Source organism: Ylistrum balloti, unplaced genomic scaffold (genome assembly GCF_031769215.1).
Source record: "Ylistrum balloti isolate Yb309-2 unplaced genomic scaffold, AGI_CSIRO_Ybal_v1 Utg370366, whole genome shotgun sequence".
Classification (NCBI taxonomy): Eukaryota; Metazoa; Mollusca; class Bivalvia; order Pectinida; family Pectinidae; genus Ylistrum; species Ylistrum balloti.
In genome coordinates, this window is record NW_026782258.1 from 251,814 (window position 1) to 307,826 (window position 56,013).

Consider the following 56,013-nt stretch of genomic DNA (forward strand, 5'->3'; position numbering starts at 1 on the left):
AACTCTGTGTTTCAATAGTATCAAACGGTAGGCTAATACGAAGTTTCTAGTGATCGGTTCTTATATCTAGAAGATTTGAAAGCATTGAAGTCTGATTGCATAAATCCTGACGAAACAAGGTCAGCTGTTTCTGGACACACATGTAAACAGATACCAATTATTCAAAACTTCAGAAACACACAGGTATAGATAGAATTAACGTCTCCGCAATACGACCTTCAGACCAGCCGCAAAGATATATTCCTCACTGTGTTATAGGGTAGTTAAGAACAGCGGTAGATAAGTAGTGGTATTTCTCGTCTGGACCAAAGATGGGGTCGCACTGGGAGCTATTACAACTGTTTTCGCTGCTTGTCTTTGGTAGTTTGTGTGTAGCAGCAGATAAAAAAGGTAAAGCCTAGAGTTTTATTTGATTTTATTAATCTAATCCAGTATCATTTATCTCTGTGGATGGAAACAATTCTTAACAAGATTATCAAAATGTCTGAAATGTCTGTTTTCACAATAACTCTCTGTCGTTTAACGATAACTGAATCGTTTGTGTCATTTTCTCATTTGATTGATTTTATGTTTGCAAAATTGGTACAACATGCAGAGAGATGTTTAAAGCGTAACGTGATGGGCTTAAAGATATCATCAATACTAAAACAGGGTTGGGAACTATTGAAACAGGGTTGTGGGTTACTGAAACAGGGTTGTTGACTATTGAAACAGGGTTGTGGGTTACTGAAACAGGGTTGTGGACTACTGAAACAGGGTTGTGGACTACTGGAACAGGGTTGTGGGTTACTGAAACAGGGTTGTGGACTATTGAAACAGGGTTGTGGACTACTGAAACAGGACCGTGGACACCTGGAATATTTTGTTTAATGCCACAGTATATTATGAATATATGAATATTTTAGAAACTGACTGATCAAGCATTGGGTTATCCATCCTTCAAAATTATCTCCAAAGTGTTGTGACTACCAGTTTATTTGTTCACTGAATAGTGTTTCCATTGTGCTTTAACACTCTAATATATCAATGTATTTTTACCAGTTCTGTTAATATGTTCATACAAACTAGTGATTCATCATTCTACACCAATAGAAGCAATTCAACTGAAGGATTGCTACACAACATACATGGCATAATGTTTTGAATTTACGATAAAATGCTTCAATGTAGCAAGACTAATTAAAGAAAATAATATTATTGTGTAGGTTTGAGATACCCGATGTGGCGAAGAGTAAGTTCTTTGCGCTATGTCAAATTAAAGCAGCAATATCTCAAACGAGTATATTAAATGGAGCGCTGGTTGGTAACAAATACAATCTATAAAGCACCATTAAAATATCAATTATTGAAAATACTGTGCGAGCTTCCAAAAATTAATATTCAATCCTTATATAATATTTACAGTTCACAAATTGCTTACAAACAGCTCATTGAGAAAAGAAGACAAACAAATCAAAGACAGAAACAAAAACGTTTTGGAGTCTTCTTTATCTATCAATTTTTATATAGATAGTCATAATAACCGTGTTTTCCTTCTTTTTCTTTCTCCATGTAGTTGCTTTGCCACACTCTTACAGTTCTCAGTCATGTTTAACGTCTATTAAAAACATAATCTCAATGATAAACAACGTCAATAACCCACCGTCAGTATCTATACTTGTAAAATGACACTGCTTAAAGGAAACACAAAGTCGTTTAGGAAACTATATATCTAAAAATAATATAAGATAAATCAATGAAAGAAAACTTGTAAGATTAATTACTTTTGCTGTATACATGATCTGCCATAAACGCAAACATCATGATATTTACAATAAGAAGAGTAATAGATACATGCATTGATAAAACATGAAACTGACATTGTACAGTATAGATAAATAAACAATAAAAGAACATCAAAGGAAATTAAGGACACTAATATTAACAATGTTTAAAAATATAAACTTACGAAGGAATAGGTATTAAAATGGCATATCAATTAATGCTGTTATACTTCTTTGACGAAAGACATATTCAAACATATCGATAACAAATTAACACTGATTTATAGTAGAGTGGTTAATTGAAAGGTACAGTAAGGTTTCTGAAAACTTCTCCAGCGTGGATTCTGACGATAATCTGATATATATATACAGAGTCAATTTCTGAAAAATATAATGCTTATTTTTTTTATATAAATCCCTCAGAAAATCGTTGATTTCAGAATATATAACACGAAAAATGTATTAGGTAAACTTTTATGATACGGACAAAAGTTTTTGAGTCAAACTTTTTTTCTTCTTATTTATCAATTGTTCTGAGACATGATAGCATTCGTGGTAAATCTGTTGAAAATACTGATTACCATTATTACATTACGTACGATCCATGGCATTGTGAGATACCATGTACGGACCTCATATTCACCACAGTGTGTAGATCTGTAACACATTAGCAATACATTTAAGTATATTTAGTACGACAGAAATAATAACGTAATTCCTTACCGTGAATAATGAACAGTTTTCCCTTGCACCATTAAATATCGACAGATCGTTTGCTGACTATCTATAGGTAATCATGTCTGTGTGAATGACAACCCCATTCAATTCATTTTATTACCTATGTAGTTGATATCTGGTAGTACACGCTTTCATAATGTTACATTAAAACGAACTACAGTTGTATTAGATATCTGCTAATTTTGGTAATTACTGGTTATCACGGCTAATGATACTCTGGTCAATGCGTACAGTGATTACAAAAGAGCATTTTTTTTTATATATAATGTGAAGTTGCAACGTCACAATACTTACTGGTCACGTGGACATGCAGTTTCGGTCACTGAATGTTGTGACCATTGGAAAAATGACTCCCTCATGTCATCATGATTGATTAAAAAGTTGTGAACCTCATATTTAAGAGTTTGACTGTTGGCGGACATATTGCATTATCATTTTCCAACATAAGGCCGTATTCTTTCCAGCTGATGGAACAGTCTTTACCCACTTTCGCGGGGTGAAACAGGGTGTTTCCATTGTTTAGACTCTTGTTTGGCCTCTGAGGTGAAATGCTGGACCTCTGCAGAAAGATCTGCCTCCTAAAGTTTAGATTAGCACGCGACAAAGTTCGCCTGGTGTCCTTTTGATAAACAGTTAGAAGTCTCTGTACCGAACGGGTTGAGAGCCTTCTCTTTGTGATATCTTTCCTAAGAATGGAATGTATTTTTCCCGTGAAATCCCAGCTGCACTGGCTATGCATATATCTGTAAAGCGCCTGTCAGCCATAATATTATGGGCTTTATTTATCATTGCTGGGGTTGCAACACAGACAGGCCTTCCAGAACGGGCGTCATCCCCAAAGCTCTGTCTGTCACTCTTAAATTCAGACACATACATTTTAACTGTAGCATATGAAGTGGCATCATTGCCTAGTGTTGCTACCATATCAGTATGGATATCCTTCTATGCTAGACCTTTCTTATGCAAATATTGAATCACTGCTCTTTCAGCGATTTTGTCTATTTTGCCAAACTATTGACCAATGTCCATTTCCTACCTTTTCAGATGTGGTGTTTGTGGTGGACACGTCAGGTGGTAAGGGGTACTCAGATTTCAATCTGACGGTTGACTACCTAGTCAACGTTGCAAACTCACTGAACGTTGGAATAGAGGATACCCAGGTGTCGGTGGTGACCTTTTCAGACGATGTCAGTGAAGAGTTTGACCTTAATGACTACCTGGACAAGACAAGTCTACTTCAAGCAGTCGAAAGCCTAAAAGATTCCATTGTACCCAGTGGTAACAACGATTTATACCAAGCTTTGGTTTATGTACAAGTGCAATCTTTCTCCATTAATAGAGGGTACAGATTTAACGCTGAGCACATTGTCGTTCTTATAACAGACAGTTTGCCCACAAATGCATTAGCTAGTTCGACGGCCAACCTGATTCTCGACACCATACCAAACAGTGTTATATATGTGGTCAGTGTAGGTATTGATCCCACCTCGCAGGAACTGCTGGACATTGCCCGTGACCCGAATAACATCCTATACGTCACATCCTACAACCAAATATGTGGACTGGTACCGACCTTAGTGGAAAAGATTGGTATGTAAAGGCAATGGAAAACCTCTGCTACTGCTTTTGTTTTTTCGCTTTTGTTTTTTGGTTAGATTTTCTAGTGGTGGTAAGAGGGTTTAGCAGGAATGGAAGTTTTTCTATTTGCACATCATAATAGATACTGATGACAGAAATTAGGTACATTAAATATTCAGAAAAGTGACGGAGAAGAAAATATTTTAAACCAAACATCTTAATTTCCGTTTCAGATAAATGTTCATCAAAATTGCTTATCGTAATTCTCCGTTTTAAAGTTACAATCATTCAAATAAATATTAGTTACATTCATGAGTTAAAAAAAAACCCAGGAAACATCCTCGGTTATCATACTCATACTCTTCAGTTAATTACAGGGAAAAACATAAGTGATTAAAGAGCGGACTCTAAATAAGTTTCTGATCACAGCAGATTTTTAAACAAATCTCATTTTCACCCTATATACCAAACAAATGAGAGTTTCATTAATCTCTCAAATAAGAAAAAATAAATGTAACATTCTCCTTATTACATAATTGTCTTTGTCTTAGACCGATACAAAATGTAAATTGGCGATATTCTATCTCAATATTTAGCTGTGACGTTACATAGGGAACCTCCAGCCAATCATCGCTCCTCTAGGTCATATAAAGCTTGTGTTTTTAGTTATGACACTGATAACAGGATAGGTATTTGATATCCACTACCTATTACCATTGATGCGATCTTGTCTATAATACCTTATACCAAATGAATTTTAAAACAAATCACTCCCGTTTTAATTAATCACTGAGAAGAGAAATGTTCGATTAAATATATTCAGTCGTGTTTACATTGATATAATTCCAGGCATGCTGTAGTCAAATTGCTATTCTCTTTCCAACAGATAATACCATGACAGCGCCCATCCCTGAAAACTGCGAAGAAGCTGGTTCACAAACATCTTTTGTTGCATCATCTCTACATGGCTTAACTCAGTCTGTCTCTGCATCTTTTTATACCACGAATGGCAATGTCATTCCGTCTGACTCTGCTCACCCAATTTCTACCTCTAGCGCCACTGTATTCCCATCTGCGTCTTATACAGGCGTCACAGTATCCTCATCCTCATATTCTTATTCTTTTTCTGGACCAAATACTATCGCTAGTTCCATCACCATTGTCACCACTCCTTTCTCTGATTCAAGGACTTCTGTCCCAATTCCTCTGTCTACTTCAAACTCCCTTGTCACCACACCTCTGTCTAGTTCAAACTCCCTTGTCACCACACCTCTGTCTAGTTCAAACTCCCTTGTCACCACACCTCTGTATAATTCAAGTACTTCTGTCATCATTCCCCTGTCTAGTTCAGGCACTATTGTCAACACTCCTCTGTCTAGTTCAAACTCCCTTGCCACCACTACGGAGGCCCTTATCATCGCAAGCGCTATGACAACGCCCACGATGACTACCACAAGTTCAACAGCCACGTCAACGAATAGTTTTATCATCACACCCTCGACGAGTACCACGATTTCGTCGATGACGGGTGCCACAGCTTCTACGACCACATCCACGACGAGTACCACAAACTCAACGACCACGTCCACACCCTCGACGAGTACCACAAGCTCCACAATTACGCCCACTACAAGCATCACAATCACCACGCCCTCGACGAACATCGCAAGCTCTATGAACACACCTACTACAATCACCACAAGTTCTATTACTACCCCTTCGATGAGCACCACAAGCTCAATTACCACACCCACGTTGACTACCACAAGCTCAACGACCACGTCCACGTCCACGCCCTCGACGACTACCACAAGCTCCACAATTATGCCCACTACAAGCATCACAATCACCACGCCCTCGACGAACATCGCAAGCTCTATGAACACACCCACTACAATCACCACAAGTTCTATAACTACCCCCTCGATGAGCACCACAAGTTCTACGACCACGTCAACGATGAGTACTGCAAATTTTATCATCACACCCACCATTAGTACTACACGTCCGATTTCGCCGATGACGGGTGCCACAGCTCCACACACCCTACAAGCATCACATATCAACCACCACGTCAATGTCAACGACATCGCAAGCTCTATGAACACACCCACTACAATCACCACAAGTTCTATAACTACCCCCTCGATGAGCACCACAAGTTCTACGACCACGTCAACGATGAGTACTGCAAATTTTATCATCACACCCACCATTAGTACTACAAGTTCTACGATTTCGCCGATGACGGGTGCCACAGCCTCTACGACCACACCCACGATGAGTACCACAATATCAACGACCACGTCAATGTCAACGACGAGTACCGGAAGCCCTACGACTACACCCACGACGAGTACCACTAGCTATACGACCTCGTCCACGACGAGTACCGGAAGCCCTACAACTACACCCACGACAAGTACCACAAGCTATACGACCCCGTCCACGACGAGTACCGGAAGCCCTACAACTACACCCACGACAAGTACCACAAGCTATACGACCTCGCCCACGACGAGTACCATAAACCCTACAACTACATCCACGACGAGTACCATAAACCCTACAACTACATCCACGACGAGTACCACAGCTATACGACCTTGTCCACAACGAGTACCATAAACCCACAACGACACCCATAAACCACAACTACACCTTGTCCACGACGAGTACCGGAAGCCCTACGACTACACCCACGACGAGTACCACAAGCTATACGACCTTGTCCACGACGAGTACCATAAACCCTACAACTACACCCACGACGAGTACCACAAACTATACGACCTCGTCCACGACGAGTACCATAAACCCTACGACTACTCCCACGACGAGTACCACAAGCTATACGACCTTGTCCACGACGAGTACCATAAACCCTACAACTACATCCACGACGAATCCATAAACCCTACAACTACACCCACGACGAGTACCATAAACCCTACAACTACATCCACGACGAGTACCACAAGCTATACGACCGCGTCCACGACGAGTACCAGAAGCCCTACAACTACACCCACGACAAGTACCACAAGCTATACGATCCCGTCCATGACGAGTACCGGAAGCCCTACAACTACACCCACGACAAGTACCACAAGCTATACGACCTTGTCCACGACGAGTACCATAAACCCTACAACTACACCCACGACGAGTACCACAAGCTATACGACCTTGTCCACGACGAGTACCATAAACCCTACAACTACACCCACGACGAGTACCACAAGCTATACGACCTCGTCCACGACGAGTACCAGAAGCCCTACAACTACACCCACGACAAGTACCACAAGCTATACGATCCCGTCCACGACGAGTACCATAAACCCTACAACTACATCCACGACGAGTACCACAAGCTATACGACCTTGTCCACGACGAGTACCATAAACCCTACAACTACACCCACGACGAGTACCATAAACCTTACAACTACATCCACGACGAGTACCATAAACCCTACAACTACATCCACGACGAGTACCATAAACCCTACGACTACTTCCACGACGAGTACAACAAGCTATACGACCTTGTCCACGTCGTGTACCATAAACCCTACGACTACTCCCACGACGAGTACCATAAACCCTACAACTACATCCACGACGAGTACCATAAACCCTACAACTACATCCACGACGAGTACCATAAACCCTACGACTACTCCCACGACGAGTACCATAAACCCTACAACTACATCCACGACGAGTACCATAAACCCTACGACTACTCCCACGACGATTACCATAAACCCTACAACTACATCCACGACGAGTACCATAAACCCTACAACTACATCCACGACGAGTACCATAAACCCTACAACTACATCCACGACGAGTACCATAAACCCTACAACTACATCCACGACGAGTACCATAAACCCTACGACTACACCCACGACGAGTACCATAAACCCTACAACTACTCCCACGACGAGTACCATAAACCCTACAACTACACCCACGACGATTACCATAAACCCTACAACTACATCCACGACGAGTACCATAAACCCTACAACTACATCCACGACGAGTACCATAAACCCTACGACTACACCCACGACGAGTACCATAAACCCTACAACTACATCCACGACGAGTACCATAAACCCTACGACTACACCCACGACGAGTACCATAAACCCTACAACTACATCCACGACGAGTACCATAAACCCTACGACTACACCCACGACGAGTACCACAAGCTATACGACCTTGTCCACGACGAGTACCATAAACCCTACAACTACATCCACGACGAGTACCACAAGCTATATGACCTTGTCCACGACGAGTACCATAAACCCTACAACTACATCCACGACGAGTACCACAAGCTATACGACCTTGTCCACGACGAGTACCATAAACCCTACAACTACATCCACGACGAGTACCACAAGCTATATGACCTTGTCCACGACGAGTACCATAAACCCTACAACTACATCCACGACGAGTACCATTAACCCTACAACTACATCCACGACGAGTACCATAAACCCTACGACTACATCCACGACGAGTACCACAAGCTATACGACCTTGTCCACGACGAGTACCATAAACCCTACGACTACTCCCACGACGAGTACCATAAACCCTACAACTACATCCACGACGAGTACCATAAACCCTACAACTACATCCACGACGAGTACCATAAACCCTACAACTACATCCACGACGAGTACCATAAACTCTACAACTACATCCACGACGAGTACCATAAACCCTACAACTACACCCACGACGAGTACCATAAACCCTACGACTACTCCCACGACGAGTACCATAAACCCTACAACTACATCCACGACGAGTACCATAAACCCTACAACTACATCCACGACGAGTACCATAAACCCTACGACTACTCCCACGACGAGTACCATAAACCCTACAACTACATCCACGACGAGTACCATAAACCCTACAACTACATCCACGACGAGTACCATTAACCCTACAACTACATCCACGACGAGTACCATAAACCCTACCACAAGCTATACGACCTTGTCCACGACGAGTACCATAAACCCTTCAACTACACCCACGACGAGTACCATAAACCCTACAACTACACCCACGACGAGTACCATAAACCTTACAACTACATCCACGACGAGTACCATAAACCCTACAACTACATCCACGACGAGTACCATAAACCCTACGACTACACCCACGACGAGTACCACAAGCTATACGACCTTGTCCACGATAAACCCTACGACTACTCCCACGACGAGTACCATAAACCCTACAACTACATCCACGACGAGTACCATAAACCCTACAACTACATCCACGACGAGTACCATAAACCCTACAACTACATCCACGACGAGTACCATAAACTCTACAACTACATCCACGACGAGTACCATAAACCCTACAACTACACCCACGACGAGTACCATAAACCCTACGACTACTCCCACGACGAGTACCATAAACCCTACAACTACATCCACGACGAGTACCATAAACCCTACAACTACATCCACGACGAGTACCATAAACCCTACGACTACTCCCACGACGAGTACCATAAACCCTACAACTACATCCACGACGAGTACCATAAACCCTACAACTACACCCACGACGAGTACCATAAACCCTACAACTACATCCACGACAAGTACCACAAGCTATACGACCTCGTCCACGACGAGTACCATAAACCCTACAACTACATCCACGACAAGTACCACAAGCTATACGACCACGTCAACGACGAGTACAAATGATCAAGCAGTCAACAGTGATGAGTCAATGGGTATGGTCACTAATATTTTTGTTTTGTCTGTGTTATAAGCTGACTTTTCAATAGATGTCCTTATCTCCTTCCTGTAAATGTCATTCTCGTTGTTTCTTTAATGTAACTTCCCTTGAATTTACGCTACCATAGTCAGATTCAGCTTACGAATGTACGAAGATCACAAGAATGAAGAAATAGATTTGCTATATTATGTGAGAAAACATAGATTAATTAGAAAGGGAATTATTTATGGGAGACGTCGAACCGTTTTTGAGAATTTGAGAAATATGAATGAGTGGTTGCTGTATTGTGTATTTCCTGCTTGTATTTTGTGTGTTTGTTGGGGTGCCGGTCATTCCTGTCTGTACCCTGCGTGTTTGGTGTAGGATGCCTTCCCTGCTTGTACCCTCTGTGTTTGTTGGAGGTGCCGGTCGTTCCTGCCTGTACCCTGGATGTTTGCTGAATTCTGTCGTACCTGCTCTCATCATGTGTGCTTGTTGTAATGTGTCGTTCCTGATTGTACCTTGTGTGTTTGTTGTGATGTGTCGTTCCTGATGGACCTTGTGTGTTTGTTGTAATGTGTCGTTCCTGATAGTACCTTGTGTGTTTGTTGTAATGTGTCGTTCCTAATTGTACCTTGTGTGTTTGTTGTTATGTGTCGTTCCTGATAGTACCTTGTGTGTTTGTTGTAATGTGTCGTTCCTGATAGTACCTTGTGTGTTTGTTGTAATGTGTCGTTCCTGATAGTACCTTGAGTGTTTGTTGTAATGTGTCGTTCCTGATAGTACCTTGCGTGTTTTTTGTAGGTTTTGATAACGCGGCGGTCGTGACGACGAGGGTGTCTATACTCATTGTACCCTGTTTGATCATGGCGGTTGTAGCGGCTCGGCGTCCATTGTTTTTATTTTGGTAATTATTTTGTCTTAATTTTCATTATAGTAAACTTTGTCATAACTTGTTTATTTCAGTGTATGAGCAGCTACAAATAAATTCACGAAAACATTATTCGCTGTTTATTTGGGGGGTTTATGATGTCAGGGAATTCCTTGTTTCAACCCCACCTCTTAAAAATAATACATAAGTGAGATAACAAGCGGTGTATTGGTATAAATATGTTTTATCATGTCTTTGTTCATCATATCACGTATTACATGCTCAGATATATATATATATATATATATATATATATATATATATTATTCATACACTCGATAATATGATATCCTCTCGTGATACGTACATATTACAATTGAACATATGATTTTTTACACAGAATCACTGCACTTTATGGATCTTGACAACAAAAGGACAAGACGTTTGCTGATTAATTTGTTCCTAAGGACCTTCTTCTATCAATCAGGACGCAGGGATGTGTTTGTTATATGTTCATGATACAAATAAATATTTAAAAATATATTTGTTTATTATCTACAAAAAAGCAACAGTATAATAATTATGTACAATTGGTAACAGAATGCAAATATGTACTTACTAATTTTAATACAAAGATATACAGTGTACAACTATGTAGACAGTGATTCAGAGAGTATTATCATTTTAAAATTTTATTACTACAAGGTAGGTTTATATATAAAACATACAAAGTAAGCACATTATCCCGGTGAGTGTGTACTTATCGTTTTACAATATGCTGTGTATTTAGTTTGGTACTAACATATGACATTTTATCAAGTTTGTTTTCATAATAGTAATGATAGACAGACTTTCCTTTCTTATTTTAGCAGTATCAAATGCATCATTATTTATATATATATATTGTCAAATATCTCTTTATGTATCTCAAGAGAACAGGAAAATTAACATAAATGATATGTTCTATCATATATTTTGTTTCGTTTTTATGACTTTGAAGAGGGCTTAAATAATGTCATTTAAAGTAGTGTTAAGTTATTTTGCTGCATAATTAATGAAATATATACGATAGACTGTATAGATCTATTGTTATTATTAACAAAAATTACTGTGATCACCTCCGGCCTAGTTTGTTGATGGTCAAACTCTCCTGTTATGTGAATTGTTTTTATTTTCTTAATAATTTTCTCAATAAAATCTTAAAAAATCAAATGTCTTATTTCTGATCAGTACTTTAAGTAACATTACACGTTTATGTCTACATTCATCAGTTCTATTCAAAATAAAATGACAGACTCAGAGATCCAGCAAATACTGCTTAAAGCGATAGGTCCGCGGATACTCTACCTATAGAAACATCAGCGTATACTTAATACAGAGACAGGTGTGTCCATGAATACTCCAAATACAGAAACATTCACGGCTATTCAATACAGAAACAGATGTGGCCATGAATTCTCCAAATACAGAAACATTCACGGCTACTCAATACAGAGACAGATGGGTCCATGAATACTCCAAATACAGAAACATTCACGGCTACTCAATACAGAGACAGATGTGTCCATGAATACTCCAAATACAGAAACATTTACGGCTACTCAATACAGAGACAGATGGACCCTTGAATACTCCAAATACAGAAACATTCACGGCTACTCAATACAGAGACAGATGGACCCTTGAATACTTTATATATAGAAACATTCACGGCTACTCAATACAGAGACAGATGTGTCCATGAATACTCCAAATACATAAACATTCACGGCTCCTTAATACAGAGACAGATGGACCCTTGAATACTCCAAATACAGAAACATTCATGGCTCCTTAATACAGAGACAGATGGACCCTTGAATACTCCAAATACAGAAACATTCACGGCTACTCGATACATATGAGGCAAAGATACTTCACCCACCAACGATACTCAAAAGACAAACAGGTTCGAATATACTCGAGACAGAAAAAATTCTGAAGATCGATGATGAAAAAAATGAGAGTTCTGTATAGCCCTTTCCTCCTTACAACCTGGAAATCCTAGTTCGTCCGTATCCCGCTGTGTAGAGCTTTGTACACCTAAAGTAATGCTTAATATTTGGAAGGCCAGTCAAAAGTCATCAACCTAGACAGCTAACAGTCATTTCGGTACTTGTCAGCATGTCCGAAATCGGCGCTATTCCACGACAACTCGTACACATATCACACCTTTGTGTACATGCTTTACTGGTCATTTGTCTGAGGAAGGTGACAGCGTACGGATCGTACTGGTCACCGAAATGTCACATATTAAAATTCCTGGTTGTGTATAAAGAATCTTTACATAATGTGTTGACATTCTTCTAAAAAAATTACCCATTGTTTCGTTAATGGAGAGATACCACGTGACTGGTCATCAGGAATAATACAGCCTATTCCGAAATCAGACAACAAGGATACTACAGACCCTCTTAGTTATCGTGGGATCTCATTACTATCTATTCTTTGTAAAATCTACACAGATGTACTAGGTCGGAGATTAAACAAATGGCTAGAAATGCATGATGTACTAGTAGATGAACAAAATGGTTTTAGGCAAAAAAGAAACTGTCTTGATTACATCTACTCGCTTTACAACACAGTCAACAACAGGAAATTGAAAACCTTTGTACTTTTGTATGCTTTGTGGATACACGCAAGGCGTTCGACACTGTAAATCGGGATTGTTTATGGTACAAATTATATGCAATCGGCATCGAGGGAGCTTTCATGAACGCCGTCAAATAGTTATATAGTGACGTCAGATGAGATGTGCAATACGTTTAAATCATTACGTCACAGATTGGTTCAACGTCACACAGGGCGTAAAACAGGGGTGTAATATTTCTCCTGCTCTTTTCTCAATCTACGTGAACGATCTGGCGAGTGATATTAAGGCTCTACAATGTGGCGTGATATACGCCGACTGTATGATCTCGCTTTTAATGTACGCGGACGATATCGCGCTACTAGCAGCGGATGAACTCTCTCTTCAACGGATGCTCCAGTGTCTAAATCATTGGTGTAGAAAGTGGCGATTACTGATCAACAAGGATAAAACTAAAGTGATCCATTTCAGAAATCCTCCATCTCAACGTTCTCTCTTCAAATTTAAGTGTGGCGATATCGATATTGATTATATTGATCGGTACCGATACTTGGGGTTCTGGTTTACAGAGCACCTGGATTTGTCGATATCTGTGCGCAAACTAGCCAAATCAGCAAATAGATCATTAAGTGCAGTTATAACGAAATCAAAATTCGCAGGAGGGATGTCACTAGCAGTTTTAGACAACTTTGCAAGTCACTTGTGGAACCTGTACTCTTTTATTGTAGTGCGATATGGGGACATAACAAATATCGCTTCGTTCAAACAGTTCAAAACCGTGCGTGTAGATATTTCCTCGGAACTGGGAAAAACGCCGCACGAGGCGACCTTGGGTGGAACTCTTGTGAAGTGAACCAAAAAGTTGAAGTCTGTAGACTGTGGATAAATTTTAAATTCTTGGATGAGGTTAGATTACCCAAGAAAATACATGTTTGGTCTGTTTCTGTCAATCGGAGCTGGGAGAACAGAGTTATTAAACTCCTAAGGGACAATAACTTATATAATCTACTTGCATGTTCTACAATATCTGCCAAAGAATGTATAAAGGCAGTCAAGAATCATTTTATAAATGTTGATAATCGTAATTGGTATAGAGAACTATATGATGACCGTAGGTGTAATAACGGCAATAAGCTAAGAACGTATAGGTTATTTAAATCTAGTAATTATACGGAAAAGTATGCCTCTAGTATTATGGATTTCAGATATAGACAGGCTCTAGCGAGACTTTGTAGCGGTAATTTAAAGCTTAATATTGAAACAGGTCGGTATTCTCGTCCTAAAATACCATTAGAAAATAGAATTTGTACATTGTGCGATTTAAATTGTATTGAGGACGAATGTCATTTTTTAGTTGTATGTGATTTTTATTCAGATACCAGAGTTCATCTTCTTACAATAGCTGAACTGTATCGTTCAGGTTTTAACTATTTAAACAGTACGCAGAAGCTCAATGTTTTAATGAATGAACCCAGTTTGCAATACCTTGTAGCACGTACTGTACACAAGATGTATCGTAGAAGAATGTACTTTTAATACTTTGCTTGTTTTCTTACGATATTCATGTAGCTATACATTGTACTAGTTTAGCCATGTTGGTACCATATTTCATACTATACAGAGTCTCATAAGCCTTAATAGGCTGGGTGTCAATTCCATAAATGTGGTTAATTCTAGATACTGTTTGTTTTATTTTATATGTGATGTGAATTGACATGTGACACTTCTTAATAAAATGTTGTTGTTGTTGTTGTTGTTGTCGTCGTCGTCGTCGTCGTCGTCGTCGTCGTCGTCGTCGTCGTCGTTGTTGTTGTTGTTGTTGTTGTTGTTGTTGTTGTTGTTGTTGTTGTTGTTGTTGTTGGTAAATACGTTGATAATATGTAAGTTAGTCAGAGATACAGGTAACTATCTATGTGAATCGGTTATAACAATTATCAACACGTTGTCAATGAGTTAAGAGGAGCATTTGTAAAACACAGTCTTAACATGTCCGAAAAAATAGAATTAAGAAATTGGTTGATTAGAAAAAGTTTGAGAGAACAAAGTTAAACATAGCCTTACTCGAAACGATCATCAAGTATTTTTAAAGATTGCCATGTGACAGAAAAGAAAAGAAAATCGTTTTCATTTCATACCAATTTAAGCAAACTGATATAGTTTTATTAAGTCTATGAAACTGATAGGAATAATATCTTGGCTCTTTTATCTCATATAAAATGAAATTCATTTAAGATCATATATTGACTATCCCGACAAAATGATCCGATTCCAACCTTCAGAGTTGGACACTGTTGTATATATATATTTATTCGATCTCGCATAAAATGTAACGATTAATTTTCTGTCTTCACATGAACTGATATTCCACTCATTATAAGATATTAGATAGTTTAAGCATTATCTAAGTATGCAGTTGTGGCCTTGATGTAATTAAACACTTAGGTTTGGATTGTTTTTTTTATCAAAAGATCGGGAATATTATAGATCAATTACACATTATTGCGATATAATTACCCTGTGCCTCATGAAGACGGTGCTGGAATTCTCTCTTCCGAAATTTAAACATCATTGTCAATAGCACTTGTACACCTTTCCGCCCTTGGCAGTATAAAGTGGCACTTTTAAAAACGAAATCCTTCATAATATGTGATATTATTACAAACTTAAACTTACTTATCGCTCATTAATCAAAAAGAAAGTTGTTCAAGTGCATTTCAATTCGAAGCATATATATTTTTTATGAATATTTCCAATGAGAGAATCGACAACTTGTAACATTAGTTAATCTTAAAGAATAACAAAAAATGTTGTTATCAGTAAGAGCAAAAGGTCAGTTTACAACAGAGTGTAAAGTTCTATATAGTTTAACATAATGAACAAGTTTAAAACGCACTAAATGCTTTTGATTAAATTGTATTAATAAAAATGAAAAGAGAAGGTCTTGTCGGAAAGAAATAAAACCTGATACGCTAATAAATGAAGGGTTTTTTTTCATAATAGCTGTAATGGAGTGTTGCGTACCTAGCTTCACTGTTACCGATTATTTACGAACCAATAAACTGTCGATATATGAACGAAACCTGTGGTTAACAACCTCGTGGGTGAAACACGAGTCAACAATGACAGCAGGTATCATCGATCAGATCTCCTGTGGTCATTGTGACTTCAATTTTACAATACACATTCAGGTAATTTAAAAAACAAAATTCTGAGGTGTGGAACAATTACTAGACACGGCTAGTTAAAGTAATTACAAGACTTTTATGAAATGAAGTTCAACAACAAAATAACATTTTTACGTGACGTTCAAGTAATACTTGAAGGAAATAACGGTGTCACGCACACCATCCTTTTAAATAAGTTGAAAGATTTATAATATAAACAAAACCCCTATAGACCCTCTATCCGGAACCCCACTAAGAACCGGTAGACGTGTTTTGTTTGATGACTATTGCCTGCTGTATGACTGAGGAGCGTTTACAGTGAGTCCACATCTGAAGATACAACTTTTACCACGAGGATGGTTGAACGGCGCCTCGTCTTGTATTCTTTGGTTATATTTCTCTGTACCATTCACGTCTTCTATGCTGTCGAGAAAGGTGAGCAAATTTTTTTTTTTTAATTTTTTTTTGGGGGGTTTAAACTTGTTTTATTAGTCATCTGGTTTAGGTGCAAGTTATCATACCTTATAAAGCCTTCTGTCATAAGTACAATTCTAAGTCCATAGTAGACAGACAACAATACAAAAATTAGATATAAACAGTAAGATATTTCATTACTCAAAATCTTTCACTGGATCTAATGAAAATAATTGCCTCCAAAGGCAAGTTTTCATTACCAAATATTGATAAAAAAATCAGACTTTTGTATAAAAATTGATTTATTGGGAAAACTGAAACACTGTTGGCAAATATGAATGACATTAAGAAAATAAATGATAAATGTTTTTAAAATTATGTTCACTCTTGATATAATTAGAATCTTGACCAAATGAGCACAGAAGAGATCGTTCTCCAGGGAAGTGTGTCAATGTGTCTGGTATAACGAATATTTTATTTCCTATCACCGCACCTATGATAAACACGGCAAAGTAGGAATCAGAGAGTGCCAAAAATTTATTAGTTCTGTTTGGCTGTTATTGAAGAAAGTAGGAGAGATGGATTTGTGGAAAAGGTTTGGTATCCTGAAATTGATGTGTTAATAGAATAAGATAGAAATAGTCAAACAACGAAGTAGACTGTAGTTTACAGCTGTTGCGTTACCACAGGACTCGTCAAAGGATAAAGCGGCGAGTAACAATGGTGGGAAATCAAAACTAGCGATAATTAATATCACTCACTCCATCATCCAATTTAATTTTGATGATTTATGTAAAACAGAAATACGGTCCATATCATTTAAGAAACAGATTATCATAGTTCTTTGGTGATATCACAGAGAATTACAAAGGAAAGCATTGTATGAAGGTAAAAGAACCACATACTGGTTCGTTTTCCCTCTTTGTAGTATGTAAGAAAACATCTAACATCAAATTAATATCATAGTCGATATGATAGTTTTTATCTTGATGTATCAGATATTACCTCATACTACATAAAAAGATTCATTGATAAATCAAACTTCAAAAATAAATAAATAAATATGACTTTAAAAAAATAGATAAAAATCGAGGTTCCTTAGAGCTGGCTTACCCTACATATGAAACATTTAGGAATGGCTATTTTATTTAATAAATCTTTGAATTGATGTTTTAACGTTTCACAAATTTCACTGTCAATTCTCTAGCAGATTCGTGAAAAAGTCTCATCTTCACTAGACATTGTACATTAGTTGCCATATTCCTCCGTGTCATTTCTAAGCATTTCTCATTTAGCATAGGTAGAGCAAAGTCAGTGTAGGGAGATTGGTCCATCAAACGTTTACCATCTGATTTCCTTTAACAATGACTTCGTAATTTAGCTTTTCTAGGTTGTTTCTCTATAAGTTACATTTTTGTGTATATCAACTTGATCTTTGTATATGTGCAGTAGTCAAATATAACAATGTATAATTCTCTCGAGAATTCATTTTCTCAACAAAACATTATAATAAAGTGTTATTTTTTTTTTATTACAAACAGTATTTTCTCTTATACCGAATTTCCTGACATAAATACCTATATTTTTTATACTTATGTAATAGATCATTTAACTTTGATCATCAAATTAGTATTTTTAGTTCTTTTTCTTTATATATCACTATGCCTTACAACAATGTTTATTATCGGTAATCGATATCCCTGAGGTAATCTCACCAGCCATTCTACTTTATTCTCTATTAGTTAAAAATCTTGACTAATTCTCGTTTTTGCGTTACAATTGATAAAGATCGAATTTCAGCACCTAAATTGACAAACGTTTATTCCATTTTGATGCTAGCACAGGTAACCATTGTCCTTGATGTTAGACACTATTGAATTATTTCACTGTATTTTATTTTCCAGGTATACTTTGTCCCTATTATTAAACGATGTATGCAATTTCGTCTCTGTATTAATTAGCGTCCTTATCTTTGTTTGTGTGTATATCCTACACATTCTAAGGTGAATTCTACTTCATGGTATCAATAAATCAAAACAATTATTATCATATTTATATTCTTTTATAACAATTATTAAGAATAAATGTGCTCCTCGAAGAAACAAGAATGAGATTTGACAAATTACTTACTTGTGAATTTAAGTGGCACAAGAACTCCTCCTTCAGCAATTTTTGGTTTTTACTTCTCCTTATGACTAGGGTTCACATGGAAACATACAATATAGCATCTATAGTAACAATTACAAGAGCATTTCAGAAAAGGACCAGATAAATTAATCAAAAAGGTTCCCAGGAGATGCAGGTTGATGGAAATAATAGTAAAGTTTGATGTTAGTCATGAAAGCATGAATGGTAGTTTCGTTGTTATTGACCTTGTTCTCCTTTCGGAACGCGCCATTATTTTTTCTGATTTAACCGATATTAACATAGCAGGTGTTGTCTATAAAATATAACATTCTTACCCTATTTGCGCACTTGTTCTTTTTCTCCTGGCACCTTTTCAATTTTTTGTTTGTTTTTTATTTATTTATCTATGAATTTGTCAATTTATTTCAAGACCAGCATTAATAAAACTTATAATAATTATGTAACCTTAAACATACTGACACGCACTATATCAAAATATTCTTATCCATACTGATACCCGGTATAGTTATATAACCTTATACATACTGACACCCTCTATAGTTATATAACCTTATACATACTGACACCCGGTATAGTCATATAACCGTATACATACTGACACCCGGTATAGTTATATAACCTTATACATACTGACAGCCGGTAGAGTTATATAACCTTATACATACTGACAACCTGTCTAGTTACATAACCTTATACATACTGACACCCAGTATAGTTATATAATCTTATACATACTGACACCCAGTATAGTTATATAACCCTATACATACTGACACCCGGTATAGTCATATAACCGTATACATACTGACACCCGGTATAGTTATATAACCTTATACATACTGACACCCGGTAGAGTTATATAACCTTATACATACTGACAACCTGTATAGTTACATAACCTTATACATACTGACACCCGGTAGAGTTATATAACCTTATACATACTGACAACCTGTATAGTTACATAACCTTATACATACTGACACCCGGTATATTTATATAACCTTATACATACTGACACTCAGTATAGTTATACAACCCTATACATACTGACACCCGGTATAGTCATATAACCGTATACATACTGACACCTAGTTATATAACCTTATAAAAAACTGACACCCGGTATAGTTATATAACCTTATACATACTGACACCCGGTATAGTTATATAACCTTATACATACTGACACCCGGTATAGTTATATAACCTATACATACTGACACCCGGTATAGTTATATAACCTTATACATACTGACACCCGGTATAGTTATATAACCTTATACATACTGACACCCGGTATAGTTATATAACCTTATACATACTGACACCCGGTATAGTTATATAACCCTATACATACTGACACCTAGTTATATAACCTTATACATACTGACACCCGGTATAGTTATATAACCTTATACATACTGACACCTAGTTATATAACCTTATACATACTGACAACCGGTGTAGTTACATAACCTTATACATGCTGACATCCAGTATAGTTATATAACCCTATACATACTGACACCTAGTTATATAACCTTATACACACTGACACTCAGAACAGTTATATAACCTTATACATACTGACTCCCGGTATAGTTATATAACCCTATACATACTGACACCCGGTATAGTTATATAACCCTATACATACTGAAACCCGGTATAGTCATATAACCGTATACATACTGACACCCGGTATAGTTATATAACCTTATACATACTGACACCCGGTAGAGTTATATAACCTTATACATACTGACAACCTGTATAGTTACATAACCTTATACATACTGACACCCGGTAGAGTTATATAACCTTATACATACTGACAACCTGTATAGTTACATAACCTTATACATACTGACACCCGGTATAGTTATATAACCTTATACATACTGACACTCAGTATAGTTATACAACCCTATACATACTGACACCCGGTATAGTCATATAACCGTATACATACTGACACCTAGTTATATAACCTTATAAAAAACTGACACCCGGTATAGTTATATAACCTTATACATACTGACACCCGGTATAGTTATATAACCTTATACATACTGACACCCGGTATAGTTATATAACCTATACATACTGACACCCGGTATAGTTATATAACCTTATACATACTGACACCCGGTATAGTTATATAACCTTATACATACTGACACCCGGTATAGTTATATAACCTTATACATACTGACACCCGGTATAGTTATATAACCCTATACATACTGACACCTAGTTATATAACCTTATACATACTGACACCCGGTATAGTTATATAACCTTATACATACTGACACCTAGTTATATAACCTTATACATACTGACAACCGGTGTAGTTACATAGCCTTATACATACTGACATCCAGTATAGTTATATAACCCTATACATACTGACACCTAGTTATATAACCTTATACACACTGACACTCAGAACAGTTATATAACCTTATACATACTGACTCCCGGTATAGTTATATAACCCTATACATACTGACACCCGGTATAGTTATATAACCGTATACATACTGACACCTAGTTATATAACCTTATAAAACTGACACCCGGTATAGTTATATAACCTTATACATACTGACACCCGGTAGAGTTATATAACCTTATACATACTGACAACCTGTATAGTTACATAACCTTATACATACTGACACCCGGTATAGTTATATAACCTTATACATACTGACACCCGGTAGAGTTATATAACCTTATACATACTGAAAACCTGTATAGTTACATAACCTTATACATACTGACACCCGGTATAGTTATATAACCTATACATACTGACACCCGGTATAGTTATATAACCTTATACATACTGACACCCGGTATAGTTATATAACCTTATACATACTGACACCCGGTATAGTTATATAACCTTATACATACTGACACCCGGTATAGTTATATAACCCTATACATACTGACACCTAGTTATATAACCTTATACATACTGACACCCGGTATAGTTATATAACCTTATACATACTGACACCTAGTTATATAACCTTATACATACTGACAACCGGTGTAGTTACATAACCTTATACATACTGACATCCAGTATAGTTATATAACCCTATACATACTGACACCTAGTTATATAACCTTATACACACTGACACTCAGAACAGTTATATAACCTTATACATACTGACTCCCGGTATAGTTATATAACCCTATACATACTGACACCCGGTATAGTTATATAACCCTATACATACTGAAACCCGGTATAGTCATATAACCGTATACATACTGACACCCGGTATAGTTATATAACCTTATACATACTGACACCCGGTAGAGTTATATAACCTTATACATACTGACAACCTGTATAGTTACATAACCTTATACATACTGACACCCGGTAGAGTTATATAACCTTATACATACTGACAACCTGTATAGTTACATAACCTTATACATACTGACACCCGGTATAGTTATATAACCTTATACATACTGACACTCAGTATAGTTATACAACCCTATACATACTGACACCCGGTATAGTCATATAACCGTATACATACTGACACCTAGTTATATAACCTTATAAAAAACTGACACCCGGTATAGTTATATAACCTTATACATACTGACACCCGGTATAGTTATATAACCTTATACATACTGACACCCGGTATAGTTATATAACCTATACATACTGACACCCGGTATAGTTATATAACCTTATACATACTGACACCCGGTATAGTTATATAACCTTATACATACTGACACCCGGTATAGTTATATAACCTTATACATACTGACACCCGGTATAGTTATATAACCCTATACATACTGACACCTAGTTATATAACCTTATACATACTGACACCCGGTATAGTTATATAACCTTATACATACTGACACCTAGTTATATAACCTTATACATACTGACAACCGGTGTAGTTACATAGCCTTATACATACTGACATCCAGTATAGTTATATAACCCTATACATACTGACACCTAGTTATATAACCTTATACACACTGACACTCAGAACAGTTATATAACCTTATACATACTGACTCCCGGTATAGTTATATAACCCTATACATACTGACACCCGGTATAGTTATATAACCGTATACATACTGACACCTAGTTATATAACCTTATAAAACTGACACCCGGTATAGTTATATAACCTTATACATACTGACACCCGGTAGAGTTATATAACCTTATACATACTGACAACCTGTATAGTTACATAACCTTATACATACTGACACCCGGTATAGTTATATAACCTTATACATACTGACACCCGGTAGAGTTATATAACCTTATACATACTGAAAACCTGTATAGTTACATAACCTTATACATACTGACACCCGGTATAGTTATATAACCTATACATACTGACACCCGGTATAGTTATATAACCTTATACATACTGACACCCGGTATAGTTATATAACCTTATACATACTGACACCCGGTATAGTTATATAACCTTATACATACTGACACCCGGTATAGTTATATAACCCTATACATACTGACACCTAGTTATATAACCTTATACATACTGACACCCGGTATAGTTATATAACCTTATACATACTGACACCTAGTTATATAACCTTATACATACTGACAACCGGTGTAGTTACATAACCTTATACATACTGACATCCAGTATAGTTATATAACCCTATACATACTGACACCTAGTTACATAACCTTATACATACTGACAACCAGTAGAGTTATATAACCTTATACATACTGACACCCGGTATAGTCATATAACCTTATACACACTGACACCCAGTATAGTTATATAACCTTATACATACTGACACCTAGTTATATAACCTTATACATACTGACACCCGGTATAGTTATATAACCTTATACATACTGACAACCGGTATAGTTATATAACCTTATACATACTGACACCCAGTATAGTTATATAACCTTATACATACTGACACCCGGTAGAGTTATATAATCCTATACATACTGACACCCAGTATAGTTATATAACCTTATACATACTGACAACCGGTATAGTTATATAACCTTATACATACTGACACCTAGTTATATAACCTTATACATACTGACACCCGGTATAGTTATATAACCTTATACATACTGACAACCGGTATAGTTATATAACCTTATACATACTGACACCCAGTATAGTTATATAACCTTATACATACTGACACCCAGTATAGTTATATAACATTATACATACTGACACCCAGTATAGTTATATAACCTTATACTAGTGACATACGGTATAGTTATATAACCTTATTAGAATACTGACACCCGGTATAGTTATATAACCTTATACTAGTGACACCCGGTAAAGTTATGTAACCTTATACTAGTGACACCCGGTATAGTTATGTAAACTGATTAGAATACTGACACCCGGTATAGTTATATAACCTGATTAGAATACTGACACCCAGTATAGTTATATAACCTTATACATACTGACACCCGGTATAGTTATATAACCTTATACATACTGACACCCGGTATAGTTATATAACCTTATACATACTGACACCCAGTATAGTTATATAACCTTATACATACTGACACCTAGTATAGTTATATAACCTTATACTAGTGACACCCAGTATAGTTATATAACCGTATACATACTGACACCCGGTATAGTTATATAACCTTATACATACTGACACCCGGTGGAGTTATATAACCTTATACATACTGACAACCTGTATAGTTACATAACCTTATACATACTGACAACCAGTAGAGTTATATAACCTTATACATACTGACACCCGGTATAGTCATATAACCTTATACACACTGACACCCAGTATAGTTATATAACCTTATACATACTGACACCTAGTTATATAACCTTATACATACTGACACCCGGTATAGTTATATAACCTTATACATACTGACAACCGGTATAGTTATATAACCTTATACATACTGACACCCAGTATAGTTATATAACCTTATACATACTGACACCCGGTATAGTTATATAACCTTATACATACTGACACCCAGTATAGTTATATAACCTTATACATACTGACAACCGGTATAGTTATATAACCTTATACATACTGACACCTAGTTATATAACCTTATACATACTGACACCCGGTATAGTTATATAACCTTATACATACTGACAACCGGTATAGTTATATAACCTTATACATACTGACACCCAGTATAGTTATATAACCTTATACATACTGACACCCAGTATAGTTATATAACATTATACATACTGACACCCAGTATAGTTATATAACCTTATACTAGTGACATACGGTATAGTTATATAACCTTATTAGAATACTGACACCCGGTATAGTTATATAACCTTATACTAGTGACACCCGGTAAAGTTATGTAACCTTATACTAGTGACACCCGGTATAGTTATGTAAACTGATTAGAATACTGACACCCGGTATAGTTATATAACCTGATTAGAATACTGACACCCAGTATAGTTATATAACCTTATACATACTGACACCCGGTATAGTTATATAACCTTATACATACTGACACCCGGTATAGTTATATAACCTTATACATACTGACACCCAGTATAGTTATATAACCTTATACATACTGACACCTAGTATAGTTATATAACCTTATACTAGTGACACCCGCTATAGTTATATAACCTGATTAGAATACTGACACCCAGTATAGTTATATAACCTTATACATACTGACACTCGGTATAGTTATATAACATTATACATACTGACAACCGGTTTAGTTATATAACCTTATACATACTGACACCCGGTATAGTTATATAACATTATACATACTGACATCCGGTATAGTTATATAACCTTATACATACTGACACTCGGTATAGTTATATAACATTATACATACTGACACCCGGTATAGTTATATAACCTTATACATACTGACACCCGGTATAGTTATATAACATTATACATACTGACACCCGGTATAGTTATATAACCTTATACATACTGACACTCGGTATAGTTATATAACATTATACATACTGACACCCGGTATAGTTATATAACATACATACTGACAACCGGTATAGTTATATAACATTATACATACTGACACCCGGTATAGTTATATAACCTTATACATACTGATACCCAGTATAGTTATATAGCCTTATATATACTGACACCCGGTATAGTTATATAACCTTATACATACTGACACCCGGTATAGTTATATAACCTTATACATACTGACACCCGGTATAGTTATATAACCTTATACATACTGACACCCGGTATAGTTATATAACCTGATTAGGATACTGACACATCATATAGTTACGTGGCTTTCTTAATTATACTCGGAATGAAAGAGAAATGTAATGAGTATGATAAATATTGCGAACGCTAAGAACGTTAGGTTTATTTTGACAGAAAAGAATAATTTTATACGTTACATACGATCCAGAAATATTTTCTCACACAATTTTCGTTTCGCTATGGCGTCTTAGGAGCAGATTATGACTTTATGAGAATAAAAGGCCAGAGATCAGTTCGTTTTAAAAATCTACACGTGATTATTGACAGTAATTGTCCTTAATTACAGGAGTCGTGTTATAACTTACTGGCCTGTAAACTCCATGTCTAATACCACAGATTTTTATTTGATAGTTTTAATTTCAAAGTATTTCATAATAATCTCACGAGAAAATTGTCCTATTCGCGACCTGAAATTGGACGTGTTTGATGTATTTTGTTGTAGCTATTTTGCATCTTTTTTATTGTGTGTTCTAAAATTATGTTTATGTAACGTTTTTTTTTTAATTTGATAATTTTCTTTATATAATCTTCTGAACTCTGACGCTAGTCCAAAGATGGCGGCCATCTTTCTAGTTGAGGCAGATCATTAACTTTAACACAGAGAAGTTTATTATAACGACATGCTTATATGTCGTAATCAAAACGTGAACATTAGAGTACAAAGGTATTTTTGAGACATATTCCGGTTCACTTTTCTCTGTTTTAAATGAGTTTAAAGACGGTAACCGTTAAGCTTATGCTACAATACAGTTGTTTATATTCTCAATCCAGGTTTCAACTTAACTTCATAATATCACAAGTAAATGAAATTATATCACGTGGTATTGTCTCTAACATCTATTGGATAATTCTATAGAGAATGATACCTAAATACCAATCTCCATTTGAACGAAACGTGCTGACGGATGAGTCTAACGTCATTATTTCTTGCATCTCCACAATGTCTTGTTGATCTAGGCCTACTTAGGTGAATACCATTACCATGTCGAGACAGGCATGACGAACTTAGGCTAACTTCACCAGGAATCAATATAAACAACGCTTAACACAAATAACCCATGCAGAGAAATAGTTTGAGTTTTTTTTGTTTTGTTTGTTTTTTTTTTCAAATGCCCGACCCGAATCTATCGACCGCTTGACTGGAAAGTGGAAGAAGTTTTTACGTCATCAAATGTTGAAAGGAGCGTTTCGGTTGGGTAAAAACATGCGAGGAACTGTTTTAAACAAAATTTCAGCTCTTGGCTTTTGTTAATTTCGTTAATATTGCGATAGTTGCATCTCTTTTAGATTAGATTTTTTCAGAATGTAAACACCAGACTCCATTATCTAATCCCCAGTAAATGAATATAACAAACACACTATTACTTAAATATATAACGACAATGCGCAGACGGCAATTTAAGCTCGTTCACTTAATTTTCATATTTTGGTTTTTTAATACACTATAAAAATATAGAAAAGAACAGGGGACGTGTGCATTCTTAAAATTAAGGGGCAGGGCACATTTTCACCGGTAAATTATCACACCTGTCACCGTTCCTTATGCATTGAATAATCATAATTATTTTTATTCGATGCTCTCACGAGAATCGCAAACCTGAAGAGGTAAATGTTACATTTGTCGCTATGTTATATAATGGCATATTATATATTGTAAGCACACAAATATGATACAAGGACTGAAAGTAGTGAATAAAGGAGGAGGTGGTTAGACACAAGGACTGATAGTAATGTATATAGAAGGTAGATAGACACAAGGACTGATAGTAATGTATATAGAAGGTAGATAGACACAAGGACTGATAGTAATGTATATAGAAGGTAGATAGACACAAGGACTGATAGTAGTGAATATAGAAGGTAGATAGACACAAGGACTGATAGTAATGTATATAGAAGGTAGATAGACACAAGGACTGATAGTAATGTATATAGAAGGTAGATAGACACAAGGACTGATAGTAATGTATACAGAAGGTCGATAGACACAAGGACTGATAATAATGTATAAAGGAGAAGGTGGTTAGACACAAGGACTGATAGTAATGTATATAGAAGGTAGATAGACACAAGGACTGATAGTAATGTATATAGAAGGTAGATAGACACAAGGACTGATAGTAGTGAATATAGGAGAAGGTGGTTAGACACAAGGACTGATAGTAATGTATATAGAAGATAGATAGACACAAGGACTGATAGTAATGTATATAGAAGGTAGATAGACACAAGGACTGATAGTAATGTATATAGAAGGTAGATAGACACAAGGACTGATAGTAATGTATATAGAAGGTAGATAGACACAAGGACTGATAGTAATGTATATAGAAGGTAGATAGACACAAGGACTGATAGTAATGTATATAGGAGAAGGTAGATAGACACAAGGACTGATAGTAATGTATAAAGGAGAAGGTAGATAGACACAAGGACTGATAGTGAAATATACAGAAGGTCGATAGACAAACGATAGAATTTGATTGTACAGGGATCTGATTTGGTAAAACAATTATCTAATATGTCATTGACAGACGGTAATATGTATATATTCCACATTCTTACTGTGCCATTATTGAGTACACACATACGCTATGTATGGTTGTTTCCATGGTATTGTAATGTTAACATACACATAGGGTGATCACCTGGCTGATCCGTACATAAACTATCCGTTCTACCAAATCTTATTATAATAACATATAGAACTTGTAAATCTTTTACAATATCATAAAACAAAAGAATTGGGCTGTCTCGTCATACAAAAAAAACGCTACAATTGACAAGCAACGCCAACTTATGTGTGCCATGGTAAAGACCTGTCACTTTTGACAAAGGCATTTAATATGATTGTATGCTTATTATACAAACGCGATTACTTTACAAGATAATGACAACAATAATACAAAGAAATATAATCTATTTGAAAACTCGAAAGTTACCAAAAGGAAAAAAAGAAATTTGATTTTATTGTGTAGAAACATAGAGTAAAAAACATTGTTTAAGAACAATCACCGAAACATCCTTTGGTCCGACTACTTAAGAAAATGCATATTACATGCATTGTATATCATTATCGACACTAGGAACACCTCGACTCGATTACAGTATTTTCCATTGAAACAGTAACTCTTAAGAATGATTGGTATTGAAAATACCTCCTTTTAGTATTGATATAGTTGATAGTACAAAAATAGTAAAAAATGGATAAGCTATAGTTTATGCATTAAGCGTACATAGGCATTTTAAAAAGGCTTTTTTATTGTCTTTAGCACTTTTCAAATATTATTGATCCAAACTACTACTGTGAAGAAAATGCCAAAAGGTCCATATTCCCTGCTCTTGTCACATATAGGATGATCATCCCGTATCAAGTTTATATTCTAAAGTATGAATTATCTTCTTCTTTCGTTTGGAGCTTAATTTCATGAAAAAAAGTCTGCATAGGACAAAATGATGGCGTGAACAGCTTGATTAATAATTAGCGTATGTTGATTTATTACGAAGTCTCCTTCAAATGTCATATACAGATGTCTGTTCTTCTGTAGAGTTTATTCTAAAAATTTGTAATTCTTCCAATGTTTAGCCAAACGAGGTTAGCATATGTAACTGCTGGCAATAAATAAACCGTTACAAGATGTTGGTCATGAAAAGCCTGGGTGAATGATATATCGCATATTTTCAGTCAAATTTACTTGAAGTCATATTTGCCAAAGGTGACATAGAGTCACAACATACCGGCCTATCGTGACTAATTTGAAAATCCAGTGAAATTATTTGGAAGCCGTTTCTTTTTGTATCTATCAGCTCAATTTAGTTTAAAAATTTCGTTATTTAGGTAATTAATCTTTCCCGATAATTTGAGAAGGATTGGACAAATTGGAATCTAAGGGTGGTATGTTTGTGTGTGGCTATAGTGGCATGTTGTATTTAGCCTTAAACTTTACTGTAAACATCCCTTCTGATGGGATGCTTGACGAAAACAAGTATCGCTAAACTTTTATGTAATATTAATTTGAATAAACACAAAATAAAATATAATGATTGAATTTAAAAACAAATCCGACATACCCTGTAGACGATGCAGGTGCAATCCATTTCTAATACTAGTTGTTGTTATGTGTGTTATGCTTAAGGATTTTTTCTAATTGCGATGTAAAGGAGAACATCTCCATTATATGATCCATGTTAAAGTGATCTAAGCTATTTTCCAATTAAGTCTATGCCTTCAGACAATGACCAGGTATTATACAGTTTCCCAAATAGTTTAAATACATCATCTATTGTAGGTTTTTATATATGGAACATCAACAGAAGGTAGTGTATTTATTTCTTAATTCTCTATAGATATCATTAGGTAAAACAGCATTTCATTAGTCAACATACATAAGGTCCTTGACAATGAGTGAAGATAACGACTTTGGCAGAAAATGAACAACTGAAATAAAATGCAAATATTTTTGAAGTTACATACTATATGTATCACAATTTTGAGTGTTCCGTGAATTTCCATTCGATGACATTGGATATTTCTCCTTGTTTGGTTGGGGTTCGGCAAGAAAACTATCTCCCAATCATTATGTTGCATAGATCTAGTTTATGATGTCAACAGGTACCATTCCTCATTGAAAATATACGTGACAAGATGACCAGTGAACTTCATTTTGTATTTCAGTGTTTTATAGAGATTTTGTACTACTATAGGCTAATGATGTCGTTACTGTTACTTCTTCGGAACCTGAGGATATGCAAATAGCAATGAATAAATTCAAATGACAATGGTCAGTTCAGGAATTTAAATAAAACAAGATTATGATCTTCCCTTGAAAAAAAAATGAAGACAGTGACATAACTTTATACTTATCAATCAAATATAATACGTTATTTTTAAATTCAACAGAAAAGTTTCGGGCTGTAGGCATTTCTTCATCTGTAAACCATCACTTGGATATCAAGTATGTCCTGTTATAAATACATAAATCAAAATACGTAACTTTTAATTATGTTTCAAAAAACTATGAAAAAAATGTTACCAATACATGTTTATCAAATCAGAAGACTAGTAGTGTTGTCCTTGAAAACGACACCACTTGGCACATATGTCTCAAAAAGAATATTTATTCTGTGACTGAGTTTCCTAAAATTTTAATTGATCGCTATTTAAGTATTCATTCGAACGTCCCAAAATACTGTATGTGATTCATTAAGGACAGTAGAAAGTAGATAACATTTAATATTCTATTGAATTTACTCAGAAACTTTGAAATCTTGTTTTTGTTTTCCAGATGTGATTTTCGTCTTGGACAAGTCAGGTAGCATTAATCAGTCGGACTTTGCCATAGCTATTGATTTCGTCAAAGAAACCGTCACTGCCTTGACCATTGGTACAGGCAATGTCCAGGTATCTGTGGTCAGTTTCTCCGATACTTACAGTGAGGAATTTGATCTTGATGATCACACGAGTCAGACAGCCCTTTTAAACGCTCTTGAGGGTCTCAAAACGTCCATAACCACAAACGGAGGTACCTTCACATCCGACGCTTTGAATTATGTCCAAAGTACTTCATTCACAAATGCCAAAGGAGTGAGGTCGGACGCAGATCCCATAGTAATTGTAATGACGGATGGACTATCTCAGAATGCAGCAAACACTTTAACAGCCGCTAACCTGATCCGGAGTTCTATAACAAACAGTATCATCTATGCAATCGGTATAGGATCAGACCTTAGCTCTACCACAGAGGAGCTTCAGTACATTGCTAGTGACCCGGACACTGATAATGTTATGTATGTTACATCCTTCCTGTATATATGCAATCTTGTGCCGACTCTTGTTCAGAAAATAGGTAAGATGTTTTTATTTCGTAGTGTTGTCAATCCACGATATGGTGTTTCCCTTCAGTTGAATGTTTGAAAAATTAATCATCAAATGTTTTGTAAACATTGGCATGGTTTTCGAGAGAATGTATCAATTATTTTGTTAAGCGGTAATTACATTTTACTATATAGTTATATAATTGTGAATTACTGAACGATTGAAATGAGTGTTTATAATTTCGACTGTTATCTGACATAGCTCAATTGGATCCCTTTCTCGCATTTAACATCATCAATCATGACACACATTTCTACTGGTTAAACAGACAGGCGATTCGAAAATGTTACTACATCATTTGACGCTATGGTAAAATATAATTGTTTTATTTCATATTGATGCTCCGCCTGAGTTATCTAGGTACAAATTGAAATGCTCGATATATGATTTAAGAAACATTATTGTCATTTGAAGACATATGTATACTATACAACTAAATGAATCCGACCTGAGAAATTCCATCCGCTTGTTCTTGTTTCATCTCTTATTGTAACTGTGATCCAAATGGTCACATGGTAACTGGCGATTTTAGCATTATGAATTGTTGGCAATAATTTCATCGAGTTTGCTGGTAAAAACTTCCAACGGATTATTGACATACCTATACGGCATAACTCTGTTAGCAGATTTTTTTTTCATTCAAGACTGGGTTTATTGAAGACCTTATCAACATAGCTCAGAAATTTTGCTTATTTAGCCGGTAGGCTTGTTGTAATTATTGCAATTTATTTGTTTATTTATTTATCTATCTATTTACTGTCAGATAGTTCCGTTTCTGCGTCTGTATCATCTGGCTGTACTCAAACGACTACAACTGTGTTTGTTGGTAAGGGCGGTGGAGTCATCACCACCACCGCAACATCGACGACAACCGCTATACCAACAACTGTCACAACGACGAGTACCACTCCGACTACCACGCCCACAACAACCACTACAACTACAACAACCACGCCAACAACGACGACCACCACGCCCACAACAACGACCACCACTACAACAACCACGCCAACAACGACGACCACCACGCCCACAACAACCACTACAACTACAACAACCACGCCAACAACGACGACCACTACAACAACCAACACAGCTTCAACAACTACAAGTTCACAGACCAATGTTGAAGAATCGCCATCATCTTCAAGTTCAGAAGAAGGTAAATTTACATACCACGAATTACACAAAAATAGCATTAACATTGAATCTGTCAGGTAAAACAACTATTCCTTAAAAACACATATTCAACTTGTTTGATATTTTTTACGAAAACGTAATTGAGGTCGGTAATGGAGGCATACATTTGTCTGTTTATTGCACAATATTTCAGATAATATTGCATTGATTGCGGGAAGTGCGGCTGGTGCTGGAGTTGCAGTAGTGATGATTTCTGTTCTTATTCTTGCTCTACATAAGCGTTACAAAAACAGGCAAGTGGTTTTGTGACACATTCCGAAATAAGCTTGTTTTTCTTAAAGACAGATAAACACCATATATGCTAGTCAAAACATCAGATTTTTTTGTGGACTGTTAAAACATTGGGGGAGGTGGTTTCAAAGTGGAGGAGGTGGTTGTAACTTAATAAACATTAAAAGATCTTGACAGCAAACATTACCGCCATACGGCAATCGTAATATATTATTGACTTGTTAATGACTTTACATGCACTCCAGGCCTAGTCATGGCATTTAACACTGGTAAACATTTAAATAACACATAAAATGGGATATGTAAACACCGGTAATTGGAGAAGCTGGATATAACGAAAAATGGAAAGTTCACAATGAGGAAATCGAAGTTATGAAGCTTATGATTTCATACTCAAACCGATATGACGCTAAAGTATACTCATTTCTACATATTATTATGATACAATGGCTCCAAAATTATCGTATACTCATTAAAAACAGGAATGTATACAAAGTATCTCCTTCTAATGTTAACTACAACACTGTGATGGCAACTCATACCATTTCTACAACAGTATGATATAATATATACTCACAACAACACTGATATACTCATTACAGCACTATGATCTGTTCACAAGGCCCTGATATACTCACAACAAGACTATAATTATTCATGACAAGCCTATGATATACTCACAAAATGGCCATAATATATATACTTACAACAACACTATAATTATACGCTACAACACTATGATATACTCACAACAAGGCCCTGATATATATATATATATACTCAGAACAACACTACAACTTTGCACTACAACACTATGATATACTCACAACAAGGCCCTGATATATATATACTCACAACAACACTATAATTATTCGCTACAACACTATGATATACTCACAACAAGGACTTGATATATATATACTCACAACAACACTACAATTTTGCACTACATCAGTATGATATACTCACAACAAGGACCTGATATTTATATACTCACAACAACACTATAATTATTCACTACAACACTATAATATACTTACAACAAGGCCCTGATATATATATACTCACAACAACACTGTAATTCTTCACTGCAACATCATGATATACTCACAACAAGGCCCTGATATATATATATATACTCACAACAACACTACAACTATTCACTACAACACACAACACTATGATATACTCACAACACCACCATTTAATGCTTTTTATGTAATTGGTTTATTAATACTTCGGTCTCTTTTATATCTAGGGTCATTGATATTTCGTCAAGTAATAAATGAAGTGGCAGTGACGGACGGGAGGACGGACGGGAGGTGCGGCATCGTAATGGCGACAACATCTATCAGAGATAAGGCAATCATGACACAGGAAATGTTCATTCAGCTGAATTGATTTATATCCGATGACATTTTGTGGTTATCATATTTGTTTTAGAAAGTGTAATCATCCTCCTTCAAATTTGCATATTTTTATAAGCAGATTTCACAACTGAATTGTTAAACTATATTTTGTCTTTTTGTTTATGTAAATGATAACTGTGACACATGCAAACAATCGGTTTATTTGTGTTGACAGCTTTCCGTTAAAAGGTATATTGTCTTTCTTCGATACATAACGTAGGCCTATTAAACAAAAATAAAAAAGTAAATAAGTCGTTAATTTGAAGTTGGTACAATGCAATGTATCCATATTAGTAAAGATTCACTATACAGTGAATAGCTAAGAAAAGGATGGCTTTCGATGGTAGAAGGGCAATGGAAAGTGAACGGAACAAATTATCATGGGAGGGAGGGAATAGTTTCTGAGGGGCAGAGATTGCTCTTTAAGGGAAAGGGATGATGATATGTGAAGGAAATTGATTAATAGAGAGGTGGAATGTTCTTTGTGGGGGTCATAGGCTGCTATTTAGGTGAAGGGATGGTGAGAAAAATATATTATTAAGGAGGGAAAGGCGTTGTTTTTGAGTGGAAGGTGTTGTTTAAGATGAAGGTATGGTGAGGGAAATGAATTATTAGTTAGAGGAAGGAATTGTATTTGAAGGAGGGGAAGAAGTTGCTGTTTATTGGAAAGGATGGTGTTAGGTGGGTGAGGGGAACGAAATATTAGTGAGGAGAGGTAACGGTTTTTTAGGAGGAACAGATTGTAGTCGAAGGGAAGGAGTTGTGATATGTGACGGGAATGAATTATTATTATGGGGGAATGGTTTTAAAGGGAAGAGATTGCTGGTGAGGGGAAGGGATAGTGATGTGAGGATTGTCAATAGTTAATATTGATCTGAAATTTAGAGATGTTATCAAGTTTATTACAGCGTCTTAACACAAAGGGGGAAATGCACTCTTATCTATGATCCAGTATTATCTTCACGTTTGTGTGGGCATGGGCGTATGTTGTGCTTTTTTTTAAATAACATATTTCAGAAATGTATATTTAATATTATAAATCTGTACATTATATGTGATTAAAATGTTTACAAACAAAACACTCAATGTAGAATAACATATTATGTGTTACTCTGTTGATTTTTGACAATACATTCGTTACAATAGCTCATCGTTTAAAACCATTGTTTTTATAAACATGATAAAAACCTATTACTGAAGCTCACTGTCTGTTTGTTATCTGTTACTTGATGTATGATTTCAAGAACCTTTTTTCGCTCTGTTTTATTATTATTCTTTAAAGATTCTGATAGATTTTACAATTATTTTCACACTCCTCGGGATATTTAAATTCTGGATTGTATGTATACATACAAATATACCTAAATAACAACGGTCAGGCGATAGGTTTCAATGAAGTAAGTACACTTTTACACATGTAGTGTTAATATTAGAATCATATTATAATTACGTCAAGTTTCCTTTTAGTATTTTATTCAACATTTCATATTTTATTATTCCCGAACTTGAGGGCTGTAATGCATATTACAGCAACACCTTTTATGCACGATACCAACACATTGCACTAAAGTGTACAGAACTATCTAATCCTAGAGGGAACAATGAAACCGTGTATCAGCTGGCATTAACACTATACTATATAAACAGTTATCAGTACACAGGTATAATATTGTAAGGTGACCAGTACGAATACCTGAGAAAATCATCGCTAATTACTAGATCTACTAATATATAACATACTTTAAAGATCATTGGATGATATCAAATTTATAAAACTGGATCTTAAACACTCTCAAAAAAAAAAAAAACTGTGACGTCTTTCTGGGTTTGGGTTTAGGACCATATGAATAACAGTGGTGTATGAAAGGGTTAAGGGGCCATGGTTAATAATCATGTTATCGCATAGCGTGGCAGTACCTATAAATAGCTTGCAGTATAGACACAATATACAATCTGTATCAAATCTAGGGGAGCCATTGGTACCAATTTAAACGACACTAAAAACAGTGTTATTCCACGGAATATACAATCATTTATGATAAGATATTAAACCTGATTTGTCTTCGTATGCATTTATTTTCTGTAGATTAATTCCGGTCATTATTATCAAACGGTTAAATTAATTATAATAATTTCGCAATACTTGATATCGAGCTTTGTCAATACTATATTTTAAATACATGCTCGCACAATTTTATGTCAAAAAGGGAGAAAAAAGTTATTATCTTTGTAATAGGTTATTAAAACGATCTTATAATTACGTTTTTTGAACTATTTCATTATCCAGAACAGTTTACCTAGTGAGATTATGTTCGTTCGTGCGTACCTATCTACAAAGAATTTACATGTCATGGTCTCTGAGCTACCGTTGATCAAAATTCTACGGGGAAATTAAAATTATTTTTCAAATGCATGTGCATTACATGTCTTCCGAGGACATATTACACACCAAGTACGATGATACACAATTTTCCCAAGTGTCAAACTGACCCAGAGAGGTATTTTCTTAAATGTAAATAATGCTATTTATAATTTTAATTTGCATCAATTTTTAATTATTTCTTTATTTCTTATTTATTCGTTTATTTATTCATTTAAAATCAGAATAAAATATTCCATTCCAAAGATTGGTCAATTTGTTTTCGCGACGTCAATAAGTACATGAAAAAAAATCAGATTTTTGTTTTTGATGTTTCAAGCTAATAATACTTAAAGCCCGGCTCCATGAGGACTAGATCCGACTGATCGAGACGATACACACTGTGGGTGTCTCTACAATAGTGCATTGTTATAGACCAGGCATTGTAACAACACAGAAGTCATATTTCTAAACAAACAAAATAGATACGGAAACCTGATATCTTAGCTAGGCAGAGATCATTCCAAATCTCCCTAACATCATACCGACTCCAGCATTTCGACTCAACGTTATATTGCGATGAGTACTTTGTATATATCAGAAAAAATGTAAATTATTTTTATTAATTTTGCATTGTGATGATATATCTGGAGTACCTACATCCTGAAAGATGCTGAAAAGGAATTACTTCCTGGAAGTGTGTATCCTTATCTGGTGTATTCACACGGTGTTGGGTGTGAAGAAAGGTAGGGTATAACAGTTTTATAACATAGCTAATTTTCTCCGTTATGATTGAAAAAATATGCCTATAAGTCAGAAATATTAATGGAGAGTGAAACGTTTTATGTCACAATCATAAGATAAATGCAATTACAACTATTATTTAAGATCTATTTTATAAAGACATTAAGGTTATATATCTGTATGTACTCAAAGCGTTAGTGAAGGATAAACATAGAACTTACACATAACAATATACATTAATACAGTAACAGTGAGCTATTGCAAAACTACAAGGACCAGATCAGGTAACCGTGAGTTAACATCACATGATATACAAGTTAAAATCTAATTAACAGAGAGTTAACATCACATGATATACAAGTTAAAATCTAACAGAGAGTTAACATAAGATAATATACAAGTGTGGATCTAGTTAACAGAGAGTTAACATAAGATAATATACAAGTGCGGATCAGTTAACAGAGAGTTAACATAAGATAATATACAAGTGCGAATCTAGTTAACAGAGAGTTAACATAAGATAATATACAAGTGAGGATCTAGTTAACAGAGAGTTAACATAAGATAATATACAAGTGAGGATCTAGTTAACAGAGAGTTAACATAAGATAATATACAAGTGAGGATCTAGTTAACAGAGAGCTAACATAAGATAATATACAAGTGAGGATCTAGTTAACAGAGAGTTTATATAAGATGATACACAAGTTCGGATCTTACTTACAGAAATTTAACATAATATGATGTACAAGTACGAATCTAGTTATCAGGGAGTGGAGTAATTCCAGTTAACAAAATCTTTAAAACGCTATCACAGGACGCCATGTACGTACCAATCCAGTTAGCGGAAAGTTAAGATAAAACTATAAAGTTTAACATACCAACTGGGATAGTGTAAACATACATCATATATGTAATAACTAAGTTTACCGAAAGTTTACACAGATACAATAGATCTACTTACAGCTAATTAACATAAAAAATAATTTACAGATAATAACAAAGATTTTATATAGTTATCACTTTCCTGACTTGAGCCGATCATTTCTGGTGAAGTATTAGTACATTGACAATTAATGTACACATTTTGATGAGTATCTCGATAATAGAAGGCATTTTTAAAGAGTATCTTTAAGATTTCTGTTTATGTTTTCTCTAAAAATGGATAAGAATTAACTGTCAATAATTTGATATTCAAGTCATTTAAAAGTCAACAATTTTTTAAAATTACAATAACTCCTATTTATCTCCTTTTGATTTATCGTTTTATCTCTTTATTTTCATTATGTTTCCTACGAATTTGAACTGGTAACAAAGCTTTAAATGTTTGTATGCAGGTTTATTGATAAAAAAGTTTTAAATCAAAGATTAAGCTGAGCTCACGTTCAATAAAGTCTCATACATGTTTGTTTCATTTCATTATTTTGCTATGCAGGGCACCACTACATGTAGTGTAAGACGGTCAAAAACTACAACACTGAGTAACACATATAATACTATTATGCATCATCATAATTTGATATCAGTGTTCTTTGACTTATGTTTAATATAAAATAAAAACTTCAATAAAAATACTACGGAATCATACGACTAAACCCTCCATAAACCCGAAAGCAAATTCATATCGGGTGAATGATAAACGAACTATATTTATATATTTTTTTTAGTATTTGAAAAGCGTGGTTTTTATTTAAGCGTGAATGACATTGCTTCATTGGAATTAAATAATCAGTTGAATTCAAAGGACATTGTAGTAGGTCTTTTCTTGAATTATTTGACTTAATATTTATGTTGATCTGTTGGCATTTTCTTGTTGTTTTTTCATATAGTTTACACTAAACATATACAGACTCCGTTTTGGGTTTTTTTCATCTAGTTTACACTAAACATATACAGACTCCGTTTTGGGTTTTTTTCATCTAGTTACACTAAACATATACAGACTCCGTTTTGGGTTTTTTTTCATCTAGTCTACACTAAACATATACAGACTCCGTTTTATGGACATAGCAATTAACTTGTGTTTTTATCATTTCCTGAATAGAAAGTGATAATGATATCAACATGAAAAGTCGGTATATCTACATAATACATATATTGTAAATGATTTGTAATAGGTAATGAGTTTTCCTTCGAGATCGGATAGATTTCCTAAACTTTGATGATTAAAATGTTATTGTGAAGAAATAACATACATATCAAAACGTTCTTATTGATTCCTAACAAAACTGAATTTGAAATGAAAAAAACCCGTTAATTATTAAATATATATATATATATATACAGAAACACAAGAAAATATCAACATGTCAACATAATCATAATTCAAACCCAACAAAACAATTACAAATCATGAACAAAAGAAATATATATACTGAGACTCCTGAAAAAGTACCAGGCGATTAAGACCAACTTCAAGAAGGACACTGTATTGAGCAGTTTAGTTCATTGTTTAGCACTACTGTATCCGACTCCAAATTTGTGTTAAAAGGTGCTATCCACATGTGTGTCTTTTGTACAACCTTTAACATGTATACTTGCATAACTGCGCTATGCTTTTTCATCGTAACGTATATATATTCTATGATGACATCAGCATTTACATGTAGTGTCTATGATGTATCGCTGTAAATGGGACGATTAAAGTCCCATTCATTACGCCGTTGTCGGATATCGGGGGTAGTATGCCAGTACGTGACAGACCTTGTCAGTTACTTTGTTGTTAATAATATCTGTATTGAACCAGGTGCTACATATACAACCTTCCAGCACGGGAAATTATCAGAGACTGAATGGAAATACATTCCTGCCAATCTAGAATTGTCTTCGTTATATGTACGACATTGCTAGTGACTGCATATAATACATGGTTAGCACGGACGTGATATCTGTAATTCTATAGGAATGGCTGTTACAGGTATATTGGTGAGAATTGTCGGGAAATTATGGAAATATTCCTTCAATGTGAACATTGTTGGTGGTTTTATAGAGAAATGATTTTTTTATCAGGGTGAAAATTGTTTAGGAAAGCAAACTTAAGTAGTGCTATTTACTAGTGTGGCTTTCTGTACTACTTCTAATCTGAAGATGCTGAAAACAGGAGCAAGCAAGTTTTAAAGATAAGACTTATATGGGTACTCTAGATTAAAGGCAAATACACGAAATGCAACACACTCAAAAATGAGAACAAGGGCAGTATCAACGCACACTAGAACATTCTAACGAGCGTTTGGTTCCATATCACTCAAGTAAATAAATTGTTGGGTTTTTTAAAAAAAATAGATTTCAACAAAACCAACATTCTGAGTTATCGTAATAAAAAATGTGAAGTGAGCAAATATTTGTTATTTATATAAAGCAGATAAAAACATGTAGAGGTAAAGACAAATAATATATAAAAACTATATTTCCAAACTATTATCTAGTACACTCTGCTTAAATATATATCTTTATACATTACTGAAAGTATGAATGGTTCTTTTATATATTGCTGGAAGTGCTTGATGCTCGTTAGTTTGCCTTTTGGTTCCGTTGTTGTATACATTGTCCTCATTTTAGAACGTGACATTACTTACCTGAATAGTCGAGGTTTACATGGAATATGTCGTAGATGAAGCAAACTACGCTTTCTCTTTCGGAAGGCCTGGTCTTAATCTTCTTATACTTTTTCTGGAGTCTCCTTGTAAATTTTTCGTTTGTTCATATGTTGCCCTAATTTCATTGAATTAGAGTTTAGATTATGTTGACACGGCATCAAATTCAACCATTTTAGTCAATTGATTTCTATGTCTTTTAAGAACTGGAAAGATAGATGGCATGAAAGCATAAATAGAAGAGAAGATTGAGAAGAAGTACGTGCACGTGTATTTGTCCGGGAATAACAATTCTTGCAAAGTAGACGTGTCAGTTCACAATAAGGAAAAAAGAAATACTTTTGATAGAGATGCTGTAATAGATATTAAATTAGTAACGTTTGTTATCGTAGCAAAAGTACAGAGAGTGTATGTAATGTTTAACATAATATAGATTCTGACAATTAGTATGACTTGTACTTGCACATGTGATTTGCGACATTCAATTCATCTCAATAACTCCTCAAGTTGTTAACACGTGTCCATATAAACAATGGGTCGTTTTTTGAGGGGTTGGTTTCTGACAAAACTTTTTTTTAATGATCTTTGTTAGAGAATTGTTTATACTACGAAATAGGCTAAAATTGATATGATATACAATCATAAATCATATCGGGGATGGAAAGGTATTAAAATTACTCATTACATCTATACAGAACCCCCTGTACCACGAACCTGTATCATAATACCGTCGTAACATGCTTGTAGGTATTGGACTGGTTTCTTTCTGTCGTCTCTTTACTTGATAGTCCATCGAAAATTGTCTTTAAAATTTATCTGTAAAAACGCTAGCACAATATTGTCATAGTTTGCTGGCTTGCGTTGCAATGCATTTTATTTTAAAGAGTGTACAAATAACACAAGTGAATAGCTCGCACATTCCATTACAAATTAGGAATACAGTACAGACAGATAATATACTGCATCATACTACTGTTTCGTCCTTCAAGGTCACGTCACTGTTAAGGGCAGGCATCACCAAGGTCAACATCAGCAGGAGATTTGCAATATTTCATTTAGAACTATGGGAGGAGCTAGTTGTAAAAAAAACTGGAGATAAGGGACATCAGGTTACCAAGAAAAATATCAATAAGATAGTAATCCCTCTTGTGGTAGCCTTACACTATTTGGGGTTGTTGACTATCGTGTCAGACTAGGGCCGTATTTTTCCAAATGTTGCCACAAAAATCTCAACATTTTCTAATTATTTCCATGTGTTACTTTTCTCAAAAAGTTTCGAAAATGCGAGGCTGCAAAATAAAAAGCGACGATTTTCTTAAGTAATTGGCACTTTTTCGACACAGCAAAGCGAATAAATTATCAAAAAAAGAAATGACAAAAGATAGTTATTAAACTCTTAAATCAGCCAACGACAATGTGGTCATATCGGAGCGATAACATAACATTTAAAATGTAACGTGTGGAATGACACTGTGTGGCAAAGTGATAAGGTAAAGGTACTCATTATAGTAGAGAACTCCTCTGAACACCTTGGTTGTAGTAAAAGAAAACCTTTTTGCTAAAAAGTGTTTTCTCGTAGTCTTGTAAACATTTTCGATACAACTATCATCGAGACAAGTCTCGAAATTGGGGATTTTCCAGTATGAGTATGTAGTAACGACAAAGGATCTATGATCCTTTCATATGAAAAGCATTATAAAATTAGAAGGGCTGATAGATTTTGCGGACTGAAATTGCGATATAAAAACGAGTGAATTATATGCGTCGAATCAATAAGATCAAAAGAACAAGCAACTGAAAATCTGAAACTACCCAAAGCTAGAACGACAATTACGTAAAACGTTTCAGTTTCACAATCTTTCATATTACGGTTTTGGTGCTTGTTGTGAACTGCGTTCATACTATCCCACCAGTCGTGAAGTGAATGCACACCTAGTAACTGTTCTGCTACTACTATAGACGTCGTTGAATGATTGTGCTCCTAGCAAATGTTGTCCATCAACTGCATTCATATTGTCGTGAACATCGTCAAAAAGACGTCCAACCTCTTATGTAAACAAAGCATTTTATTGAATAGAAATATTCCCTTAGCAGCTTGGACTGGATTGCTAATGGATGATAATGACAATAAAATCATGCATCATTTTGATATGATAATAAGCGGGTATGCGGAGAGTGTGGATGATCATCAATTCCGATAATTACGGATAAAGTAATATGTATTTAATATCATTTTATCCAATTCCAGATGTGGTTTTCGTCGTTGACAAGTCAGGTAGCATAAGTCAGACGGACTTCAACATAGGAATTGATTTCCTCAAAGATATTGTCTCCGCCTTGACCATTGGTACAGGCGATGTCCAGGTATCTGTGGTCAGTTTCTCCGATACTTACAGTGAGGAATTTGACCTTGATGATCACACGAGTCAGACAGCCCTTTTAAACGCTCTTGAGGGTCTCAAATCGTCCATAACTACAAATGGAGGTACCTTCACAGCCGACGCTTTGAATTATGTTCAAAGTACTTCATTCACAAATGCCAAAGGAGTGAGGTCGGACGCAGATCCCATAGTAATTGTAATGACGGATGGACTATCTCAGAATACAGCAAACACTTTAACAGCCGCTAACCTGATCCGGAGTTCTATAACAAACAGTATCATCTATGCAATCGGTATAGGAGATGACCTCAGCTCTACCACAGCAGAGCTTCAGTACATTGCTAGTGACCCGGACACTGATAATGTCTTATATGTCACATATTTTGTGTATATTTGCAACATTGTCCCAAATATTGCTGTAAAAATAGGTAAGTGAGATTATCTTAGATATTAGTATGAATTAACTTCGTCCTACACACCCGACCATTAATATAAGATACATATTTGTCAGATTGTGGTCCATATACTAACCACAAACACGCACATGTTTTGCCAAACAATTTTCAATTAAGGAAACATTATACAAAATTTTGTGGCTTATTAATACTAACTTACAATTTTCACATATCCAACACATCGTTATATGGAAAGGTATATATACCAATGCACGTGCTCAGACTGTACATGTATCGTACGTACGCACTTACCATAGCCGGTTCACTCTTACGATAGTAATTTTGTTCTCAGAAAATGTACATCAAGAAACAAGACTGAACAAACCACCCGGCTGATTTTTTCATAATTTAACAAGACAATTATGGTCAGTATTACTACCACAGTAAGCTAAATGTATCATTACATTTGTCGTTCATTCTCCTTTCCTTGGTGGTAACCTTCCAGCTTCCTCTGCTGAAGGAATAAAAACAATACCTGTGAATGAGTGGTAACGTTATGATGATATTCCACTTCCACAAACATCCAATATATTCAAGAAAGACGTACACCAATGTTAATGTACTATACACATATTTTTTTCTTTCCAGATTCATCAGTGTCTTTATCTGTAGCTGGCGATTGTGCACAAACGACAACGACCGTGTTTGTCGGAAAGGGAGGAGCGACAACAACGACAACTACAACTACTACAGCGGCAACAAATGGTGCTAGTGAAGAGGGGTCTGACGGGGTGTACATAGGCGATGATGACGGTAAGTATTGTATTCTTCCGGCAATGTTAAGTAAGCTCTGAGCTGTAAGAAATCATGTCTGGATAACAACATATAGCATTACCAATCAACCTAATTCCATGATGGCTTGTTCGCGTTTCCCTCACAGTAACACAATACCCCTACAAATGATCACAGCAACATTTTAGAGTTGATTTACCAGAATATTAAAAGGATGGATGCATCCAGTTATCAACGCATAACAGAGCCATGATATCTTAGAATTATTTTACAATTCTGCAGAAAAAATATCTATTTTATTGGTTTTATTTGGCTCCTTGAACAGCCGAAGTAGTAATTAGTTACCTCACCTAACAACATACTGGAGGCCCATTGCATGCCATTCGGAACCACACATAACGGGTAGCCTTCACCTGAGTTTACGTGGGCTTAGCCACATTTACTCTTTAGTAACCCGTACTCTGGAAGTTTTTAAAAAAGCTTTTGTGATCATTTTGTTGGCTCTGTATTTCGTACTATTCCTTGAAGATGACACTGCGATTATCGCCGGCGTCACGACATCAGTCGGGTTGGCGGCAGTATCGGCTGCGGGAGCAGGCATGATCTACAGGTACAAGAAGGGACTAGGACCCTGTAACAGGCAAGTATTATATATTTCAGCGGTACACGGCAGGCAAGCTACATTCTAGATACTATAACTAATATCTATATAGTTAACGGGATGTTGTGTTCCAGTGTAGCACACCATACTCTACTGCCAATGAACAGATCTGTGAACAATGGTTTTACAATTCATTTACTGATTAACAGTAAACAACAAGACCATATACATAATGTTTACAACAAATATACAAAATAAACGTACCTTCAATAGAAACAGACGTGATATATCATCACTTTTAGTCTACTTCATTATTTGACATTATAGGAAATTGATACTTCAGGCTAGTGTAATCATGTTGAAATTTATGCCACGTGCATAAACTTTATCATTTTTTGTGATTATTTTGTTGTTTTATTTACAGCAAGGTTTCTTCTGGCACGAAAATTGCGTGGACCTGAAAGGTTGTCATCCTCACGATTATTATTCACATCACGAATTCTCATATCAATACAGTGGAGTGGAAATAGTTATCATCGTACAGCAGAATGTAACGTCAATGTCTAATTAGGCATTTTAGTTTGTTTTAATTACGTACATTTATATTACAATACAGCAAAATTATTATAGTATTATAGTTCTAGGTTAGATCGTAGATTGACTGGACTATATAAAGAAAATTGTATGACTTTATAGTTCTGGAAGATTAGTTACACGACATCCACCGAGCACCTGCCAATAGTGTTGTCAACATGTACCAAACACGGAATGGTTTCTTAAAATTAATAAGTTTTCACAAGATAATGATTTTTATAGAGAGGAGCAAAATTCATTAAGATAATAGTTAAGAAAAGCAATGTAAAACACGTTTTAGATGGTTATGTACAATTATTGGTAGATCATCAGTATGTGACACGAATTATCTTTGAAATATTGTTACCCGATACGGTGTATCAAGGACACCATACTTCTCCTAATCCCCAGCTAGGCCTAGTTTGTGACGTTTCCAATGGTTTGAAATGAAGCGGTTTTTTCTTCCCAGATATAAAGGTCTTGTCGCTCTGTTATTAAATATCATTCTTGATCTTACCTTTAAAATATTGTCGCTGTATATATTGATAATATAGTGTCTTGCATTCTGTCCACTATTTTGTGATAATCTACAATCGGATGTCTCGACGAACGATTAGACGAGGTGATGTCTATTTCATTCATCAGCTGTTCAATTGCTAGAATGCCACTAGGTACCGCGAACACAAAACTTCGTGTATTCTTACTTCTTGATGAGTAAAATTTAACGCAAATGTCCAACGAAGGTGAATTCTTTCAGGGAAAATAATTCTTTGATATTTAAGATATGTATCAATTTACAATACTCTCTGTCTCTACAAGCTTATAAACCATTTTTTCAATTGTTATCATTAAATGGTAATCAGCAACTTCGTTGATTTTGCTTTTATTCACACAGACGAACAGACAGAAACGGACAGTTTACTTTGTACACTGACCGTACAATGAAAGGAGTGAAGAAAAGACTTTCTATTTCAATAGCGAACAGCCTTCAGATCACTGAAATTAAAGCCTGAAAACGTAACATTACCATTGCAGTAGCCATATAATGCGGAAGTGTATTAGGTTCACTTGAAAATATATTTTACTGTATTGCGAAAATATCTGACCTGCGGTTTACAACCATATTTATCCTGCAACTGTCGCTGCTATTGTTGAAATACACCATTTCATACATTTCCATACATATTTTTGCTGTATCCAGCCGTAACAGGAAAAAAAATTCTTTTTAGCACGTGCGTCAATTGACAAAATTACTTTCTGAATTTACTTTAAAATTACTTTAAACAATATAAAAAGCTGTTGAAATAAGCGATTTTTTATTTCGTGATGAACAAGTTTATTTATAAAATTAACAAAATCGCTGTCACATCCGTTAAAATTTGGAACTATATTTCTACGCGAAGGAATTATTTTGGCGTAAGCCATCAGGCAAAAATTTAGCTCGAACAGAAAGACTGAAGTAACTCATTTTGTCTTTTTTCACCCTTGCAAAATACAGCTTATATCTTAAGATACTGACCATGTATTCTCTATGATGACCGCGACTTCTTATCGTTAAATATTGAATCTACTATGGTTGCCTGCGCTGAAGCAATAGGTTTACAACATAAGCAGGGACTATCACAGCCCAAGATATCGGAATATCTCGCGAATTTTGGCTTTTTAGAGGGAAGAAATAACTCTTGGCGTATGTAGTGAGGACAACAAGAAGATCTCAAACCACATCTTTCTGTATGAACTAAGGACAATGACAAGAATTTGTGACAGAAAATGTCAAAGCATAATAATTTCTTGACAATTCATCCTGTAGGAACTTATTTCTGTATTCTATTCAAGGATGAAAAACTCTGATGACAATTTAACCATTTTATTAGATGATGTACTGACAATAGAATCGTCCACATCGTATCCACTGACACATAGCAATATACACAGAGACTCTCTACCTACTTCACAAACAACTCAAGCACTAGGATTTCTGATGTCCGCAATACAGCCCAATAAGGCAGCTACTGTACACTCTCTATGTCAGGTATGTGTCCAAATTCCACGGAGTACCTTACAGATATTTCTATCACACTCTTACAATAGAATAGTAGAAAACATAATTTTTATGAAATGAAATATAAAAAAGTCCTGTCATTGATTTTAGACATCCTGCTAAACAAATGTATTTGTTTTCTTTTCAAATGAATTGCGATAAATTTCAAACCACAAATAATGTTCCCTGGACTCAAAAATTAATTCTCTCCGATAAGTTCAAGCAGGAAGTGAGTTGATACACTGCATTTAGAAATTTTCATGATTTTTTCACAATTATGACATATATTGATAGATAATGATAGAATCAAGGCAATTCAATTGATAAACCTGATATATAGGGTATACAGTAAACAGCTGTAGCTCCTGAGTGAGCTGTGACGGACACGCCTGTAGTAACTGTCTTTGGCATCGCAATATTCAAATGCTGGATTTACTTGTGACAGAAAGGGAATCACACACAACATATATTAAATATCATTTTTCCTCCATAACAGATTCCTTGAAGGAATACGTGTTACATGTATATATGTACAAATAGATCTGTTCAATATATTCACTAATAAAACAATTACTGTTGAGGCAATCAATATGAAAACATCGAACATGATGTGTATCTATACAGTACAGTACAAACACAGTAAAAATACAGCAAAACAATGGTGACAACAGAACTCAGGCTTAATACTTGGCTTAACAAAGCCTAACAAATCAAAATATGCTGTACTAATTAAAATCCTTTGGTATCAACTGAACTTTGTTCAAATACATGGGACATTTAAGGTAGGAAAGTATTTTAAGCTTATTCAAATACCTACCGCTACAAAATGCTGGAGTTAATCCTGGTGTAAAACCATAGTATGAAAGGAAAGGGGAGATAATTTTTGAAAAAAAAAAATGTTAAAATTATTTAAGTTTATTCATCTTGTCATTTATATCTTAATCTAAGAAAATATCACTGTCTTTGAACCAGCTTACAACAACTTTTAAAAAAATTTCCCCAAATACAAGATCCAACAAAAAAAAAACAGAAAAAAATTGTAAGAGCTGAACAATTAAATACCTGAATATATCATCATATGGTTTGTTTTTGTTTCAATGATTACTATGATAACAAAATTAATTTTTAGTGTGTTTAAAAAATAAGTTACAACCGTTCTTTCAAATTAATTGTTTGCCTAAAACTAGCCAAAAAAAATTTGAAAACAACAGTCACATTTTGAGAAAGAACATTATCTTGACAAAAATCTCAGCTTTGCAGTTTTATTTCTTAGTACATTTCTTAGTACAAGTGAAAAACAAGAGTTTATTGCTGACATCAATTCACTAAAAATTAATTTGTAAATAAAGTTTTCTAAAATTCCATTAATCTTGAATAAAATTAATTGATTTGGTAAAATAAAGAATACGTCGAAATCAGATGATTTCCATCAATGACAAAATTTACTGGTAACAAAATAATGATCCATATCAAATAACCTTACATTAAAATCAAAGCACAATATAGCTACTTTCCAGAACATCTGTGGCATTAAGTTTGACATAATTCGATAGTTAATGGTCTATCTGGTTGGATCCAGTTCACAGATTTTGTAGTGAAGTACTCAAACTTCATGAATCCTGGGATGTATATTAGAATAATCATAATGATGAAGCTTTTAAAGTATACCTGCATGTCATTTCTGTTTGGGAAGTTTAGTTAAATTACCCAAAGAGTTAAAAGTGCAGCTTGAAATAAATAAATAAAAATTAAAATCACAGATAATAGTAAACAGTTCACCTGTATATTTTTTCTTCAGGTATTTTAGACAGCATCAAATGTTAATAAAAAAAAGCAAAGGGACACAGATACATATAAAACAGTGAAAAATCAAAGAGAGGGGAACACAAGAAATAAATAGCATCAACCATAGCTACTACAGCACCAATCATTGTAACTACGGGAGAGATAGATACATAGTACCAGTCATTGTAACTACAGGAAAGATAGATACATAGTACCAATCATTGTAACTACAGGAGAGAGAGAGATACAGAGTACCAGTCATTGTAACTACAGGAAAGATAGATACATAGTACCAGTCATTGTAACTACAGGAGAGATAGATACATAGTACCAGTCATTGTAACTACAGGAAAGAGATATATAGTACCAGTCATTGTAACTACAGGAGAGAGAGAGATACAGAGTACCAGTCATTGTAACTGAGAGAGAGATACATAGTACCAGTCATTGTAACTACAGGAGAGAGAGATACAGAATACCAGTCATTGTAACTACAGGAGAGAGAGATACATAGTATCAGTCATTGTAACCACAGGAGAGAGAGAGATACATAGTACCGGTCATTGTAACTACAGGAGAGAGAGAGATACATAGTATCGGTCATTGTAACTACAGGAGAGAGAGAGATACATAGTACCAGTCATTGTAACTACAGGAGAGAGAGATACATAGTACCAGTCATTGTAACTACAGGTAGGAGAGATACATAGTACCAGTCATTGTAACTACTGGAGAGAGAAATAAATACATAGTACCAGTCATTGTAACTACAGGAGAGATAGATACATAGTACCAGTCATTGTAACTACAGGAGAGAGAGATACATAGTACCAGTCATTGTAACTACTGGAGAGAGAAATACATAGTACCAGTCATTGTAACTACAGGAGAGATAGATACATAGTACCAGTCATTGTAACTACAGGAGAGAGAGAGATACAGAGTACCAGTCATTGTAACTACAGGAGAGAGATACATAGAACCAGTCATTGTAACTACAGGAGAGAGATATATAGTACCAGTCATTGTACCTACAGGAGAGAGAGTACTTGTCACTGTTACTACAGGAGAGGGAAGGATATACAAAATATTATTCATTGTTGAGAGAGACCAATATATTTATACCATCTGTTGTTACTACAGGAGAGATGGGAGCGATGGAGATGTACATAGGAACAGATCTTGTTACTATAGGAAGGAGATAGACGAAGACAAAGATATACATGGGAATAGAAATTGAACAGAAAGATACAAGTACATATAAGTCAATGAGCCAGAGTCAATACATAAAAACATAAAGGTTACACCACATTACCATGGTTACATTAATATTTAGATATAAAAAAAATGTTAGTCAAAACATGATATATCTTTTGTTTAGTTTTCAAATGAACAAAAAATGAATTGCTTTGTTTCCATGATTGAAAAACTTCCAGCATATGAAAATTTTCCATTGTACATGTCAGTTAGTTTGGGTGCACCTTGATGAAGCTTAGTATGTATTGTTATAAACCAGCAGTAGGAGAACAATAAACTTCTACTTTTAAAAATATATTTGAAAAGTGGCGTTTCAAGTCAAGAAATACATGTTATACTTATTGTTTCATTTCTATTCATACTTCAAATTTTGATACAATTGTACAAATCAGATACTGCTTTAACAGCTTGCAGATTGAAGATGAAAATTGTCCAAAATAAAAGTTTGTAAATGGCTTATTTCATTGTAATTGTGGGGAATATTGCTGGAAATTGTCTATTGTAGTGTTATTGTGGGGGAAATTACTGTAAATTGTCTATTGTAGTGTCATTGTGGGGAATATTGCTGTAAATTGTCTATTGTAGTGTCATTGTGGGGAATATTGCTGGAAATTGTCTATTGTAGTGTCATTGTGGGGAATATTGCTGTAAATTGTCTATTGTAGTGTTATTGTGGGGAAAATTACTGTAAATTGTCTATTGTAGTGTCATTGTGGGGAATATTGCTGTAAATTGTCTATTGTAGTGTTATTGTGGGGGAAATTGCTATAAATTGTCTATTGTAGTGTTATTGTGGGGGAAATTACTGTAAATTGTCTATTGTAGTGTCATTGTAGGGAATATTGCTGTAAATTGTCTATTAAGTGTTATTGTGGGGAATATTGCTGTAAATTGTCTATTGTAGTGTAATTGTGGGGAATATTGCTGTAAATTGTCTATTGTAGTGTTATTGTGGGGGAAATTGCTATAAATTGTCTATTGTAGTGTTATTGTGGGGGAAATTACTGTAAATTGTCTATTGTAGTGTCATTGTGGGGAATATTGCTGTAAATTGTCTATTGTAGTGTCATTGTGGGGAATATTGCTGTAAATTGTCTATTGTACTGGTAGTGTGGGGAATATTGATGTAAATTGTCTATTGTACTGGTAGTGTGGGGAATATTGCTGTAAATTGTCTATTGTAGTGCCATTGTGGGGAATATTGCTGTAAATTTTCAATTGTACTGGTAGTGTGGGGAATATTGCTGTAAATTGTCTATTGTAGTGTTATTGTGGGGAATATTGCTGTAAATTGTCTATTGTAGTGTGATTGTGGGGAATATTGCTGTAAATTGTCTATTGTAGTGTTATTGTGGGGAATATTGCTGTAAATTGTCTATTGTAGTGTTATTGTGGGGAATATTGCTGGAAATTGTCTATTGTAGTGTTATTGTGGGGGAAATTACTGTACATTGTCTATTGTAGTGTGGTTGTGGGGAATATTGCTGTAAATTGTCTATTGTAGTGTTATTGTGGGGAATATTGCTGTAAACTGTCTATTGTAGTGTTATTGTGGGGAATATTGCTGTAAATTGTCTATTGTAGTGTTATTGTGGGGAATATTGCTGTAAACTGTCTATTGTAGTGTTATTGTGGGGAATATTGCTGGAAATTGTCTATTGTAGTGTTATTGTGGGGGAAATTACTGTAAATTGTCTATTGTAGTGTGATTGTGGGGAATTTTGCTGTAAATTGTCTATTGTAGTGTTATTGTGGGGAATATTACTGTAAATTGTCTATTGTAGTGTTATTGTGGGGAATATTGCTGTAAATTGTCTATTGTAGTGTTATTGTGGGGAATATTGCTGTAAATTGTCTATTGTAGTGTTATTGTGGGGAATATTGCTGTAAATTGTCTATTGTACTTGTAGTGTGGGGAATATTGCTGTAAATTGATTATTGTAGTGTTATTGTGGGGAATATTGCTGTAAATTGTCTATTGTAGTGTTATTGTGGGGAATATTACTGTAAATTGTCTATTGTAGTGTTATTGTGGGGAATATTGCTGTAAATTGTCTATTGTAGTGTTATTGTGGGGAATATTGCTGTAAATTGATTGTTGTAGTGATATTGTATGGAATATTGCTGTAAATTGTCTATTGTAGTGTTATTGTGGGGAATATTGCTGTAAATTGTCTATTGTAGTGTTATTGTGGGGAATATTGCTGTAAATTGTCTATTGTAGTGTCATTGTGGGGAATATTGCTGTAAATTGATTATTGTAGTGTTATTGTGGGGAATATTGCTGGATATTGTCTATTGTAGTGTCATTGTGGGGAATATTGCTGTAAATTGTCTATTGTAGTGTTATTGTGGGGAATATTACTGTAAATTGTCTATTGTAGTGTTATTGTGGGGAATATTGCTGTAAATTGTCTATTGTAGTGTCATTGTGGGGAATATTGCTGTAAATTGATTATTGTAGTGTCATTGTGGGGAATATTACTGGAAATTGTCTATTGTAGTGTCATTGTGGGGAATATTGCTATATATCATCTGTTGTACTTTAATTGTGAGAACTTAACATGTAAATTGTCTGTTCAAGTGTTGTTGTGGGGACATCACTGAAAATTGTCTGTTCTACTGATACTGTGCAAATATCACTTGTAAATCGTCTGTTTAACTGTTGTGGAAATATAAACTGTAAATTGCATATTGTATCCTATTAAATACCTGTTTAAATGTTAGAAGTAACTAAGAAGACACACAAACATATTCATACCATTTGTCTACAAAGTACAGAAACATCACTGTATTGCCACACTCCGAACATAATTTGAAATCATCCAATCAGATCTTCTCAATATCTGTGTGTAGGTGTCAGCCAATCATTCTCTGAACAAGTATAATCTTATTTACGTTTAGTCGTTGTCACCTACAGAGTTAATACACTACAGCCAAACTTGCTTAAATACAGAAAACAGTTCACATTTCCTTTTTGTGCCTAAATAGGAACACAAACATATACATAACTATGTACAAAGCTAGACTAGATAAAGCATGATAAACATCAGATAAATAGATCATAAAACAAGCACTATACAAGGTTTATAGTTGCGGTCATCAACCATATATTGCTTTTTAATTGAAAAAAGGGTACATCCCATCTATATACATTTTATAAATAAACTGGTAACATAAATTTGTTATACAATCTTGTCTATATACACAAGTTATATTTATCCATATTATACAGAATGAACAACATTTTGGATCACATTAAGAATGACTATATATACATAATATACAACAAAACTTTAAACAAAAAACCTATAATAATGAGATAAATAATAAAACATCAGATCACTATATGTAAAGCCTTGTAATAATAAAATTAAACCACAATTGGCAGTTATGATGCTGCAAGAAATATGTACTAAAAATGTACGACTTGTGCTTCTAGAATGAGATGTAATTGGTATGATACTATCAAAGAATACTGCGTTAAGTAGCAGTGCTATATATAATGCTGGTATATTTCAACAAGATTGGGTAAAGTTACTTTCTATCACACTTTGGTTGTATTATGTGGCCATTATTGGGAAATTGTTAAAGAGTACAAGATACTATTTACTGAAACATGGGACTTCACAATGTCAAATTATTTCTGAGAGAAATAATACTGTCCTTATGTCAAAAATACTTTTATACTACAATAATAACAACATTCATGTACATTTGCCTGTAACCAATAACATGTCAATACATGACATCCTATACATGAAGAAGTACTGACATGATGTACATATCATATTTATCTAACTTAATGCCTATGCCTAGTTTTAAACCTAACCCACATCTATTACAGTTCTGTCCTGTAACAGGCTCATCTCCCATTCTGCTTGTCCACTGAGCTTACACAAGATAAATATGACACAGGATTTGAAAATTTGTTGTTGTAAGATGTTTCATTAAACTTAAAACCACTTCTATTGCTGGATTATTGTTTCAAGCCAAATTTGTACAAATATATATACTTATATTGTATGAATAAGCCTACGGTGCAACACATTCAGTTTCACTCTGTCATAGGATGGGCTTATTCCAGCAAATGACATAACATTTGGTGGTATCTTTAATAAACATAAACATATAGGGATGGGCTTATTACCAGGCATGGGCTTATTGGTGTAACATGTTTCTATAAGAACTGTCACAGGTACAAAATTTCTGCTTCAGGTATCCTACCTTTACAATTAAGAATCCAAAAGTAAGAATAATAAGTGACTTATAAAGTTTTATGAATGAAATACAGTGTAACCA

The 56,013-nt window shown here is 35.0% G+C and overlaps 1 protein-coding gene across 1 annotated transcript; it reads left to right on the top strand.

Moving 5' to 3' along the window:
- The first annotated feature begins 1,219 nt into the window (after positions 1 to 1,219).
- Positions 1,220 to 46,516, top strand: LOC132553902 (mucin-2-like). Its single transcript, XM_060218192.1, has 10 exons — positions 1,220 to 1,231; positions 3,491 to 4,091; positions 4,966 to 6,622; positions 7,661 to 9,897; positions 31,761 to 32,321; positions 33,114 to 33,512; positions 44,135 to 44,695; positions 45,311 to 45,475; positions 45,983 to 46,094; positions 46,480 to 46,516. The coding sequence occupies exons 1-10, from the start codon at positions 1,220 to 1,222 to the stop codon at positions 46,514 to 46,516; spliced, it is 6,342 nt and encodes a 2,113-aa protein (XP_060074175.1).
- The last annotated feature ends 9,497 nt before the right edge of the window (positions 46,517 to 56,013 follow it).

What these genes read in the sequence shown, in the direction of transcription:
- LOC132553902 (XM_060218192.1), top strand. An exon ending in CAACAGTGATGAGTCAATGG is followed by an intron (nt 9,898 to 31,760) that starts GTATGGTCACTA and finishes TTTGTTTTCCAG; the next exon opens with ATGTGATTTTCGTCTTGGAC. An exon ending in AAATATTGCTGTAAAAATAG is followed by an intron (nt 44,696 to 45,310) that starts GTAAGTGAGATT and finishes TTTTCTTTCCAG; the next exon opens with ATTCATCAGTGTCTTTATCT.